Source organism: Euphorbia lathyris, chromosome 7 (genome assembly GCF_963576675.1).
Source record: "Euphorbia lathyris chromosome 7, ddEupLath1.1, whole genome shotgun sequence".
Taxonomy (NCBI): Eukaryota; Viridiplantae; Streptophyta; class Magnoliopsida; order Malpighiales; family Euphorbiaceae; genus Euphorbia; species Euphorbia lathyris.
The window spans coordinates 11,313,104-11,385,192 of NC_088916.1; the positions used below are offsets into that span (position 1 = coordinate 11,313,104).

Sequence of the window (72,089 nt, forward strand, 5' to 3'; positions counted from 1 at the left end):
ACACGATAAACATGAAAAGACGAAAATTGCAAACAAAACACGAAAACGTAAAAAACACAAAAACATGAAAAATATGAAAAATATAAAAAAAACGTGAATAACACGAAAAGCAACAAAATGCGAAAAATAAAAAACGCGAAAAAAAGAAAAAGGGAAAAACCGAAAAACTAAACGTGAAAACACGAAAAAAAATAAAGAAAAATACAATAACGTTAATAACACGAGAAAATGTACAAGTTATAGTAATAGATTTGTGGGTAGTGTTGTATTTTGAATGAAAAATTATATATTTTATTCTATCTTATTCCACCATCCAAATAAAGGAATAGTTATTAACAGGGCCGTCTTAAACTTTTTGGGGCCCCTGTGCTAAATTTTTCTTAAGCCCTTACTAATTAATAGAATTTTGTATTAAGGTTGTAAATTTTGAATGGTTGAATATCTAAATCACATACGCACTCAATGTAATGAAAAAGTGTAAATAAATCTTATTACATTATATTATTATTTTATTATTTTAAGCTAATATCTATATTCGACTAAGCACATCTTTAAATTTTGGACCCTTATAATTTTGAGGTCCCGTGCGTTAGCACTCCTTGCACGCCCACATCTACTCCCCTGGTTATTAATAAGGAATTTCTATTCCATTCTTTTGCTATTCTATTCTATTTCTTTGAAATAACAATTCTATTCCATTTCATTCCATTCCATAAACCAAATGACATTTTACTTTTTGTGTTTTATATTTTATATATATATACAATTGAAAATAAAAAAAACAAAAATCTATATTTAGTGGTTGGAAAATATTTTTCAGTCTAGTAGTCAAACACTGGAAATATTTTATTTTCCTACACAATATTTTCAATACATAAAATTTTCCATAACACAATATTTTCCCCCAAACAAACAGACCCTAATATTAAAGAGGCTACGAAAGGACAATACAAGGTGGAGCCGGTGGCCGGAGGCTCCGGGCCCTTGGCTGGCTCCACCAATGTTGATGATTGAAATTGATACCTGCAAGAATCCTCTGCGGCGAACTGCACATCATGACAACCCAAACTCCGGGCAAATTTGACACTACTTATAGCAATCTCCACCACTTCCTCTTTGTTCATTCTCAACTTATGCTCCATATGAATTTGACTAGTAGCAATAAAAGTACAAATCCTAGGCCTCTTAGCATATTTCACAGCCTCCCAAACAAGTCTTATATCTTCCTCATTACACCTACCTACTCCTCCGATCACCGGAACATATCCATCTTCATCCACACTGTTTCCGACTTCCTTTGCTATGCTTTTCACCGCCTCAAATTCCGCCTTTGAAGCCACCGGAAAACCTGCCTCTATCGTATCCACCTTTAGCTTCGCCAGCTCTCTTGCTATTTCAAGCTTTTGCTTGGAGCTCAGAGCGGCTCCCGGCGACTGCTCTCCATCTCGGAGTGTAGTATCCAAAATACGGAGATAGGATGGATCGGAAATACTGTTAGGTACATACTCCGGCCGCCGTCGCCTGCAAATATCCATATTTTTATTTATATATTTAGATTATAAACAGAGGACCTCTATATCTCTCTCTCTCTATATATAATTGGGGTTTGATGAATTATTAAAATAAGGGTAAGTTCAAATAAAACCCCTGTAGTTTTACTAATTTTCAGATAAAGGACTGTTGTTTATTTTTTGTCAAAACGAGGACTGAAGTTTTCAACTTTAGCAAAATAAAGACTCTTTCGATTGATACTATTAAAATCACCCTTAACAACTTCAAAAATGACATATTTTAAGAACTACTAATATTCTAAGCAACTTTAATTCTTCAACTTTTTTATTTCGAGATTATTTAGATGATGTTTGGTAAAGAGAGAGAAAGTTCCAAAAAAGATGATTTTCTAAAATCGAAAATGTAGTTCCATAGAAAATATGACATTGAACAACTTTAATTCTTGAAAATTTTCATTTTCAGGTCGTTAAGATAGTTTTAATAGCATTATTAAAAGTGCGAAACCTCAGTCCTCGTTTTGACAAAAAGTAAACCACAGTTATTTATCTGAAAATTAGTGAAACCATAAGGGTTTTATTTAAACTTTCCCCTTAAAATAATTACTATTATGTTAACAGAATGCTTTTGCACTTCAATCCGTTTTATACTTGCCAGCTATCCATTGGTTCAACTATCTGGTATACAAAGTTGCGTTCACATGGACCCTAATAACTATGTAAATTTGGTCATTCACCGTTAGATCTAGGCTGATTAAAAGTGATGACAATGGGTACTTGGAACTAACCGGCTCTAATGGGATTATCCGTATTCTGTATATATAAAAGGATATGGACTAAAAAAAATTAGGAAAAATTATACATAAATTCATTTTTTAAAATCTATTTACAACTATGTCAAGTCATAATTTTAGATTATGTCAAACTAGTAAAATCAGTACTTTTAATATATTTTAAGGATTAGAATTTATAAATTAGAAGTTTATAGAATATATTTTCTAGGGTTTATGATTTATGAATTAGAGTCTAAATTTTTTAAATTATGGTGTAAAATCATAATATATAGAGAATAATGACATATTAAAAATTAAGTTTGATAATATTATTTAGTTGTAATTTTGTACTTAATCATGATAATCATATATTTGACCCAAAAAATTACTCTTGATGGGCATGCGATAGGTATGAGAATACTCCAAGGCTACCCAATATCCGGTACCCGCCATATATTTGGTAGGTGTTATCTGTCCCGAATCCTTTGTATAAAAATATATTAATAGTTTTAGATGTAAATCCACAACTCAAATATTAATAGTTTGTAGATGAATTACTTACCGATGGTTTATTAAATTTATATTTTGTTAAATTTATACAAATACAAATATCTTATACTATATAATATAATAATAATAATGAATTAATTTTAATCAGATTTGCTTAATTAATTATGTTCAGAAATTATGAAATTATAGTTTGAAAAACAAAGCAAACAAAGAAGCAGAAGAGAAAGGTAAATGGTTGGTATGATATTATTTATATCTTTACATTATTATTATTATTTTTACTTTATTTTATTTATTTAGGGTCCGGCTATATTATATTGTTGTACGGAAACTCCTGTTTCCATGTCTCTTTCCGAATGGGAAACGTTCTGAAACCCTAAATATTCGAAATATGAAACTGTGAAACTTTCTCTTTGGTTAATAAACTTTATTGATGATAATTCCTATTTTATAATTTCTAATTATTCTCATTCTTTGTCACTGTGGTCATATCTTTGTTATTCACTTTCATTGGAAACTCAATTTTAGGGTTTTTTTTTTTTATGTTCCATGTCCGTCTTCGTTTTCATATTCTTGTCCTTTCAGAAAGAGAAACACCCAAAAACCCTAAATATTGAAAATAAGAAATTGCATATAATCATAATCCAATAACCGAATTAGATTGGACCAAACTGGATTGAAAGAACTGAAGATTTATCATATTAAATTTATCATTTTATACATGAAGTTTTATTTTTCATTTATATAATTTTAAAATTTAATTTAAATAATACCACATATAAAATATCTCTAACGTTTTAGGTCAGGAGCAATTTTATTTCTAACGTCTAAAATGGTGCAATTTTACCCCAACGAAATTTTATCACTAACGTTGATAATTTGGATCAATTTTACCCCTATTATAAAACAAAAATATTTTTGATCCTTATTCTGAACTATTTGCATATCCATTCGTTCTAAAACAAAAGATTTCATGTTTTTTTTATAATTGAATAATAGAATTGGAGATTAATATTTATAAATTCAGTGAATTTTTTGTACAATTTGTGCAAAAGACAGTATATTTATTTATTTTTTCACATCCTGCCATATGTTTGTGATTTGTTACTGATAAAATGACGCACGTGTGAAGTGTAGATGACAAGATTCATGACCGAGAAGACAATTTGATGAATTATTTCTCAAATTGCCCCAATTTATCAACGTTATGGGTAAAATTGCTCATGTCTTCCAACGTTAGGGGTAAAATTGCACCATTATTTTAGATGTTATGGGTAAAATTACTCCTGACCCAAAATGTTATGGGTATTTTTGCACATTAACCCTATTATAAATAACACTCCTTTAATTTTATAATTTAATTTAAATAATACTCAATTTATACACTACAATTAGAAAAAGTTTGGTAAAAATAATACAATTAATTAGTAATAAAGTATATTATATTCTACCAAAAAAAATAAAATAAAGTATATTATATCACAATTAAAATAAAACCAATTTACAGACCTACATAGAAAAGAAAAGAAAACTCTATTATCAATTTTTGCCTGAAATTGATCTTGTCGTTTCTTCCCTACTTCCTTCATCGTTGCTTCTTCTTCTTCTTCTTCTTCCAGCCAGCCACTGCTCTGCTCCTTCCTTCTCCATCACGTCATCTTCTTCCAGCCAGCCACTGCTTTGCTCTTTCCTTCATCGCCGTTTCTTCCTTGCTCCGCTCCTTCCTTCACCGCGTTCTTCTGAGGTGACATAACTTGTAAATTATCTAGGTCATCTTACTCGATCTCTAGCCTTTATTTTCCTAAGGTGATGGAAATTCTTAAGGATAACACTATGTCAAAACAGTAGAAATCATTCTTTGAAATACATGGGGACTCAAATGAGAGAAAAATTTGATAAATATTAGGGCTCTATCGACACAATGAATGTAATATTTTTTTGTAGCAGTGGTTTTAGACCTAACGTATAAGATGAGATATTGGATGGCTAAATACACTGAGTTTTATAGTGAGAATGATGCTAATGAATTGGTGGCACATGTGACAAAAATTATTATTGCATTGTTGGATGAATATAAAGTGGAAAATATAGAAGAAAATGTAAAACTAGCACAATCTTCTAGATTTGATGGAGTGGATGATGAGATTGATGATTTTTTTATATGTTGATAAAGATATATAATGTGTTAGCCGAGAGATATTGGGAAAGATATGTGAATGAGTTACCAGAGAAATATGTTGTTGATTTTGATCTTCTACTATGGTGGAAGGTTAATGCTATAAGGTATCCTACTTTATTCAAAGTTGTAAAAGATGTTTTTGCAATTCATTATTCAACCGTGGCTTCAGAATCTACATTTAGCCCAAGCAATAGAATTTTAGATCAATTTAGGAGTTCTTTAACTTATGCTCCAGCTGTAGTGATGATTTATTGTCAAGATTGGTTGAGAACTTCAACTCAACCTTTCAAGTATGAAGAAGAACTTTAAAATCTCGAAGCTATCGAAGATGGTAATATTTACTTAGAAAATATTCCATATTTGTTATCTTATTTGAATATTTATGAATATGAATTTTTTTTTGTAACATATTAACTAAATGATTGTCATTTGATTTTGTAGAAATTAGTTCAGATCCCGAAGTTGCAACATCTCTTTTATCCATATTTCAATTGGATCATTGAGTACTTTTTAATGTAAAGCAACATTTGGAGGAAGTAATGGTTTTATAACTCAAATTAAGTAATTTTAGATTTTGGTTTTTAGCAATTCGGTTCACCAATTACTTTATTTAGGTTGAATTTAATATTTGGTATTGTAAACACATGTTATTTATTTTGATTAAGAATTCATATATTTATTATCTTGTAAATTTATTTTTGGTAAAAGTATAGGTATTTATTTGACTCGTCAAATAACTGTATTGTATTGGACTGGAACCGAATTCTCGAATCTCTGAATTGACCGGACCAAAATTTTCAATCCAATCCTAGAGATTCATTTTTAGGAATACCTGAATTCAATCCAATCCTAGAGATTCTTGAATACCCAAACTGGACCGAACTGTGCTAGACCCTAATAAACATGTCTATTTTTAATATTTATAAATAAATCTAAATTTTTAATATATACATGTTTTCCCCATGTGACCTTGGCGCAACGGTAAGACGTTGTTGCCGTGTGACCAGAGGTCACGGGTTCGAGTCTTAGGAGCGGCCTCTTGCCAATTAAATTGGCAAGGGAAGGCTTGCCCCCAATACACCCTTGTGGTGGGACCCCTCCCCGGACCCTCGCTCAGCGGGGACGCGTAATGCGACCGGGCCGCCCTTTTTTTTTTTTTTTTTTTTTTTATACATGTTTTCCCCATGTTTTTGTTTCTTTTATTTTTTAAAAATAACTTTTTTATGGCAACTCTTTTATCTCGGTGGAAGAAAGCAAAACAGGGTCCTATAGCTCAACAACAGTTTCCTAATTATCCTAGTGTTTGGCCTCTTTCACCCAAAGGCAATCTAAAGTGCAATATTGATGCCTCTATCCGTACCAATCTTCAGTTAGCAGGTAATGGATATGTTCTTCATGACTCGTCTGAAACCTTTGTTCCAATGAAGAATGGTGTGTTATTCTTGTTGAATATATGATGAGTATACAATTGAATACACGGTGAAGATAGAGGTATAAAATTACTATTTCAACATGTAGGAAAATTAGACAAGTCTAGGCACATCGGAACTATAAAATTTTATCTATTTTATCTATTTCTCTTTCACAAGATCCGTTAATCTTTATTTCATATAAAGAGGGATTAAATAAATGTATCTTGATTGACAAACTATCTACCGTTGGAAACAAAGTGCCCACATGGATATCACGTCAATCACGAACATAAGCAAAAACCAAAACCAAAACCAAAAGTTAGTAATCAACCAAATAGCAATCAAGTATAAATTGCCTCTAACGGTATCCACATGAATTAAGAAACGAATGGAACAAAGGAAATAATTTAGTCCAATGAGATACGAGAGGAAATTTTATTCCTATTATTGTGTTGGCCAAAATATTAAGGCTAATGGGGCTATATTTATAGTGCTCAATTAATTGAATCCTATTTCAATTAGGTTTAGTTAATTAGAATCCTAACCAAAATTTAGATATTCTATTTAGATAATAACTGTATTTATCAAACATTATCTTATATCTAATATAATATATATTTAATAAATACTATCCTAATCCCATTAGAATAATTAATTAGGTTAGGATAATATAGATATATAATCACATTATACTATTTAATCAATATTATCCCTTTAATTGTTTTAACAATAATATAACGTAATTATATTTATCTAAATAAATCAATCAAATAACTCTAATTAATACACTAAGAATTGCGCCCCCTAAGTCTCCCTCTTAAATTACCATTCCGTCCTCCGATCTTAATTCTATGTGTGACCCATTAGGTTCTTACAACAACTAGCCATATATGTATATTTAAATTAATTTAACCAAACTAATTTAATCCTTAAGATATAACGAAATGAGCGCGCAGACTGTTTTATCAGAATTGTCACATTCCCCTAGAGCGATTGTGAGCACGAACTTTTTTCGGCCCTAGTTATGAGTTTACGTTACACTCTAGCTAACAGTTGGTGTAGGTGGACTTCACGCAACACACTGTGCGAGATACGAGCTAAGGACCTGAGCCCCGTTTTCTGATTCATTTTAGTTCGTTTCACTTTATTATAATAAATCTTATTTTGATCTAACTTTTTTGAAATAAAAATACTCGAAGTCCAAATTGATCTTCGATCGAAGATCCTGTTCCTCGGTCGGGGATGAGGTCTTCGATCAAAGATCTTTGACAGTTTCAGGCAGTTTTTGATCAATTTTCTGGCGGTTCTACTGCCTCTCTCCATTACAAGAAAGGCAAAAACTTCCAGGACGAAGGGAGAACAGTTTTTCAACACAAAAGAAACAGCTTTTAGTGAAATTTTGAGAAAAAAGAAGTGAAACTCAAGTGAAAGTGAGTGAAATTGTGAGGGTTTTACACAAATCTTGCCAAAATACACCAGTTTGAGAGGTTCAAACACCCAAATTGTTGTCCTAAAAGTAGACTCTAGCAAGTGCATTAGGCACAAGTAATATCTCAGTAAGTAGAGTATCGTTCTCCTCAGGGATTGATGAATAATTTTAGCAGAAAAACCATATAAAACAAGGCATCCGTAGTAACAATAACTTCTTTCTTTTAGTTGGAAATGATTTTCTATGATTTGATTAGAGTAATCTAGTAGTGACAGATCTTCAAAAGGTTCGTACAGAAAATAATGATTTATCACAATAAAAGGTGGAACAAGCTAAGCCTAGCATGAACATGGGGCTTACAATATAACTTTCGCCTATTTATTCATGAATGTAATATGGTGTGGTTAAGGTCTCTGCTTTAGGTTCACTCAAGTCAACTCTCGTGTGTTCTTGAGATTCTAAGATTTACTACACATTCAAGCTTCCCCAAAAGTGGTTCTTTCTTGCATTAAACACTAAGCAACATTTCATTTTCAGAAAACCCTTGATATAAAACTATTATATCTCTATTTCAAGTTTTACATGTTCAATGATAGATCCGTGAGTATGAAAGCAGTCTCCCATCATTCATAAACACTTAGATAGTAGTTAATGAAACATACATGCAAAGCATCATTATAACACTAGTACAGAAATGCTTACTTGTATCGCACTTTTTCAGGTTGTTGTGTCGCACTTTTATGCGACACAACAGGGGTGCGACACAAGAACTTTGCATCGCTCTTGAGAGCGACACAAGCTACTCATCTGTTGTGTCGCACTTGTCACGCGCGCGATACAATAGAGCGATAACTCTTGTGACGCGCTTCTAAAGTGCGCGACACAGCATATGATAATTCTTGTGACGCGCTCCCAGGGTGTGCGACACAAGCTCCCAGATTAATCTGGTACACTTTGTATCGCTCTTTCCACACGCGCGACGCAAAATATTAATATTTTTTAAAAAAAAATTTACAAAATTTTCCAGCATCTAGCATAAAATTTTATAATCAAAATTTGCTGAATTCTACATGATATTATAGAACATACACATAAAACTACAAGTACCACATAATCAAAACTACTAGATTCTACACTTTGTTTTTTCAAATTTTCCAATTGGGCGGCGGTAGTCATCCCACTCCAGTGCCTTCACAACACCCGGTTTTATACCTTTTGTACGACTTCATGCTCTCTTCCTCTTTTTTGAATTTGTCTCAATAGGTTGTGAGCTCTCCCGCTTAATGATATCATCGTCCTCCATAGTTAATATGTCTGCAATTTTAAAGAAAACAAAATCATTAGATCATATAACCAAATAAAATAAAAAGTTTAATTACAAGAAATAGATTGAAATGATAACAGCAAATACGATACCTAGACCACCAGAAGTCAATGAAAGATAATGTTTAGCTTTTGCAATTGCATCTGCAGGAAACATCAGTCCTACATTAGGATCATCAAGCAGAAATGGAGCTTGGCAGAGAGCAATCACCTACAATTATAGAACATTCCTTAGTTCAAGTGAAATGAAATATACAATAACAAAATACGAAGTGAAGCAAAGAAAGATACGGCCACTATACCTGACGGGGAAAAGTGAGTGGCTTCTGTCCTAGAGCATGAGGATTGCCAACATTTGTAAAGATAATCTATAATCACAGAATGTCAATACGATGAAATTTTTTACTATGAAATAATCAATTTTTTTGAAAGAAGTAAACTTCAAACAATGCATTCTCATGTATTTATGAGGAACCAAATGATATATGAAGTAAAATTATATAGCACTAAAGTGAAATCATAATCTTGGCTAAAAAGAATCATTACCATTTATACGTAATTGTGATTAATTTCCTTAGACTGACTGCTAAACGTTTATCGAGCTACATGTTCGATGTACTGGTGTTGTATTTTAGTAAGAACACCAGCGAAAAGCACAACTATAACACAAAATACTTGATAAGAACTACTTGTATGATCAAATTATATATTTTGCATAATCAAGCCATCAAGTCATTATATGCAAATTGCAAACTATCACTATATGCAAAGTTTTGGCTTAACGAAAAGATGAAAAAGCGTAATAAGCGTGTTAAAGTGTATCATAGTTCAAAAACTTAAGTAAGCTTATGAACAACGGCAGGACCATTTTTAAATAGCTTAAATAAGGTGCAAGACAGAGGCCTAAAAAAGATAGTCATAAAGAAAAGCCAACAAGATCAAATGAATTAGATATACCTTTTTCCCTTCCTTCTGAAGCTCAGAAGCTCGAAGATAGAACTCTCCTCTAACAGCATACTGAACCTTCTTCACATTTTCATTCAACGATTCATAGTCTAATGGTTTAGGATCCATAATGTATAACAGTCCACCTTCTTATTGCCAAAAACAACAAACTCAGTTCCTAGAGCAGAAAGCAGGATTGAAAACAAGCCATTAGGTGAAATACACAAATCAAAACACCACTTTACACCAGCAATCCGACTGAACTGACATGATTAACACAATTATCATTTTCCTTGCATTTATATCATATATAACCTTATGAAACATATAGATAACATAACACCATAACCCGAATTGATACCCCTAATCATCAACAAATGACTTAACCGAGTAAACCACCATACATTAAGAATCCAGAAATCATCTCCCACTAACTCAAAATTGAAATAACGGTAACAACTCAAATATCTAATACTAAAACCACATAGACAATAATCATAAAAAAGAAGAAGCAGAAATAGAGTGAGAAAACGCCAATCTAACACTTCATCATTTCATCATTTCATCAATCAGACAAAAAATGAGAAACGAAATGGGTCAATGATCTCTTCCATTTCAATTAGCCCTTTGTGCATCAAGAAATTAAAAACCCATAATCAGGGACTAATCATATGAAAACCCCAAATCCAATTTTTGAATATGTAAAGATAACCCCTCAGTTGAAGCAACACAAACAGTCCTATAAGCAACCTGACCCAGAGTTCAAGAGAAATCTAGCAAAACCAAACCCAAAATTAGAAAAATCAAGGACATGAAGAAGAAGAAACATGAAAACAAGCTTATTCTCAATTTTCTCCATTTAAACCTTTTGCTAACGTAATCATCATCAAAGTGCAGGAGCCGGTTACTGGCCCTCCTAACTTCATTTTTTATAGGATATACCTTGGCAGGACACATAGAATTTATCTCAGTACCCTTTTGGTGATATCATCACTAGTACAGAAATGCTCACTTGTGTCGCACCTCTTGTGTCGCGCTTAAAGATAAAGCGACACAATAGAGTAACTAGTGTCGCGCGTTCTGTAAACGCGACACAACTAAGTATTTTGTGTCATCACTTGTGTCGTGCTTTAAGAGCGTGCGTCACAAACGTATTACTTCTTGTATCGCTTGTCTTATAGTGTGACACAAGAGCAAACTTGTGACGCTCTTTTATAAAAGCGACACAAAAAGTGTGTTATCTTTGTGACACACTTTTATAAAAGCGACACAAGGAGTGTGTTATCTTTGTGACACGCTTTTATAAATGCGACACAAAGAGTGTGTTATCTGTATAAAATTAATCGTTTGTTTATTGTATTAATAATTCTAAATAGGCATATAGTTCATATTGGCCCCTAAACTATACCTTGAAAATCAATTAACTCCCCAAACTATTAAAATTATCAATCAAGCCCTTAACCTATTTAAAAATCAACAATTGTCACTCTTATCTCATTGTACTAAGAGTTAATAGTAATTAATCACAATTCAACAATTTAACACCTATGTAATATTATAGAGGGTATGAGATATATTCATCTCAAGTCCCAAAAAGGATCCAAGATAAAATAAAATAAAAATTTCACAACACATGCCGATTTTTTATAACTGGGCAAGTTAAGTCGGGGGTCCGATATATTACCGCCTAGGCGGTTCAAGTCAGAGTAAGTCGGGGCAAGTCGGGCTAGGCGGGTAAGTCGGGTTAAACGGGTTAGGCGGCTCAAAAATCAAATGAATAATAAAATTATAAAAAATTTACTATAAAATAATACAAATAAAAATAAATAAGACTAGTTTACAGCAATAGCACTAAATAAAACCAATTTACAGCAACAGCACTAAAAATTAGAAACTAAAAATCCCAATATCCATCTAATCTTCTAAGTGCCCTAATTTTAATTTCACAATCGCAGCCACCATCTGCTTCTTCCTCATCGCTCGCCTCTGCTTCTTCTTCTTAATCGCACTCTGTTCTTCCTTCTTTCTGTGCAAAGGTACCGTATATATGTTCTTCCTTCATAATCGACATGCGCTATGGAACAAAGTCACTTTCAAATTGTCAGAATCAATGGGGAAAACTTTCTCGAAGTATCCGGCGAGGCATTATGGGAAGATGTCTTGAAATGATGCGTTTCACGCTTCAATTTAGCTCCCAGGTCATGGATTGATTATCTCGGTTTAACCGTAGGCGGAACTTTGTCCAACGCCGGCATTAGTGGCCAAGCCTTCCGTTACGGACCGCAATCCTCAAACGTGACGGAGTTGGACGTCGTAACGGGAAGGCGAGATTGTGACATGCTTCGAGACGGAAAATTCTCAACTATATTTCGGTGTCTTAGGCGGTCTCGGCCAGTTTGGAATCATTGCCAGAGCTAGAGCCGAGTTGCAGGCAGCACCAGATAAGGTTGGTTTTTTCATAATTTGTTAATTAATTTTGCAAAATCTGGACACTCTACTTTTTTATTTTATTTTAATAAAGTGTTGATTATTAAAAATGTCTGTGATTAGGTGAGATGGATAAGAATGGTGTATTTAGAATTTGAAGATTTCACCAGGGATGCTGAGTGGTTAGTGAGTAGGGGAAACAGCATGTCGTTTGATTATGTTGAAGGTTTTGTTTTTATCAACAACAATGACCCTATAAATGGATGTCCTTTCGTTTCATTCGACCTGGATGGTGGCTAATTTTATCCTATTTCAGTCCAATAAGAGTCCTAGATGCTGAATGCGCGAGTTACAGACTGCCTTTTTGTTTTTCTTCAAATCTTGTCAAATCGAGCAGATTATACGAATGTTAGGGTGTCAATTCCTTTCTTGCTGATTCCAGCTCAGTGAGTTAATTGGTTTTTGAGGAATTGTTTATATATTTGTGATGAATGCAGAGAAGAAGTGGAGCATTTTCAGAATCTGGCTGAGCTGCAGTCACCAAAGGTTAGCATTTCCAACATCTCCATTTCCATTTCCATTTCCATTGGTTAGCATTTTTCAACTGACAAGTTGAACAGTTTATGGTGATTACTTGTGTAGACTCGAGGGTTTGCCCTTGTAACATTCTTGGATTTGAACCTGGACAAGCTTTTATGGTCCGAAATGTCGCAAAGCTTGTTCCATCATTTGAGGTATGTATTTATCTTGAATTGTATTTTCCTATGCCTATGCCTTATTTTACTTTTTTCCTTTTCACAGAAGGGACCAACAGAAACAAATGTAGCCATTGAGTTTGCTGTAAATACTCTTCAAGTAGGTGTAGGTGTACGTGAGTTTTTTCTTTTATCCGATATATTATATTAAACTGGTGGTTAATGGTTGCAGGTTGAAAATATATTTGTGATTGGCCATAGTAACTGTGCAGGGATTCAAGCTCTTATGAGTATGAAAAACAACTCCTCCAGGTTTAATTCCACTCCACTCCACTTGTTAATCCCAAAAAATATAAAACTTGGACATTTATGTTTCTCTGTGTCGTTGCTTTGTTGAGAAATGGGTTGGTACAACTAAAGTTGCGAGGTTAAGAAGGACAAGTAAGTTAATAGTTCTGCTAATTAATAGTGAAAGTGACAATTAACTCACTAAGCAGATTGCCTTTAGAAGCACTTTTCACATTTCACTATTACATTTGATATATTGAGGTTCCAGTTGTGAACTTTCTTATTATCTTTCTAGAAATTCTTGTTTATTCTTATTTGATTCATAATGTGTGGAGAGATGATCTGTATTCGATTGTGAGCCTCATTTTGTCCCTTACTTCTTGTTCGTCTACTGGTCATGATCATAAAGGTGGGCATTCAATCGATTCCCATGGATCCATCGTAGGTCTTTTGAAGCAGCATTGGAGTGTCCTTCTGGTACAAATGCATTTGGGTACATTGAGGTTTATGACAACAGGTTATTGCTAATCGGTACTAATAGACTGCAGAGTACAGATATAGGTTTTGATTCTTAAGCAAACTTTAGTGCAAACAGTGGTAACTCATTCTTCAATCAAGCTGTACGAGGGACATTATCTCGACCATATTTACAAGCCTTTAAAGAAAATTCATAGCCTTTTAAAGACAACACCATTGAATTCAAAGAAGTATATGAGGTGCAATTTTTAACTGCCAAGAGGTATAAGTTGGTTGTTATTTACAATGTGCAAAATTTACATTACTATTTATTTGCATCCATGAGATGTCATGTAGTTCTAGAGCTCGTTTTTAGTAATTTAAAGGTGTCGATAGCCATCTAGGCTTGCTCTATGTATTCTCAGGTTGCCTTTGTGAAGTTTTCAGATAGATCTTTTATGCCTTGGAGCAATTTCATGATAACCATTTCCTGTTGTGGAAAAAACATAAGAGATTTCAATTCTTGTATTTGATGTCTGAGGTGAGAATTTGCAAAGCTTTCTGGTTTGAATAGATACAAAATATTACAAACAATTGATATGTTTGGGTAAACCATCATTATTCAACTATTAGTTGCTAGGCTTCTCGAATGTGATCAGAGTTTTCTTTATTTATTATGTCAGATCGATGCGATAAATGTTAATTCATGCTTATTTCTCATTGCTCAAGTGCACAATAAATATAAAGTAATTTTATGTATGCAGCAAATAACTGATGGCTCATTGGTTATATAGACATGAAGCAGAATAGATTAGGCCGGAGGAACAATTACGTGAACAACACTATTGAATATTAACCTGAAAGCAATAGAGTGAAAGAATTAGATTTTACTCCTAAACTTAGGCTTCAAACCCCAAGACTCCATAGGTTTCGCATCTTAGAAGAGAATTTTATAACACTTCTTTGCAAGAACTCATTTTATTGACTAAAAACTTAACTATAAACACTACAACCACTGAGATCTAATCATCAGAACCAATCCTGAACCTTAAGACATCAGACTTGCGGAACTCGTTAGTTATGCTATCCTATACTAATGGATATAACATGTCTTTCTAAAATTAGAGACTAGAGAGACTCACCTGATTATTATTCCGGATCATGCAATGCTGAATATTACATAATTTACCTAACGTTAGACTAACAGATGTTGTAGTGTTATACCACACAAGCTCATAGAATTGTGAAAGAATTCTTAATAACTTGAATGTTCTTGTATACATTTTTTTAAGTTTGTTTTTCGTGAGAGATATAAGGGATCCAGAACACCCCTATTCACTAGAACAGCTCAGTGTTCTCTCAGAGGAATCAATCACCGTTGATGACAAGCTCGGTCGTATTCTGTGAGCTGTTCATATGCTTTTGCTCTCATTTGCTCTCTCTTCTTGTTTACAATTGTTTCCAGACCCTGTAGTATGAAAATGAAATTGATCGATCATGAGTTCGATGTTTCAAAATTTAAATGAGAAATTCACGAGTTTGCTTTCTAGGATTACTTTTACTCCAACAATCATACATTGAGGTTTATGGCAACGGTTATTGGCCTTCGCCTTCGAGTAAAACTTCAAGAATGTTTCCCACCCCATTATAAGGTTAGTTTTGTAATACACTCTTCTATCCCCTGCATTTTCATTTGTCTGTGTCTTTTGTTTGCTAATTGACACTCTTTACAATTTTCTCTACTCTTCTTTGTTTTATGTTTAGAAATTGCCTTTCATTTTTGTCATTCGAATTTTTGAAGCATTGTATCTTTTATTGACCTATGTGAAGCTAAAGATAATTTTAGTTTGAATCCTTTATATTGTTGCTAATGACATTGCATCTGCATCTTGAATATCAAGTTCTTCACTACGACATACTTCTGTCATCTTTAATTGATGTAATTAGGACATTTTTCTGTGTTTACCTGCTTGCTTTTATTGCTTTTATCCCATATGTAATGTGAAATTTCAAGTTTCAGGAAAGGCTGCTTATAATGGGTAAGAGATGCAAGAGTGTCGGCGGTAAAGATCGTCAGCATATGTAAGTCAATATGATCTGCATATTGGAGAAATGACCGTAAGATACACTTTAGCTTTCTTTGCTAGATGCCAAGGGGTTGGATGGCGTTATATTTAATTAAGCATCAGTTATTATGTAATAAGAAATGTAAACGTGTGCATAAATTTTAGCAGAATTATGCAGGGGTGGTTGCTTATTCGCCGCTGCTTATTTTGGCTTAAACTCTGTAAGAATTATTCTAATGTATGCCAATGTGAATGGTAATATAAAAAAATTGATCGGATTTCGGGGAAATGTTATTGGGATCATATCTAAAAAAATTGATGCTATTAGAGCTCCCTTCAATCCAAATTTTTTATTTAATATTTACATTTTTATGCTAGATGCTGGAAAATTTTGTAATTTTTTTTTCAAAAAATATGAATATTTTGTGTCGCGCGTGAGGAATGAGCGACACAAAGTGTACCAGATTAATCTGGGAGCTTGTGTCGCGCACCCTTGGAGCGCGTCACAAGAATTATCATATGTTGTGTCGCGCACTTTAGAAGCGCGTCACAAGAGTTATCACTCTATTGTATCGCGCGCATGACAAGTGCGACACAACAGATGAGTAGCTTGTGTCGCTCTCAAGAGCGATGCAAAGTTCTTGTGTCGCACCCCTGTTGTGTCGCACAAAAGTGCGACACAACAACCTGAAAAAGTGCGACACAAGTAAGCATTTCTGTACTAGTGCATAAAACAATGTAGCATATTATACTGGAATCTGCATCCAAATAATCATGACCTCCTTGTAGATAATTTGTCAATCCTAGATAAGTAAAGATGTGCACAACTCGACAACATTAAAAGAATTATATCCTGATCCCATTACAGACGAAGAATTTCCAATTAGAGTTTCGGTAATGAATATGTAAGATGTTGTCCAAGTACATATTTCAGAGAAAGTGAAAAATACGAAACATTCACTGATATTTTACTCAAAAAGTTTTAGGTTTTCCTTATCATTTGATGGAATTTATGTGTCAAGAACAAGATTCTAACATTGCCATCAACACAAATTAAGAAAGCATAGGGACTAAAACGAGCTGGCTAAGCTAGTGGGTGTACGAATTACATGGCCTACATAGAAAGAGATTATAAGAAACCACTTACTCCAGCTTGTATGAAGCTAGATTCATTCCTAAGTCCAATCATTTCAGCAATTTGATGTGCATAATTTTCAACACCATCAAATATGTTGGCTGAACGAAACGAAATCTGCTCTTCATCCAACATCATCATTCTGGAAATCAAAATCAAAGGACAAATTAAAAACCATTTGGGAAAATAAAAGCTCGAGTTATTTGGGGGAGAAAAACTGCTCACCTCTTGGTGAGACTACCAGAAGAAAGTACTTCTTGTGCAGTAATCTTAACATTAGAAACCCAAATAACATCTCTTCCAGTAGGTCACCGGAGAGGAACCCTGTAATTTACAGGTGGAAGTACTAAACAACTTTGCCTTGACCCTTGCCCACAATAACGGTCAATCTCATTACCATCAGATGAACCCAAAGCAAGATTCTCTGAGACATTGAAAAAAGGAACATAATTTTCAGAATCCTGAGAACAGAATTCAACTTCCTTCAACCTTGAAGAACCAAGAGATAACTCCCCAATATCCCATAAGTCTGAAACAAGTTGCTCCTGAAGTCGCCTGTAGTTATGAATAATTTGCACGCTTGATGATGTTGATATTGAGATAGTCCACCAGAATGACCCAGTAAGAGCAAGAACTAATATCACGAATAAGCTAAACTTTAAGATCAATAATGTGATTTTGTGCCTGGTTCTTGGAGTTCCAATGCTGAATGGATCAGATTGAAAACCATTTTCATTACTCCCATATTTAGAAGAATTATTATCAGGGAAAAATATCCTAAAAGGAAACCTTGCGGAGAAAAAACTCTGATCTGAAGAACGTGTCCTATCCAAATCTTCCTTCTCTGTTTTATCTTTCATTTGCGAGTCCCATAGATCAGTTCCGTTCCCTGAGTTCCTCGATGCAGAGGCCTTGCCATTTTTTAACCTGCAACCAGAAAAGAAAGAGCTTGGAAAGTAGAAACAGCAAAACCTATAAATTCTCCCGACTGAAATTAATCAAATCCCAATTCGTAAACTGAGCTGAAAAACATTCAATTTGAGGATCAATTCCCAATTTATGAAGATACATCCAAAACCCAGTAAAAACAGAACACTAAAAGGGGAAAATATTTTCTATGAAGAATGAACTTTTTCTGGGAATTCTGAAGCTAATCCCAGAAAATTGAAAAGGAAATTAAGATTAGAAGAAACCAAAAAACCCAAATTCCTTTGAACTAGTTAATTAGAATCACTTTCAACCAAATTCCTTAACTGTGAAAAAGTGCCAGCGTAAATTCCCCAGTGAAATCCACTTCATTAGAGCACCTCAAACCCCAAAAAATCCAGATCAATCAAGTAGCACTGAGCAAAGATAGGAACAAACCCATTTACAATTTACAATCTAATCCAAATCTAGAAATAAAGATAAAATTAGAAAAAGCAATAAATAACAAACACACTACCTTAATTAATGGGAAGAACAATAGAAAAACTAGAGTAATAGAAGCAATTAGATAGCGAAAGGAAAGGAATCCCCAAAGGATTAGCGAGAATCCAAAATCAGCAGCACTAAACTTTCTCAAAACTTCAAAATCCCAAATTGGCACTCTCTCTCTCTGAGCAAGTCGAGACAAAGAGATTTTGTATGGATCCAATCAGGAACAGAGGCGAGCTCCCTCTCGTGAAAGCTGAAATTTTACCCTTTTTATCTTTACCAGAGGGATTCTCGGAAGGAAGTGAAGATAAGGAGTCCTCAAACCAAGATGGGCAACCGTCACCATTAGCAGAGGGAAGCATAACATCGGTTGAAGGAAAAATTAGGTCTTCACTGGAAAGGGAAAGGAAATAAAGATGGAAGAGAGGTCGGCGGGCCAAAAGAGAGGAGAAAACCGTAGAATGAAGAGAGAGTGTGAAAAGAAAGTATTTGATTTTCATCCTTTTTTTAATTTTTTAGTATTTTAAGAAATATATAAAGAAAAAATAATTATATTCAAATAGTAGTTTATATTAATTGTGTCGCACTTCTAAAAAAGAGCGACGCAAAGATAACAGATTTCTTGTGTCGCTTTTACATAAGTGCGTCACAAAGATAACACACTTTTTGTATCGCTTTGGTAATGGCGCGTCACAAGTTTGCTCATGTGTCGCACTATAAAACAGGCGATACAAGAAGTAACTCATTTATTACGCGCGCTCTCAAAGCATGACACAAGTGATGACACAGACTATTTAGTTGTGTCACGTTTACAGAATACGCGACACTAGTTACTCTGTTGTGTCGCTTTATCTTCAAGCGCGACACAAGAAGTGCGACACAAGTGAGCATTTCTGTACTAGTGTTAAACACCAAAGGTATAAACCGCATTCATTCATAAATAAGCTAAGAAAACTTACAGCTCCAGCCCTTAGCTAGCTTAGCTCATTCAATCAACTACTCACTCATGGTACAGAGTGAACAACCACACGATAAGTAATAACTCTCATCAATGGAGTTAGTTCAAAATATCAGAGAGTTCCCTCTTCAAAGATGAAGCTTGGCTCTCCAAAAATTATCCAAAAAAGGTACCCCCTTCTTCCTCCTACTTGTCCGCTATAAATAGGAGGAAAGGTACTAATATAAATAGATTATTACAAAAATAGATTGTTCAAAAAAAGTGAAATGGTTCTTCATAAAGTGGTGTTGACTTTGGACACTTGAACACTCAAGGTCCGGATATTTTCATCATGTTGCTTGGTCTATCCCTGCTACCGCCTCCCTGTTCTGCCGTCCTTAGCTTTTCTCTCTTTTACCCGCCAGTCCGACGAGTCCCTTTCAGCTTTTCTCCTGCAAAACAGGCTGCATAATAGCTGTTTCGTCTTGTCTCTTAAGATCTGCACCAAAAAGCCTTTTATTCCTTATTTACACGTTTAATCACCCTAATTAGCCCCATTTTAATCACACATGGTATGTTTATTAGGGTTAAGTATGAACCCATCACAAACACAACTTATTTCAAAGATATTAGTCAAAGAAACACATTTCCTATAGCTGTTCTTCACTAATTTGTCAATTCTGAAGTCATTACACTTCTAGAATTGACCTTTTTGGGTCAAATCTACTTCAATTTGGAGGTTTTCAGTCTAAGCAAGTGGGATAGCACATTCTGATCACTGCAATTGCTTGCTGCACGGGTCCGGGTTACTGCTCAAAGTCTCAATCATGCGTTCATCGGCCTATCTTTCACAAATAAACTGGAAAAGCATTTTAGAGGTAACATCTCAAGGGTTTTAAAAGCTCGCTCCCTACTGTTTGCTTCATGCTTATTTAAATTTCGTATTTCTCCCTTTGTTTTATGGTTCTGATACTAAAACAGAGGGTCTCCTAGAAAGGTCTTCCTCGATCGGGGATCCCTATAGTCGATCGAGGATCATCCTAGATCGGTGACAGGGAACGTTTCGGGCAGAAACATATTTTTCTTGTCCGGGTAGTTTAGGTTTCCTGTTTTTTGGTAAATTTAATACATTTCGCCCATATTTGCAAATGAAGATAAAAGCAATCCTATGATAGGGTTATTTTAGACATTTTTTTTAAATCTATCTAGATATCAAAATTAGGCTTTATATTGCATGCTACGTAGGGGTGAGCAGAACTGAACCGAAAACCCATAGGCCGAAAAAACCGAACCAAACCGGATCAAATTATATTTTGGTTTGGTTCGATCCTAATTTTTAAGCTAGTTTGGTTTTCAATTCGGTTCGGTTTGGTCCGGTCCAAAACCGAACAAAACCAAACCGAAATACAATAGGTACTACTCTTAATTTTAAGGTTTTAAATTAATTAACTAATTATATATAGAAAAGAAAAAACAATTAAACATATTTTTTCTCTCTTAACTAATTATATATATACAAAAGAAAAACTAATTATATGATTATTTTCTTTATATAATTGTTTAGTTAATGAAGGTACAAGTAGTTATAGGTCTCTAGTGCTTTGTTTGGTCCAAACATGAACCAAACCAGACCGGACCGAAATAATTTGGTTCGGTTTAGACCAAACCGAATTATAATTTGGTTTGGTTTGGTCCTAAAAAATAAAGATAATTTGGTTCGGTCTAATTCGGTTTGGTTCGGTTTTTGGACCGAACCGGACCATGCTCACCCCTACGTGTTAGATCTTTGGAATAAATGAGTCCTATTTGAATGAGTCCAGCGTCGTAGTAAATCCGAAAACGGGTCCCAAAGTACCCTAGCTAACATTTATTGTCTTGCAGGTTTAATAGATTTAATTCCTAAGGCTAGATTTGATGTATTATGGCTATTTGTGCCATTTGCGAATTGATGTAATAATTTTATATTTCAGTATTTATTTATCGCTTTCGAACGATCAAACGATATATAACTGAATCTGGAATAGAAATATTTGGTATTTTAACAAGAGACAAGTCTATGCGTTTATTAATCAAACTCTTATAACCGTTTAAGTCCTGAACCTAACTCTAAAGAGATCTCATGTTGTGAGCCCATGTGCTATCTAATATTTTAATATGTTTCCGAGCATTAAATCCGGGTGGCGACTTTGATATAAATACGTTAACCTAAAACATGATAAGAGGTTAAGGCATAAAACATAAAAGAATGCATACACTGAAAGGGACACGCTAAGTTTCGTCCTTAAAAACGGTAAGTGACGGTGTTATGTAAAAACGGAATCCCATTTGCCAGAAATCCATCCTCCCTTGCGGGAGTAAAGGGTAATCGGGTTCCGCGGCCGCTCATAGCGATAAGAAGTCAGGTTGATTCTGACGTTTACCTTTTAGTATTAGGTCCAGTATAATTCGATATTTCATCAGCTATATCCTAGACGAATCAATAACTATAAAATATGTCAAGTTACATATAATAAGGCGGCTGTTTCATTATTCAGCTAGAATTAACTATGAATAGATAGGTTAAGTGAAATCTCCATATCTACTTTTAACCCTATCACCTTGCAAGGGTTTCAGTCAATTCTTCCACAAGAGGCCCATGGATATATCTCCTATCTATCAAGAGTGACAGATGCTCAATTTAACATTAACTATCATGCAACTACTTTATGTGATAACCAACTCTGCTCTCACACACCCCAGGGCCCCCTATAGTGGATCATGCTCGCACAGAATCAAAGCATCACACTCCATAATCCAGAATCTCTAATTAATGTTTATTTGAGTCTGAGTATTACTTATACCTACTAATACTATTTGAGATGAAACAGGTGACAATAGATAAATCCATCCATCCTGTTATCTCAAGTCGAGTCCCCAATCCTAATGAACTCTTTTACCGGATCCATGTAATTGTTTAGATATCTCCATATCTAAAGCTTGTGAGATTAGCTCTCTGTTCATAACAGAAAACATTATTACTTGCAAGTCTCAACAACATTATGTTAATCCTTATAAACACATTACTTGACTTGGGATTGTTTTAAGTTTATCAGTTTTATTATAAAGTTCCGTCTCACTTAATGCTTGTATGAACACTTTATGGTTACTTAAATAAACTTCGAGATTTCTTTTATTTCACTTGATTAGTTCTGATAAAAGATAAATGCCTTTATATAGTTAAACGTACTATATCTTATAAAACAAACGATAATGAAAATTCATTTACAACTAGTTTATATCCTACAACAATTGACTATAAGACACTAAATATAATACTAAGTAATGATCGAGCTCCCACTAGTTTACATGTAAAGGCTCACACGAGCTCCCACTAGTTTACATGTATAGACTTACAAAAGCCTCCTCATAAGTCATAGGTTCATCGTCTAACATGGGAACCTCTTCATCCTCTCCCACTAGAAATCCAAATCTTTTTGGGATTTCATCAACTCAACCAGACCTATGAGTTAGTAATGTCACCAATGTCTCATCTTGTGAGATAGATTCGGGTTCCACCATCACTTCCATTGTTTCAACTGATTCCTCTCCTTGAACTTTGTCAAGTTCAATCATGCTTCCTACTTGTGTTTTTAGAATAAACTCTTTCTCTAGAAATACTGCATGGTTGGATACTATTACTTTCTGATCATCTGGATGATAGAAGTAATATCCTACTGTCTCTTTTGGATATCCAATGAAGAAGTATTTATCAGATTTAGGGTCTAACGTATCTGATGATATGTGTTTAACATATGCTGAACACCCCTAAATTCTCATAGAAGATAAACTGGGTTTCTTTCTAATGAACAATTCAAATGGAGTAGAACTGGCGATTTTTGTGGATACTCGGTTCAAGGTAAATAAGGCAATTTCTAAGGCGGACCTCTAGAACATCTTTGGAAGAGAGGTTGTGCTCATCATGGATCGTACCATATCCAATAAAGTACGATTTCTCCTTTGTCTTGGCTGTAGCGTTGCTAATATCAACAAAGCTAAAGGAGAAAGATATTGAAAATTATGTAGCTGAAATGAGCAATGAGAATGTTACATTTTAGTGTATTTTGTACCTTTTTATTCATAGGAGGATAAAGTTGTGCGTGTACACGAGCTGTAGTCCACATGGAATTTGCTTAATGGTGGAAGTCCACTGTCAACCTGAAATGCTTGCACTGGCCATAACTGTGTTCTTTAAATCAAGATGCAAAGTAGCATTGAATGTGCATGACCGTAGTTGGAGTCTTCATTGACTGGTCTGTGGTGGTGATGGTAGTTACTGTTTTGGGAGGAATTATCTTATTGGGTCACGTGTAATACGATAATTGTGTATAATAAATATTAGACCATATAACTTTGTCCACAATCATCATATATATGTCTATAGATTCCTCCATGTCAACTATCACGTAATCAAATTTTGATTATAGTGATCGCAAAATATTTTCGACAATTCTGGACTTTTCAAAATTTCCACCATATTGTCATATTTGATTCACAATTGATTTTACTGGGAATGTGTTATCGGTAATTGTCTCCGTCTCATTCTTCATAGTCTCGGACTCTCATCTCAGCATTTGAGGTTGGACCGTTTTTTTATTTCTCTTCACCTTGAAGAGAAACTCATAGAATTTTTCATGCTTGTTTGGAGTTGGTAGCTTCTACTACCTACTCAAACATTACTTCATCCAATCCTTGATAGATGAGAGTAAACACCCTTTGATTGTTTCTGCAATTTTTTGTAGACTATATTTTTTAGCCGAAAATAACCCTAACTCGTCTGTCAAAACTTGATAGCATTTTTAACTACGTCCAAAACATATAAGGACCAGAGTAAAATACCTTGATTCGTATACAAAAGTTTATATAATTAGTCCTTTTAAGTAAAGGGAAGTAAAATGTGATATTTTAATTGATAACTATTTTTGGTAGAGTATAGCAAACATTCAATTTAAGAATATATATAGTAAACATATATAAATATTTATTTCATAATAATATTACACCTCTCAATAATATAAATACTGCATAAAACTTGTAATATTGTTATATAAAATGGGTTTTGTGCTCGTTTGTTTCCATTTTTCGAAACTGCATTTTGCCTTTTCAATACTAAACAGAAGATATAAAGTGTTTGGTAAAATTTGAAACAACTGCTTTTTGCAGAAAAAAACAACCAATGTATACTACCTATCAGTAACAGCAAACAACTAATAGCAACAGCAAACAGTAAACAATAACAACTGAAACAAACGGGCCGCCTCTTAATCATCAACAACAAGTATAATTTCTACAGAAAAAAAGCATATGTGTGAATTTGATGAATATAGAGAGATTGAAAACATTTTACTAATAGCGAATTGAAAACAATTTACAAAGTTACCTGTAGTAAATCAGAAAAGCTTCTAATTAAACATCTTATTCTGATACCAAAGCTATCAGGTCATCATCAACAATCCTCTGAAATATATTTGAAAATTGAGTGCTTAATCATAAATTTCAACTAACATATATATATATGAAAAAGACGCATCATATTATCCATACGCCAGATCAATAATTTAATGTTATATTGCACTTTAAATCAATAAAAAATTATTTATTAAAATGCAATATACAATTAAAATATTAATCCATCGATGAATGATATGATACGCAGAATGTATACTGTACTTTCTCGTACTTTATTTTTTTCAGCTATTGCCTTGAAACGCCAAAAGATAGTTCCAAGTTGCTCATCATTTAACATGTAGCCAAGCTAAAAGCAATGATGAAATTGCGTGAGATATAATGTAACAATTAATCAAATTTTTATTTTCATAAAAGATGGGTTCGAACCCACAATCTCGTATCTTTGAAAATTAATCAAATTTTTATACATATGTAAATTGATATATATATTTTACCTCATGGAGCCGAACCTTTAGAGCATGACGACCACTTCACCATAAACATCACAAAGTGAATAATTAATAATTAAATCTTTGGATAATTAATATTTAATACAATAATTCTTTACATCTCATATTTCTAAAATTTACTGATTAGGTATATAAAACACATATAACTTATATATTTTAATTTAAATAATTTATAGATAAATAACGTATTTATAAATGTAAATATATTTAAAGATTTCAAATTTATTGTTAAAATTGAATTTGAATTTCAATAGTTATAATTAATATTTATATATCAATTTTAAAACAAATATTCATAAATAAAAAAAATATATTAAAAGATACTATCGGTTACCGAATAACCGTCCAAAATAATAAATTAACCGTTATATGATTAATCGATTCTAGCGGACAATAAATTTATTAACTGACCATGTACCCTAAAATATACTAGCCATAACGATTATGGCAATACTATGATCTCCATATTAATTATCGGAAAAATTGCCCCAAAAAAAAGGTTTGCAAGTATAATAATGTGATATTTTTTTTTTATTGCAAAAGAGGGCAATATACAGACCATGTTAACAATTTTTTTTTTTTTTACTAACATTGTTTGTTAAATCATCAACTTAACACACCATGTTAATAAAAGTCAATAATTCATTATGCCATATTAGCAAAGTCAACAAATCAACACAACATTTCATTGAAGTTAGTGTGTCACATGAGAGCATCTCCGATGAGACGCACTTGAACGGGTGCTTGATGAGAGTGATGGTGTTTGGAAGAGTGCCTTACATTGGAGCAACAGTGATTGCTTAATTTTTCTTTTTGGCAATATTGCCACCCATTTGACACTCTTACTTTTTTTAATATAAAAAATGATTTAGTTGCTTACGTGCAATTTTATGATAATATTTATGATTAAAATAAATTATATATAAAATAATGATTTGTGCGACCATAGTGACAACTTTTGGAGTTGCTTGACATTGGATTGGAGCATATTTTTTTTAAAAAGTTGCCAAAAATAATGATATGGATGAGAGAGAAAATGAAATATTATATTTTTAGATAATATGTTAAGTTTTGACAACCTTTAAAGTTGCTGGCAATGGAGATGTTCTAATTTTGTGCCACCACATCATCAAAATCAATGCATGACATAATCCTAATATTAAGCATAAGAATCAAATAAACTAATAAGACTGGTAATTTCTAAATGCAAAAACTAAGAAAAAAAGCGGCTTAATATATTAAGACTCCCAGAACTTGGCTAAAAAAGTTGATTGGCCTCTTGAGCTTGCAAAATTCTCATTACCCTATTGAACTTTCTTAAACTGACATGATTAACTCTCTAAGTCCACTCGACAGAATAAGATTGGTTTTGAACAAATTGAAAGATATTTCACTTTAAGCAAATTCAAGAGATTGATAGGTCACTTTAAACAAATTAAAATGGCGAATAAGTCATTTTAAACAAGTTTACAATATAATGAGACACTTTATAAATTTAGGGATCAATCGACTTTTTGAATCAAATTTAGCGGACTACTGATGTATTAAGCTACAAGAAAGCATACCTAAGTTTGCCGAGTAGTATCCCACTATCATTGGAGCGCTCTAACCCAATATCTTTCGGAGAGATAATTTGATACGTACCTTTGTGCTTTAGCATTGCATCCTGTGGAGCATAAAAAAAATTAAATTAAGAAGAAAATATATATTTAACTTCATTTTTAGTGTTATTATTTTCATTGATTGAGTCTTTCGCCTTTCAATTGAATATATTAAAACTCTTAATTAATACTGTAATCATATAAATTAGGTCATTGCTTTTCAAATTAATTAATTAGTTGTGAATATATAAATGGCGTAATACATAAATAACCCCTTAAACTTGTTCAAATGTTGCAACTGCACCCCTCAACTTTCAATTATAACAACTTACCTCTTAAACGTGTCCAATTGTAAAGTATAACCCCTCAAACTTGTCCAATTGTAAAACATAACCCCAAATTGGGATTTTTTTTACCCCGTACTTGAAGCAACCGTAAAAACGTTTCCCCGGATTCGTATCACGCCATGAAATCTTCAATAGAGCTATTTCTCCACATAAACACATTTTCACCATCATAATATCCCAAAACTTTGAATCAAGAAATCACTAAAAAAACGAATAGGAATAACAAAAAGAAGAAGAAAAAGTTAAAGAATTGAGGATTTGGTTACTTAAATACTGATTTTTTTTTGGTCCAAAGATCTGATTATCACATTCCACGAGCATTTGCAGCTTTTGTATTTCACGTGTTTCTTCAATTGCAGTCCGTGTCAACAATTTGAGGTTCTGTTTTATAATTGGACAAGTTTGAGGGGTTATGTTTTACAATTGGACAAGTTTAAGGGGTAAGTTGTTACAATTGAAAGTTGGAGGGGGCAGTTGCAAAATTTGGACAAGTTCAGGGGGTTATTTATGTATTAGGCCTATATAAATTTAGTTAAAAGAGCATTTTATTTTTATTGTTTCAAATAAGATTTTTACAGAATCTCTATAACCTCATCAAACAATTTTTATTACACCAATCATCAAGTATGTAGTGAAATGTAAAATGAATTTTGTTCGTTGGGTGTATTACTATCGGAGTATCGTAATTTTTTTTTGTGAAATATGAGAGAAATCAATAAAACCTGATGTATGCCACTTTCATGAGCAAAAGCGTTAGCTCCAACAATAGCCTTATGTGGTTGCACATGCATTCCAGTGTATTCTTCTACCTATAAATTAATTAATAATGAGAAATTTTAGATTTTCTATTATAGACCGGGACCCATATTGGTCATTCCAATCAAATGATACCACATCAATAGTTGAGATAACGTGATATCATCTGAGTGGGGGGGTCACTATTGGTCTTAGTCACAGTGGAATTTTTCATGAATAAGATAAAACATAAATTGAAGAAGACTAATTAAGGTAAAGTTACCATCTTGCTTGTCTTAGTGATATTTGTAGAATTGATGCATGTATAAACACCTTCTAAAACATTGTCCCCTCTGCACTTTAGGGCCATCACAACCTACCATCAAATATATACATTTCCAATTTAAATAAGCAAACAAATAAGTAATAAAGTGTGTTTTTTGGGGTAATTTAAATATACGCCTAGCGTAATGGTAAAATTTTCTTCTCAACGGTTTAAATGTGGAGCAATTTTAAGTTCAAGTAATGGTGGATCAGTTTTTGAATTCTTGGAATGCAAAAAAAATAAACTCAATTCTTATGGCTGAGACTGAAAAAAGATGCACAACCTTCATTTTGACCGACCATAAATGAAGATAGATGAACAAAGACGGAACCACAACTTAATAACCATCCATAAGGGCCAGTCCTAAAGTTATGCAGGATGTGCAACAACATATGATCTCCAAATAGTGGGGCAAAAAAAAAAAATTAAATGAATTAACTTTATTATCTGTTAAATAATGTTTTCTTTAAGATATTGATCATAAGAATACAATTATTGCATTTGCTTCAAAAAAAAAATATGCAAGAAGTGCAATTTTTTACTTGATTTCTGTAATTAAATTAGTAAAGTTGTAATTTTCAGTTTACTAATTGAACACTTTTCTTAAATTTTCTATAGCGCACTCGAAATCTCAGGACTGACCCTGCATATAAGGGTGATTCCTAACATCTAGACACCCCGTGATGCGGAGCATCTTTCCCTAGGATCGAGTCTGAGCAAGGGAAGCCGGAGGAAGAACCAAGTGCGAGCAACAAGCGATTAAAGAGGCCAAAACAATACAACACATCTGCTCAGACACGCCCCGCATGTTCTTGAGAGTGATCCGGAGAAAGTCCAGAAGGTCACTTACGCAGGGCGTGGATGGGGCACGCCCCGCGTGGAAGAAAACACGCCCCGCGTGAAGGAAAGTAATCCCGGAGAAGAGTTCAACAGCCAAAGTACGCCCCGCGTACTTCTGAGTACGCCCCGTGTAAAATAGCTCCTGATCCAGAGAATGGCTCATCAGCCAAAGTACGCCCCGCGTACTTTTGGTTACGCCCCGTGTACTTTTGGATACGCCCCGCGTACTTTAGGATACGCCCCGCGTACTTTCACTTTTCCAGGAACTTGCTCCTTACTCCAGCTTCCTGGTTATTTACACTTTTGGTCCCTCAGCTCCTTTCCCCATCTACAAATCAACCCCCTCCACTTACCTTTACCCTATTTACCCCTTCTCTTATCATTTTAATTAGTTATTTGATTTACCCTTTCATGTAATTTGTTTTAGGGTTTTTGAGATGATATAAATTCATCTCTTTCTCTTGTAATAGGTTAACTTTTTATCAATCAAATTAATATCTTCTTCAAGAAGCTTTTGTTAAGGTTTTCACCTTCAACAATGGGGGATTTTACATCCCTATGGATTTAGTCCATAAATTAGGATCCACTCCTTCTAGTTTAGTTAGATAAGTTGTTAGCCTTTGTGAGTTTACGGTTTAAAACTCTCAGTGGATTCCGCGCTGCATCATTTGGTATCAGAGCCGATCGTTTTCCTTAAACGGAGACTTCTTTCGACAATGATTCAACCGAGTTATTTACAAGCTTTAAAGGAACGTCTTGAAGCCGAGACAATGGAGATGAGGCTCCAATATGCCGAAATGTTGAGAATGACAAGAGAGAACTTGGAGCAAGAAGAGATGGAGAGGCTCCAAAGGGGAACCCGAAATAGCCGGAGACGACAACGTCGAGCCCAACGGAAAAGAGATGGGGAAACCACTATTTCACCTCCTAACGATTCATCCCAAATCTGTCCCATATTGCACAATGAGGAGGTAAATCCAAAGCTTTCAAATCTTGATGTGGAAGTTGTGGGTATGCCTATTATTAGTGATGATTTGGTTGTTTGTGATGTTGAAGTAGATTTAAGTTCTCATTGTGGATTTATTGTTAATGAAATTGTTGATGAGAATTTAAATGTATGTGTGAATGAGGAGGAGTGGGAATTGAGAGGTGGAAGTTTTGAGGAAACCCATGTTGAGAAGGGTACCCCCCCCCCCCCAAGTGTTTGATGAAATGCCCCTTAGGCACAGGCACATATATGTGCTTAGGGACATTGAGGATATTTGTCTTGAAGAGGGGGAGAAGGAGTTTGGGCTTGTTAATCTCTTTGAGGAGCATGGTGAAATTCATTTATGTGTGGAGGTTGATGGCTATGGAGATGGGAGAGATGTTGGTGGTTCTACCATATTGGGTTGTAGCATGTATTTTGAGTCGGACGGCTTAGCACGTGAGTTAGTCGGTTCGAATTGTGAAGAGGAGTGTGAGGAAACGAGAGGTCGTGGGAAAAGGCGGATCATTGATGAAGAGGGAAATGAATTTGAGCATGATCATGAAGAAGTGGAGTTAGTAGAGGAGATTGATGAAGAGGAGAACCAATCCGAGAATGAGCTAGTAAGACATGAGGAGCATGATTATTGTGAAGGCGAATTTGAGGATGAGGTTAAAGAGAGAGGGAGCGCTTCCGAATATGAAACATGCGAGGATGGTGAACTTTGTCATAGTGAATATGAATTTGATTATGATGAAGATGGTAGAGTTTACCATGGGGAAGATGAACGTCGACGCATTGAGTGGAACCAATATGGGGCCGCTTATGAAGAAGACGAAGATGGGGTCTACTATGATGAGAGTGGGCTTCGGTGTGTTGAGTGGGATCGACATGGGGCTCCTTATGAAGATGATGAGTGTAGATCCTATTGTGATGATGAGTTGGAGGATGTTGACCGGGCCTATAACGATGATACTTATAAGCATGATGGAGGAAGAGTCCATTATGACGATGAGTTGGGAAATGTAGAATGGAACCGAATTGAAGAGGCTTATGATGATGAAGAAGATCGGTTCCAAGTTGAGGATGAGTCGGGAAGTGTTGAGTATGAAGACACCTATAAAGTTGATGATGATGGCAATGAGCAAAATGTGTATTTGGTGACTAGAGTGCCAATGCCTAGTGAAGAGGAGCCGAGCCAACGTCATCGATTATTTAGAACTCGATGCTTAGTTCGTGGGAAGAAGTGTGAGATGGTGATCGACGGAGGAAGCCAAGTGAATATCATTAGTCGGCTTGCCATGATAAAGTTTGGGTTGGTTCCCGAGCCACATCCTAGACCTTACCGCCTTGGTTGGGTCAACGAGGTGGAGAAGCTTCAAGTTAGTCATTGGTGTAAGGTTCCTTTCACTATTGGAGCTTATGGGGATGAAGCTATGTGTGATGTTGTAGAGATGGGTGCTTGTGATGTGCTACTTAGTAGGCCATGGCAATTTGATTGTGATGCCTCACATGCGGGAAGAAGCAACACCTACACCATACGCAAAGCCGGAATCCGATATGTCCTTATACCTTTGAAGAGTTCTCCTAGTAAGAAGAGGGAGACCACTTTGGGAGATTGTCCAACTCGGGAGTTGAATGTGAATGGGTGCATTGGTGGAACGGGTGAGACATTGAATCATCTTGACTTGGGTTCCATTGGTGAGTTAACTAGCCTCTCTCCTAATGAAGTCAAATCTAAAAGGGAGCATGAGGTTGAGAAGGAGAAGAGCAAAGTTGGAAGTGAGGAAGTTGAGCCGATGTCCGAGGGTGACAAGCACATGCCTTTCAATGAGCCACTTAGAGGGCTTCTTAAAGGTCTTCCACCTTTGAGGAAGCTACCACAAGACATAGCATGGGATCCGGGAGATAGTGCACCTAGTTCTACATATGGTGAGTTGAGCTCTAGAGATGAGGAGGAAGGTTGCTCTATGAAGCCTATTGATAGCACCGAGATGCCTAGCACATGCCACATGCAAAAGAATCGAGTCACTCATTGGGTAAAATCTAAACATATTCTTTTGTGCTTTGTTGAGATATTTGTGTTGGAATCTTGGATGTGTATGTTGAGGGAGAACCTTCCCGATGATGAGCCTATGGGAGATGATCTTGTTGTGGGAAGTGTGAGCTCTATGTTGAGGGAGAACCTTCCCGATGATGAGCCTATGAGAGGTGATCTTATTGTGAGAAAGATGAGCTTTATGTTGAGGGAGAACCTTCCCTATGATGGAACCATGAAGGGTGATCTTGTTGGGGGCTTTGGTGTTTGTTTGTTGAAGGGGAATGGCTTCCCGTGGCATATAGAAATGATGGAAGGAGATCAAGACTTGGTAAACTCGGAACTCATTATTTTGCGCTTTATTGCTATGTATATGTGGGGGTATATGTGGTGCTTGTTGAAGCGATATTGTGATGACGAGAGTGGGGTTTGTGAAGTCTTTGATGAATGGGGATAGCCGCCCGAGAGATGTTGAGTATGTAGAACAAATTCAAGACTTGGGGATTGATGGCCAAGTTAGTAATGTGGCAAGTCTTGAAGTTCCGGGATTGTTAACCCAAGGTGAGGATGGAGCTAATCTATGTGCTCTTGAGTTCGTTTTGAAGTGGGTTGACAAGTGTCGCCGGGATATCCCGTTTGATGTGGGCCATGGGCAAGGAGAGATTGAGCATGGTAGCCGGGTTAGTGGCATGAATGAGAGCGAAGGTCGGGCCTATTCAAGTCAAAATCGTTTTTGGGTTGTGAAGAGTACTCAAGGGATCGCTCCAATTTGGGTTGATTTATGGCGCCGAGGCATGTCATTTGAGGTTGGCTATGTGCGAGTGGAGATTGATCCTAGCATCCGGGTTGATGGCGTGGGGTATATTGAGATCCGGGCATATTCGACTCAAGACCATGTTGGGGTTTTGAAGAGTGCTTATGTGATTGATCCTAGTGGGGTTGATATGTGTCGTCGGGGCATTCCATTTGACGTAGGCCATGTGCGGAAGAAGATTGAGTTGATTCCTCAAGTTCGTGATGGGGAGATCAAGAGGTTCCAAGGGTGGTATGCTCAACGAAATGAGGGGTGTAGGCAGACCATCCAAGCATTTGTTGGGAAGTGGTTTGACACGCTCCGCCAAGACATACCATTCGATGTTGGTAGAGCGTTCGATATTGGTGGAGATTGGGAGATAAGTGCCATGGAAGATGGATGCCGGGGTGAAGTACTTGAGATATCGGGAAAAGCTCGTGAGGAGAAGGTGAGTCCGACAATATGTGGAGTGGACTCCTTGAATTCATCTCGAACAACACCTTGGTTCGATTTGAGGACTTGGGTTCATTCACAACAAACTCGTCTCTTCAATGCGTGGCAAGCAACTTGGGGTCAAGTTCTTTTTAATTGAGAGTGAATGATGCGGAGCATCTTTCCCTAGGATCGAGTCCGAGTAAGGGAAGCCGGAAGAAGAACCAAGTGCGAGCAACAAGCGATTAAAGAGGCCAAAACAATACAACACATCTGCTCAGACACGCCCCGCGTGTAGATGAACACGCCCCGCGTGTTCTTGACAGTGATCCGGAGAAAGTCCAGAAGGTCACTTACGCAGGGCGTGGATGGGGCACGCCCCGCGTGGAAGAAAACACGCCCTGCGTGAAGGAAAGTAATCCCGGAGAAGAGTTCAACAGCTAAAGTACGCCCCGCGTACTTCTGAGTACGCCCCGTGTAAAATAGCTCCTGATCCAGAGAATGGCTCATCAGCCAAAGTACGCCCCGCGTACTTTTGGTTACGCCCCGTGTACTTTTGGATACGCCCCGCGTACTTTAGGATACGCCCCGCGTACTTTCACTTTTCCAGGAACTTGCTCCTTACTCCAGCTTCCTGGTTATTTACACTTTTGGTCCCTCAGCTCCTTTCCCCATCTACAAATCAACCCCCTCCACTTACCTTTACCCTATTTACCCCTTCTCTTATCATTTTAATTAGTTATTTGATTTACCCTTTCATGTAATTTGTTTTAGGGTTTTTGAGATGATATAAATTCATCTCTTTCTCTTGTAATAGGTTAACTTTTTATCAATCAAATTAATATCTTCTTCAAGAAGCTTTTGTTAAGGTTTTCACCTTCAACAATGGGGGATTTTACATCCCTATGGATTTAGTCCATAAATTAGGATCCACTCCTTCTAGTTTAGTTAGATAAGTTGTTAGCCTTTGTGAGTTTACGGTTTAAAACTCTCAGTGGATTCCGCGCTGCATCACCCCGTGCCCAATGCCATTACCTTTGAAGTCAAGTAAGGACTCTATTTTATAGTTTGTGTTGCTTGGACCTAAAATTAATCCATGTTCTATTATTTGAGACCCTCCAAGCTAAAAATGTTAAGGACAAACATTTTTTTTATATAAAAAGTATATCTACGTTGAACAAAAACGTTAGGGTTAAATTTAGATCTTTATCTCTAAAATAATAAATGTTTGGGTAAATAATTTATTAGTCCCCTAGTTTTTACCTAACACACTGTTTAGTCTTCATATTTTGAAAAACACATTATAAGGTCCCTAACTTTTGCCAATATTAACCCTTTGGTCATTTTGTCTAGTTTTTTTTAGACTTGTAACCATTATATTTTAGCATAAATAGACATATATAAAATAACAGAGTAACATGGTCAACTTATATTGTACTGTGGTTGTCCTAAAAGCTAAGATATGTTCGGTTAAAAATATAAAAAAAATAGATAAAAGGACCACAGGGTTAATATTGGTAAAAGATAGAGACCTTAAAATGTGTTTTTCAAAATAGGAGGACTAAACAGTGTGTTAGGTAAAAACTAGGGGACTAATAAATTATTTACCCTAAATTTTTAGATACTAACATATATTTTATGAAAGTTATATTTTAAAAATAACATTTTCCGTATCCATGTCCGTGTTCATATCTGTGTCCGTTGAACATAACATATTAAGAAAGGAATCTGCAGACCCACCTCCTCAAGTGAAGAATTTCCAGCTCTTTCACCAATTCCATTGATTGTTACCTCTACTTGTCTTGCTCCAGCATATGCACCCTAATCAAAAGATCAAATATAATGTTTAGTAATGTTTCTACGTTTTGTAGAAATAATGATTCTGATAAAGGGCGGCCCGGTGCACTACGCATCCCTGCTGAGCGAGGGTCCGGGGAGAGGTCCCACCACAAGGGTGGACTGGGAGTAAGCCTTCCCCTACCAATTTATTTGGCAAGAGGCCACTCCTAAGACTCGAACCCGTGACCTCTTGGTCACACGACAACAACGTTTACCGTTGCGCCAAGACTCGCCCTCAGAAATAATGATTCCGATATTCGTATTAAATATATACAGCTAAAGCGTTGGCCGTGGCAAGTCCAAGATCATTGTGGCAGTGTAGTGAAAGAACAACATTTTGAATTCCAGGTGTATTAGCCTTTACATCACCAACCAACTTTGCAACTTCATTTGGAAACATTATACCAACTGTATCACATATGGTCACTGTGGTTGCACCCGCCTTTATAACTTCACCAAATATATGATACAAGAAATCTCTCTCAGATCTGCATGTAACAAAATAGATTATCAAATCTCAATTCCATATACGTAAACGCGATTTAAAATCGTGAGGCCAATGGTTCATCTTTGGATCAAAACATATACATTTTCTATATTCTATAAGATCACTTTGTATAACAGTCAGACTCTCTATGCTGATTCCTAGATGAACCAGACAAAAGCCGATGGACCAGTAATGATCCGGTAGTTAGAGTGACACCAAGGTGAAACACTTAAACAAAACGCGGCCTAAAGTATGACACCAGTGGCCGCGAATTCATGATTGGTCTGTTGAGGCCAATTTTACATGTGAGTGCGCTATTTTTTTGTGTGCTTATATATATACATATTATAATCTGAGTGGTCCAGAACCAATTGTTACGTACCACTATAAAACTCCTTACAATTAAGCTAGATTTGGACTACAAAAGTATAACCGTGTGGTTTTGACCAACTTAGTGAAATTTATCACCTATCATATGTTAATATGATAAGAGCCAAATTTACGTTTCAAGCGAAATAGTGCAAATTTAACCCTAACATTTCTAAGAAAGATCAATTTTAGCCCCGTCAAAAATTTGAAAAGCCTGGTCTGAGTATTATTTAACTGTCATATCAGACTTTCAAAGAAAATTTGTCGATTAATTGAAGCAGTTTTGTACATTTTGAGTTGGTTTTGTAACTATATTAATACCATAGTAAATATTTTAGACAGTTTGACAAAAAAACAGTGACTAACTTATATGTAGCAGATTGAATTTTTAGCATTTTAATAGAATTTTTGCAATTTTGCTAGCAATACATTAAATATCTTAGACATAATTGATATTTGGAAGGTCTGAAGTGATAGTTAAATATCAACCAAACCAGTTTTTATAACATATAGCTAAAATTGATCTTGCTTCGAAACGTTAGTGTTGAATTTGCACAATTTCATAGTTTAAGACTAAATCTGTATTTTCCTTATAACATTAGGTTAAATTTGGTCTAGATCGCTATATTAATCAAGTTGGTTTTTATAATTAAATACAAATTTAATGAATTAATTAACCACCTCGAACCTTAATTTTTCGGAAACATGGAAGTCAAAACTATCCATAATAGTAGAGGTAGTAACATTGGGTGGGGGGTTGAGACCATCCATGATATGGGTGGTTCCAACGGTCGGGGCCGCTTAAGCCTCTCCAAGCCCATGTATGCATGAACTGAATCCCATATAGTTGAATGGATTAAACTTTTAAGGCAATTAATTCCTTATTAGACCAACTAACATCCGCGTGGCAGAGGGTGTAACAATCCACGACACTTTAATGGAAACGTAAATGAGGAGCTTAAAAGATGACGATATGGTATGAATAAACTCAATCTGGTATTAGAAATAGACATATTAATAAGGTGCTTTTTCAATATGTAAACACGTTTTAAAATCGTAATACCTGCAAGAATCCTCGGCGCAGAACTGCACATCATGAAAACCCAAACTCCGGGCAAATTTGACACTCTTTATAGCAATCTCGAGCACTTCCTCTTTGCTCATTCTCAACTTATGCTCCATATGAATTTGACTAGTAGCAATAAAAGTACAAATCCTAGGCCTCTTAGCATACTTCACAGCTTCCCAAACAAGTTTTATATCTTCCTCATTACACCTACCTACTCCAGCGATCACCGGAACATATCCGTCTTCATCCACACTGTTTCCGACTTCCATTGCAATGCTTTTCACTGCCTCAAATTCTGCCTTTGAAGCCACCGGAAAACCTGCCTCTATCGTATCCACCTTCAGCTTTGCTAGCTCTCTTGCGATTTCAAGCTTTTCCTTGGAGCTCAGAGCGGCTCCGGGAGACTGCTCTCCATCTCGGAGTGTAGTATCGAAAATACGGAGATAGGATGGATCGGAAATGTGGTTCGGTACATACTCAGGCCGCCGTCGCCTGCAAATATCCATATTTTTGTTTATATATTTAGATTATAAACAGAGGACCTCTCTCTCTCTGTATATATATATAACTGAGGGTTTGATGAATTATTAAAATAATTATTAGGCTTAATGTATATTTTCCCGTCTTAAACTTGGCAAGATTTGTCCACTGACACCTCAATTTTTTAAAAAGGATAAAGTATCAAAATAGACGTAAGGTTTTTGGGTAAGTACTAATTTAGGTTTTACGTTCAAAATAGCACTAATATAGACTTAACGTTTACAATATAACATCAATTTAGGTTTAACGTTTACAACATAGCATCAATTTAGGTATTACTAACAGAATGTGACACGTCATCTGTTAAGTCTGCCAACTCAGCACCACATCACATAAGATACCAAAATATGCCTAAGGTTTGTAGAAAGTATTAATTTAGGTCTCACGTACAAAATATCACTAATATAAGCTTAATGTTTACAAAATAATACGAATTTAAGTTTAACGTTTACAAAATATATCCAATTTAAGTTAAACGTCACAATTAATCATATTATATTCTTTCACGTCACAAAATATAACATCAATTTAGGTTTAACGTTTACAACATAACATCAATTTAAGTATTACTGACAGATGTGACACATCATCCGTTAAGTTTGCCAATTCAGCATCGCATCATATAAGATACCAAAAGAGGCCTAAGGTTTGTAGAAAGTATCAATTTAGGTCTCACGTACAAAATAACACCAATATAAGCTTAATGTTTACAAAATAATACGAATTTAAGTTTAACGTTTACAAAATATATCCAATTTAAGTTGTGTCAAAAAGATAATTTTATTTTTCTAGCATGGTAAAAATTAAGAAATTGATATTAGGTAGTTTGGATATTGTGTGGCTGTATAGTAACATTTTGGATACATTTTGGATGAGTTGTTAGTTGACAATTGATATTTTGTGTGTCAATATGGTCATATATCAATATCATTTGAACTAGTGTTAATTTTGTGGATATTCGAGGAGTCATGAAGTCATTGATGAAAAACAAATAGAAGGTCTTAATGGGAAGAATAATAATTAATTGTATTAATAAATAAGAAAATAGAATTAAATAAAAAAGATAATATATAAAGTTAATCGTGAAAGCATATAATATGATTAATTGTGACGTTTAACTTAAATTTGATATATTTTTGTAAACGTTAAACTTAAATTCATATTATTTTGTAAACGTTAAGCCTATATTGGTGCTATTTTGTACGTGAGACCTAAATTGATACTTTTTACAAACCTTGGGCATATTTTTGTACCTTATGTGACGTGACGCTGAGTTGTCAGACTTAACGGATGACGTGTCACGTTCTGTTAGTAATTCATAAATTGATGCTATGTTGTAAACGTTAAGCCAAAATTGATGTTATGCTGTAAACGTTAAACCTATATCGGTGCTATTTTGAACGTGAAACCTAAATTGCTACTTCTCCAAAAACCTTAGGCCTATTTTAGTACCTTATCTCTTTTTTAAATAAGCTAACACACTAGTTGGTTTTTAAAATCTATCATATACTTATAGTTGGTTCATTTGGACCTTCTGCACACAAAATCATTGACGATATTTTTGACAAATGAGGCGGTATACTCACACGTTTTTTTTTCTCTATAGAAGACATATCACCCCATCCGTTAAAGATGACAGATCAACGATTTTATGTATAGGATCAAGGTCCGAATGAGCTAACTATAGGTGTGTGATAGACTTTTAAAACCAACTATAAATGTATCGTAGATTTTTAAAGCTAATTATAAATGTGTGATAGGTTATTTTAAAAGTTTAATTAATTATTATGTTAGCATAATGCTTTTGCACTTCAATCCGTTTTATACTTGTCACTTATCCATTGGTTGAACTATCTAGTACTAAGATAATTAACGTATGAATGAATATATATTGAGGCGCATTTCCATTTTTAATCGAATTCCAAATGTATTTAGCTTATTTATAATTAGACCTGTCCACGGGTTCGGGTATCCGTCCAGGCCCATGTCCCTTGGGTTGGGCTTGGACAATGCTAATTGATGTTAGGCCCATCCCGGTCCAAGCCTGCTAAAGCCCGCCTATTTTTTGGACGGGCTTGGGATTAATAAAAATAGCACGGGCCGGTCCAGCCCGACCCGCCTATTAATATTAATTAATAAATTTTATATATTTATAGATTTATATATTAAATATTTATTTTTAAGGGTTAAATTTTATAATTAAAAATTTATGTATATATGTTTAGGTCGGTATATATGGGCTGGGTTTGGGGTTTAATTTTTAAGCCCGAGTCCAGCCCGACCCGAGCCCGCCTAAATTACTAGTGGGCTGGACTGGGCTTGGGCTGGGGAATTTTATAGAAAAGCCCGTCTGGCCCGGCCCAGCCCGACCCATGGCCAGGTCTATTTATAATAGGGGATCGGTATCCATAGATTTTTTTTGTTATAAAAGAAAAAGAAATTGTGGTTGACATCGTTAATCATTTTGAATTGATTTTACTAAATTTAGCTGATAAAGAGTTCAAAATAAAAAAATTTAAGAATTTAAAAATAATTAAAATTGTAATTTTGAACTTATTATCGTCTGGATTTGATAAAGTCAACTCAAAATGACTAACGATACCATCCACATGGTTTTTTTTATAACAAAAAAAAACCTATAAATATCAGAGAAATTGAGATATTTCATCTGGTTGATTTTTTACGAAGCAGTGCTGACGAATGTGGTTCGAGTGGCCAGGCACTTGAGTGATGATGTCGCATGTGGGAGGTGTGGTTGCGTTGAGTTTGTTCTGCATATTTTGAGGGATTGCCCCCAAGCTGCTGATGTGTGGTGGATGTTTATTCCTGAGATGGATAGGGAAGTGTTTTTTTGAGATGGAGCTGCGGGATTGGTTGATGATCGGGTTGACTAAGCAGGGGAAATGGCGTAGTGTGGGTTGGACAATTATGTTTGCCACTGTCATCTGGTGGTTGTGGCGCTGGAGGTGCCCGTCTATATTCGAGCCGTCAATGGTGACTTGCATGAACAAAGTTGAGTTCCTATTTGGGAGAGAAAGTGAATTCCATCTTGCTTTCCTCACTGATCAACGAATGGAAGATAGCCCTGTAAGGGAAGTCCTTGTGGGGTGGAAGCCGCCTAATGCAGGATGGATCAAAATCAACAGTGACGGAGCTTCCAAGGGAAATCCTGGTCGTGCGGCGGTAAGTGGTGTTATACGGGATGACAATGGGAATCGGTTAGGAGGTTTTGCAGTGAACCTCGGCATTTGCACTGCAGTTCTGACAGAACTTTGGGGCCTCTATTTTGGTCTTAAGATTGCATGGGATAGACATTATCGTAGAGTTGTGTTTGAGATGGATTCTTTGGTTGTTGGTCGCTTAGTTAAAAATGGCACAGAACACAGACGCAGTTTTTATTGGCTAATTCTGGAGTGTCAAAAGCTTATAAAACAAGATTGGGAGGTTCAACTTGTTCATGTTTTACGCGAAGGGAATCGGGCCGCAGATTGGATGGCAAACTACGCAGGAAGTTTAACTCTGGGTCTTCACGAGTGTGAGGTGCCTCCTGTAGGCATCCGATATTTAATTTATTCCGATTTTTGTGGTACCTGCCTCCCTAAGATGACTCGTATCGGCTAGTTTCTTTTGTTCTGTCGGGGTTCTACCCCTCCATGTTCACAAAAAAAAACGTGAAACTACATTAATTTTATTTGAAATTAACTCTTTAGTGATATTGTTGCTCCTAGTTATTAAATAATCCTCTTTGTATTCAACATGTTTCAATTTCTTAACAATAATCGGTTTTTTCTATATAAAAAAAACTAATTTATATAAATACAGATATATAATATAGGCTTAATGCATATTTACACCCTTAAATTTGACACGTTTTGTCTATTGACACCCTGAACTTTTAAAATAACCTATCACACATTTATAGTTGGTTTTAAAAACATATCACACACCTATAGTTGATTTTAAAAACCTATCACACACTTATAGTTGGTTCATTCGGACTTCCTGCACACAAAATCATTGATTTGTCATCTTCGATAGATGAGCCGACATACAGAACGAACTCACGCGCTTTTCTTTTTTCCTATAGCACTCATACCACCTCAACTGTCAAAGATGACATATCAATGATTTTGTGTGCAGGAGGTCCGAATGAGCCAACTATAGGTGTGTGATAGGTTATTTTAAAAGTTTAGAATGCTAATAGACAAAACGTGCTAATTAAGTTTAAGGGTGTAAGTATATATTAAGCCTTTAATATATAATAATAATGAATTAATATACATTATCTTAATTAATTATGCGGTAAATTACAAAATTAGGCCAAATGGGAGGTCCATTTACATATTTAACCCATTTACTCAACCTACTACATATCTAGACTGTTTTTGTGTCACTTTCTCATAATACCCTCAATATTTACGCCCGGTTGTCTTCCTCCCATCTGACTTCGCAGAGGTTAGTGTTGAAACACCTTTCCACATAATTTTGATTTGACAAAAGTGGTTAAGTATAATATATATATACATATTCTAAACACACTAAGTTTAAATGCTTTGATTTAATTCTACTAATGTGTTTGTTCAATGTTGAGTTAAAATACTATAAGACATAAGAATCGAAAGGCCCAAGCCCAATACGGAAGCCAAGGCCCAAGTCAAACAACTCAGTACACTCGGCCCGCGTATGTCAAGACGTTGCCGTTTTTGAACAAAAACGCAACTCAGCAAACGGAAGGATCTAGAAGACCTTCGGGAACAACTTCACAATGAAGCTGCTGAGTCGTCTCGACAAAGCGTACAAGACAGCAGCTGACAAAGGAAAACTTCCAGACAAAGTGTTTCCTCTTTTGGCAAAGTTCAGACGACACAGTATACTGTCCAGTTGACTTTACCATAAAAGGAGAGACCATCTGCTGAGCTGACCGAGGACAGAAGATACACGATTGTGATTGGCCGATAGCTCTGAGCAAGTCAGGATGACAACGACACATAGCCGTTTCCCTCCAACGGTTATTTCGAAATTCGAAATGACCGACGCCCAGACATCTCTATAAATAGTGCCATCACAAGCTTCACAATACACAGAACTTGATCAAGCCATTACGCTGACCAAATCTCTACAAGTTCTGCAAGCAAGAAGCAAAGCAAAAATTCTTACACTACATTTCTCATATCTGTGTAAAAGTCTAGAGTGATTGTAAATTGTCTAAAGTGTCTTAGCACATCTTTGTATTAGGACAAAACACTTATCATTTCTAGAGATAGAAAGGAGAGGCTGAGTACTCGGTTTTAAGTACTCAGCGGAGAGATTAGGATTGAGTAGAAGTATAGAGGAAGGTACTCTTGTTATACTCAATTGCTGATATTGTAAAAGGTTTGAGGCTCTACCTTTAAAGAGCTCAGTAGAGTATTTGAAATCTCGGAACGTGTTCCGGGGACAGGACGTAGGCTTAGAAGAAGCCGAACCTGGATAAATCTGCTGAGTGAAGTATTTCTTACTTTAACTCCTTATTTATATTGCTTGCTTTAAATAATCAAAACTGACCAAGTAAAGAGGTCAAGTTGAGTTGTGCGCGTTGAACGTCTGAGCTCAGGAATAGACTCTAAGTGCAATCTCCTGACTCAAGCTAAGAAACTGACCTAGTCATGTGTTGACTAAGCCAGTACCTTACTGTTTACTCAGCGCCGCTGTTCAAACCTTTTTTTAGAAAAAAGAAGTCTGCCTAAATTGCAAAAAGTTTAAATAGTTCCTAACCCCACCCCCCCTTGGAACTATACTTGCAACTAAACAAGGGACCAACAAGTGGTATCAGAGCTTAAAAGCTCACTTTAAAAGGTCTAACAACCTTGAGCTGATCCCTACCATGGGCGAAAACAGCACTCGGTTTCTCCCTGGAAACCAAACAACTCAAATACTGCCTGAGGGGTTGTCCATTACTAGGCCTCCCCTATTCTTCGGGTCAAACTATACCTTCTGGAAGAATAGGATGAAGAACTTCATTCAGGCTACAAACATGAGTGACTGGCTATCTATAGTCCAAGGCCCGTTTGTACCTGTCGAGGTTGTGGCTGGCCAAACAGTTATAAAAGCTGAGGCCAAATGGACAGAGGGTGATCTTAAGAAGCTTCAAAAGCATGCTTCGGCTATCAATATGCTTCACTGTGCGCTCGATGCTGCAGAATATAACAAAATCTCAGGTTGCGAGTCGGCACAAGAGATCTGGAAAAAGCTGGAAGTCACCTACGAGGGAACAAATAAAGTGAAAGAATCCAAGGTGAATCAGCAGATGAGACTGTACGAGCTGTTCGAGATGAACAATGATGAGGGCATTTCAGACATGAACGCAAGGTTCACCAACATCATAAATGAGCTCAAGAGACTTGGGAAAATCTTCACTGAGGAAGAACAAGTCAAAAAGATACTCAGGAGTCTTCCGAAGGACTGGCAAGCAAAGAAGATAGCAGTTGAGGAAGCTCAGGATTTAACCACCTACAAATATGACGAACTCATCGGTTCATTGCTGACCCATGAGATATCCATGAAAAACTTTGAGGTGAAGGAAAAATCTGAAGACAAGAAGCAGAAGTCACTTGTCATGAAAGCTGACTCCACTGACGGGAGTTCAACTGATGATGAGGAGATGGCTATGTTCACAAGGAAGATGAAAAGGCTATTCAAGAAGAGTGACAAATACTCTAAAAAGCCTTACAGAAAGTTTGATAAGTATAAGGCTGACTCAAGTGACAGCAAATACAGAAAGGATAGCTCAAAGCCCATTACATGCTTTGAGTGCCATCAAACTGGCCACATTAAGTCAAACTGCCCCACGCTGAGGAAAGACAAGAAAAGTGGGAAGAAAGCAATGGTGGCTACTTGGAGTGACAGCGATGAGTCTTCATCCACAGAAACTGAGGCCACCGAGTCAGCGAAGATATGCTTCATGGCTGACGAACTTGCTGAGCCATGCGTCTCTGAGCATGCTGACCCATCCATCGCATCAGATGATGAGAAACAATCAAATGAGGTAAGCCTGAGATGTGCCGAGAAGTCAAAGATGTGGTATATTGACAGCGCATGCTCAAGGCATATACGGGTGATGAAACTCAGTTTATCATGTTTGAACGTAAACGAGGAGGGAGCGTAAGTTTTGGAGACAACAAGAAGGGTAAGATAGTAGGCTCAGAAACCATCGGAGGTAATCCTACTATTGAATCTGTCTCCCTAATCAGCGGACTCAAATATAACTTACTCAGCGTAGCTTAGCTATGTGACAATAGGAGAAAAGTTATATTTGATGCTACTGGATGTAAAATATACGAGGGTAAAACAAATGAGTTAATTTTAACTGCCCCTCGGATAGATAATGTCTTTATGCTAGACTTAGAGAAAAAGTTTTCAAAAACTGTGTGCTTAGTAACAAAGGAAGAAAATTCCTGGCTATGGCACAGGAGACTTGGTCATGTAAGCATGGACCTCCTGGCCAAACTAGCAAGAAAACAATTGGTTGAGGGACTGCCCGAACTTAAATTTCAAAAAGATCAATTATGCCACGCTTGCCAAGCTGGAAAACAAACCAAACAATCTTTTCACAGTAAAAACATTGTCTCAACTAAACGTCCGTTAGAGTTGCTACACTTGGATCTCTTTGGTCCAGTCCAGCCGCTGAGTCTGGGTGGAAGAAGATGAGGTCATTGTAGATGACTTCTCTCGGTATACGTGGGTCATCTTGCTGACCAGCAAGGATGAGACTTTTGAGACATTTTCAAATTTGGTTAGAAAAATTGAAAATGAAAAAGACCTAAAATTAGCTCATATCCGTAGTGATAACGGTGGAGAGTTCAAAAACCAAAAGTTTGTTGAATTTTGTGAAGCCAGCGGCATTGACCACAATTTTTCTGCTCCTAGAACACCTCAGCAGAATGGGGTTGTGGAAAGGAAGAACAGAACTCTGGTTGAAATAGCCAGGACAATGCTGGATGAGCATAGGCTTCCAAAGTATTTTTGGGGAGAGGCTGTTAACACAACATGCTACATTCTTAATAGGGCTCTAGTTAGACCTATACTCAAGAAAACCCCCTATGAACTTTGGAAAGGACGAAAGCCAAATATTGGATACTTTCGTGCCTTTGGCTGTAGATGTTTTATTTTAAATACCAAAGATAGCTTAGCAAAGTTTGATTCAAAAGCTGATGAGGCTATCTTTTTGGGCTACTCAACAAACAGCAAAGCATACAGAGTTTTTAATAAGCGAACTCAAGTGTTAGAAGAGTCAATACATGTAGAGTTCGACGAAACTGACCCTGCAGGTAGATACCAGCCGCTGACCGAAGATGATCCAAACTCAGTAACCATCGCTGACCCAGAACCAGCTACTGAGTCATTCACGAAAAGGCTGACCAAGAGTAAGAGTGAACCTAAGATTACTTTTACTGACCCATCTACTTCTGCAGAGATTGTTGAAACAGGAACAGCACAAGACATAAATCTACCCAAAGAAATAAGGATTCCAAGAGGGCACTCCGAAAGTGCAATCCTTGATTCTGCTGGGAATACCCTGATGACGAGGAATCAACTCAGGAAGTACCTCAGCAATGTTGCTTTCGTCTCAGTACAAGAACCGAAGAATTTCGCTGAAGCTGAGTACGATGAATTCTGGATGAACGCAATGCAAGAGGAGCTCGATCAATTTCGAAGAAATGATGTATGGGAGTTAGTGCCTCATCCAAATAGTCAAAATACCATCGGAACAAGATGGGTCTTCAGGAACAAGATGGACGAACAAGGAAACGTAGTCAGGAACAAAGCAAGGCTTGTAGCTCAGGGCTACAGTCAGCAAGAAGGTATAGACTACGGTGAGACCTTTGCCCCAGTGGCAAGGCTAGAGGCAGTTAGAATATTATGTGCATATGCATCTTACATGAATTTTAAATTATTCCAAATGGATGTCAAAAGTGCATTTCTTAATGGAGTTATAAACGAGGAGGTTTATGTAAATCAACCTCCAGGTTTTGAGGACCCTAAGTTCCCAAACCATGTTTACAAACTCAAAAAGGCTCTGTACGGCCTCAAGCAAGCACCACGTGCTTGGTATGAGAGGCTGACTAGAAATTACGTCAGGGGTAAAGCTGATACAACCTTATTCATTAAGAAAAAGGGTAAAGATACCCTGCTGGCCCAAATTTATGTTGATGATATAATATTTGGTGCAACTAACGAATCAATGTGCAAGGAGTTTAGCAAACAAATGCAGACTGAATTTGAAATGTCTATGATGGGAGAACTCAACTTCTTCCTTGGTCTTCAAATTAAACAAGGAAAGAATGGCATCTTCATCAGTCAAGCCAAATATGCCAAGGAGATCTTAAAGAAATATGACTTGGAAAATTGCAAGCCAATATCCACTCCTATGGGCATTGACACTGTCCTCTGCGCTGATGACAATGGTAAGTCAGTAGACAACAAGTTATATCGAGGTATGATAGGCTCTCTACTTTACTTAACAGCCAGCAGACCGGACATTCAGTTTTCAGTATGCTACTGTGCTAGATATCAATCTAACCCTAAGGAATCTCATTACATTGCTGTAAAAAGAATCCTTAGATATTTGCAAAGCTCAGTGAACGCAGGTTTGTGGTATCCAAATACTCATGATTTTACACTCATCGGATACACTGATGCTGACTATGGACGAGATAAGCTGGAACGAAAAAGCACCTCTGGAGGATGCCACTTCTTAGGAAGCTATCTTGTATCCTGGTTCAGCAAAAAGCAGGCGTCAGTAGCCTTGTCCACCACTGAAGCTGAGTACATCGCTGCTGGTCATTGTGTTGCTCAAGTCCTATGGATCAAGCAACAACTTGAAGATTATGGTGTTCAAACGAAGACAATTGAAGTCAAATGTGACAACAAAAGTGCAATTGATCTTTCCAAGAACCCAATTCAACACAGCAGAATGAAGCATGTCAGCATCAGACATCACTTCATTAGAGACCATGTACTCAAGGGTGAGATCAAGCTGACCTTTGTCCCAACGGACGAACAGCTTGCGGATATCTTCACGAAGCCACTGGCCCGTGAGCAGTTCAGCATACTGAGAGAAGCAATTGGTATGTTTAATCCTCTTCAGTAAATTCCTGTGCTAAATGAATATGAATGCTGAGTGAATTACATGCTGAATGATTTATTGTTTGCTGAGTAACTCATCGAAACTGACTGAATATACAATACTGAGTAAACTTGCACGCTGAGAAACGTAGTTTAGAACTTGAACTTAAAATCATCCTTAAATACTGCACTGACCACTCAGAATATCAAACGCTTGACATTCTAAATACTGAGTGATTAATCCGTTAGCATAAATGCAAAGCACGCGTATAGCCTAGGATGACGTATTCGCCGTAATGTGTCATAAATGCCAGGATCGTTGTCGGTACATGATCCCAAGGCAAAACTGACACATGGATTCGATTAAGATCCACACCGTTCATTTCGTCTATAAATTATGGGTATTTCCCCATCTTTTACTCTTTACGCTTAATCAATTCTTAAGGCAAAGAAATCACTTAGAACTTCTTTTCTCTCAAATTCCTCTAATTCCTCCATCTTTGAAGAATGACTAAGTTATCTTTCAACGTCTCCGGTGCCGGCCACCAAAAGTCCAGCTCCGATGAACCTTCACAAAACCCCTCTACACCGAGCAAGGGTAAAACTGGCCAAACTTCTGGAAAAGGGAAAGCTGTTAAGATCAGGACCTACTCCAAGGTCTTCGAAAATGTCCGAGAATGGAAGGTTGAGCCCTCCAGATGGGTCTCTGAGCATTTCGTACAACATGAACAACCATTTTCCGAATGGATCTCCAAGAACGAATGGACTGGGCTGTTCTCGGTCAGAGATGAGACATATCCTGACCTGGTAAGGGAGTTTTACCACAACCTCACGGTTGCCAGTGACTCCACCGAGTACCTAAGCACTGAAGTAAGAGGAAAAACCATCTTCATCAACCCTCTGTACATAGGAAATCTCCTCCAGCTCAAAACTGAGGGAGTAAGGCTGAGGAAGTCAGGAGATCAGGACAAAACCAACTACGTCCATACCTTCTGCAAACCTGAGGGTCACTCAGGAGAGATCTCAGCATCTTCAATGGGACAGCACCAGAAGATGGCTCACTACCTGCTGAGCTATTTTATTTACCCAAAGATCAACTGCACTACATCAGTAACAAACTTTGAACAGTGCTTCATATGGCACATGCTGACGTACACCCCCATCAACATGTCGGTCTTCTTAGTTGCTGGGTTCCTACGCAGCACGGGTACGCTGAGGCTTGGGTCACTCATAACTCGAATTCTTCTTGACCACAAGATTGATCTCGAAGGCAAAGAATCCTTCAAAGGAACTGAGATCACAGCTGCCTCGCTGAGGGCACTAAAATTTGGACAACCCTTGAAGAAAGGAAAAGCTGCTGCTACTGGCCAAGCTGGCCAAACTGAGGAAACTGTTGCTGAGCCTAAGAAAGGGAGAAGAACTAAGGCTCCAGCTTCTCGCAAGAGAAAATCTACTGAGTCACCAAATGTTGAGTCTCCTGCAAAGAGGCAGAGGTCAGTTGGAAAGTCAGCTGAAAAGAGAACCAGGCAAGATGAGCCTGGAACTGAGGAAGCTGCTGAACTACCTCAGAAGAAGCAAAAGACTTCAACACTGGCACCTCTGGACGTTATACCGACCGACTTCATTATACCGGATGATTCTCATTTCACTCAATGCCAAGGTACTGATGCTACGGAAACTGAGGTCCAGTTAGATGACCACTTCATCTCCCAAGTTGAGGAAGAACTTGACGGAGATAGTTCTGAGGAGGAAGAGGAAGAAGAAGAAACCAGCGGTCAGGATGACGCTGAGGATTCAGAAGAAACTGCCAGCGAAATTGAAGCTGAGGATGCTAACACTGGGTTAGCTGGTGGAAATGTGCAAACTGACACTGAGTTAGTTGCTGGAGTTGAGCAAGTTGAGCAAGTTGATCAAGCTGACCAGACCCATACTGAGGAAAAGGAACCTACTCCTACTCACTCAGAAGAACCTGCTCATCATACCACTCCACCACGTAGAAGGCGAAAGCTGGTTAAGGCCAGTGAAGTGATGGTCAGTGAACTTCCTGTGCAATCACCATCTATTCCTGAACTTGTCCTCTCTAAGACAACAAAGGACCCTTCTACTGTTCAACTAAAGTTTTTCAAACGGCCATCAACTTCCTCTACTACAACGCCGTTGGAAAAACAAGCCTCTGTTTCTTCTCAACAGGAACATGCCGACCATACCACTTCAACCACTTCAACAAGTCACGTTGAACTAACCACTGTCCATGCTGTCTCCTCAAGCATGGTGCTGACTCCCCATCTTTCTGCTGTCAGCACAGACAGTGTTCGGGTTATGTCTTCCATCAACAACCTCTCTGCTGATCAATCAACAATTCCTTCAACTCAAGTGCAGATTGAGCCAACTCATCCAGTCACTGACCAGGGTACTCCTTTCACTCCACTTTCTTCTGGTCATACTGATGTACATCGGGATGCCACTGAGTCTGGTAAAAAGCTCATTGACTCAGTGCAAGCACTCATCCACGATCTTCAACATTCCGCTTCGCCTGCTGCTGGATCTTCAATTCCTGAGACAACTCAGCTCTCCCAGGTCACTCTACTTCTCAACGAAGTCAAAGGACTCAAGGATCTGCTGAATGTCGTCTTGTCATTCCAAGCCCAGCAAGCTAAGCAGGATTCACTTGCCAAGTTGGCAGAGATACAGCTGTCAACAATTCAACATCTGAACTCTCTCCATCAGCAAGTTCAGAAGTTGTCTGCTGTGAACACTGACTACACCACTTCCTCAGAACTCAAGATGCTTTTTGCTCAGCTTCATACTGAGCAACTTAAGACAAATGAGCAAATGGTGTCCTATAGTCAGTGCTCAGTCGAGCAAATCGGTGAGGCCATCAGGCTACTTAACCTCAACAAGCAAGAGATGGATACTGAAGCTTTGAAGTAGAATGAGTTGCTGTCTCTCGCATAGCAATCCTTCAATCACATCCGTCATAATAATATCCAGCGTCATCATTATGACTCAGCTCTCTTGAAAACTTTCCACCAAGTCTTTGCTGGCCTCTCTGAAGCTCTCATCTGGCAAGCAAAAGCTCAAGCTTTCAGTGTAAATATGCTCAGTGCTACTGATCTTCACGTACCAGTCAAAGTATCCGCTGATGGAGTTGCCATCTTTGATGGCGTAAATGAAAGTGCTGACAAACTAAAAGAGCTTTCACAAGAACTTTCTCGTGCTGTCTTAACCGATGCGTTCAAGCTCCCTGAAGTTGACAAAACGGGGGAGAAAGCACAAGCTGCCAGAGCTCAGTATGAGCGACGTCAGTACGAGCGAAATCAGTCACAGGGCAAGAAGAAGAAATAGATAGGCTAGTATAACTTAGGCCATATCAGTGTAATCTATTTGTCTAGTTTATTTCTTTTACTATGTACTTGTTGACTTCTTTCAATATATATCATACTTATTTTTCTTATTCCAATACTGAGTTATGATATATGCTATTAAGTACTGAGTTATTATGTATCTTCATTTATATAATATTTATTGACTAAATGATATGCTGATAACATGTTTGACATTAACCTATGTACTTATGAAACATTCTGATAAGAACTCATTGAACAACAAATTACTCAGCGCGCTCTATATGTCTAAAACTTCCGCTTAAACACTGAGTAAATAGAATATGTGATATAACTGACCTATACCTAAAAACTGACCTTAGACTTACTCATTTAAATCCTTAAATGTTTTAAGTAAAACTAAGTCAGTAGCTCAACCCTTACGGGGGAGTTTGCTAAAGTATATTAGGTCAACTATCATGGGGGAGCTCATACTGAGTTCCTTGCTGAATAGTTTTGCCAACATCAAAATGGGGGAGTTTGTTGAAACACCTTTCCACATAATTTTGATTTGACAAAAAAGTGGTTAAGTATAATATATATATACATATTCTAAACACACTAAGTTTAAATGCTTTGATTTAATTCTACTAATGTGTTTGTTCAATGTTGAGTTAAAATACTATAAGACATAAGAATCGAAAGGCCCAAGCCCAATACGAAAGACAAGGCCCAAGTCAAACAACTCAGTACACTCGGCCCGCGTATGTCAAGACGTTGCCGTTTTTGAACAAAAACGCAACTCAGCAAACGGAAGGATCTAGAAGACCTTCGGGAACAACTTCACAATGAAGCTGCTGAGTCGTCTCGACAAAGCGTACAAGACAGCAGCTGGCAAAGGAAAACTTCCAGACAAAGTGTTTCCTCTTTTGGCAAAGTTGAGACGACACAATATACTGTCCAGTTGACTTTACCATAAAAGGAGAGACCATCTGCTGAGCTGACCGAGGACAGAAGATACACGATTGTGATTGGCCGATAGCTCTGAGCAAGTCAGGATGACAACGACACATAGCCGTTTCCCTCCAACGGTTATTTCGAAATTCGAAATGACCGACGCCCAGACATCTCTATAAATAGTGCCATCACAAGCTTCACAATACACAGAACTTGATTAAGCCATTACGCTGACCAAATCTCTACAAGTTCTGCAAGCAAGAAGCAAAGCAAAAATTCTTACACTACATTTCTCATATCTGTGTAAAAGTCTAGAGTGATTGTAAATCGTCTAAAGTGTCTTAGCACATCTTTGTATTAGGACAAAACACTTATCATTTCTAGAGATAGAAAGGAGAGGCTGAGTACTCGGTTTTAAGTACTCAGCGGAGAGATTAGGATTGAGTAGAAGTATAGAGGAAGGTACTCTTGTCATACTCAATTGCTGATATTGTAAAAGGTTTGAGGCTCTACCTTTAAAGAGCTCAGTAGAGTATTTGAAATCTCGGAACGTGTTCCAGGGACAGGACGTAGGCTTAGAAGAAGCCGAACCTGGATAAATCTGCTGAGTGAAGTATTTCTTACCTTAACTCCTTATTTATATTGCTTGCTTTAAATAATCAAAACTGACCAAGTAAAGAGGTCAAGTTGAGTTGTGCGCGTTGAATGTCTGAGCTCAGGAATAGACTCTAAGTGCTATCTCCTGACTCAAGCTAAGAAACTGACCTAGTCACGTGTTGACTAAGCCAGTACCTTACTGTTTACTCAGCACCGCTGTTCAAACCTTTTTTTAGAAAAAAGAAGTCTGCCTAAATTGCAAAAAGTTTAAATAGTTCCTAAAACCCCCCCTTTGGAACTATACTTGCAACTAAACAAGGGACCAACAGTTAGCATATATGCGAAGCCTGCGAAGCTAATATGCAAAGTTTGCGAAGCTAATATGCGAAGCGAATTTTTGGTTTAGTTGATGATTTTAGTTAGCATATGCGAAGTCTGCGAAGCTAATGTTTGGTTTAGTTGATGATTTTAATTAGCATATCCGAAGCCTGCGAAGCGAATGTTTGGTTTAGTTGATGATTTTAGCATATGCGAAGCCTGCAAAGCGAATGTTTGGTTTAGTTGAACAAAAAATGGCAAACAACAACAGATTCTAACATTAAAATCATAACATTATCAAAATTTACAACAAGATTGTGGAGAATATCGGAGATGAAAGCCAAAGAAAATGAAGAATATCGATCGTCGAACGGAGAAACTGAGAAAACTGATGGGAGATGAAAAACCGAGAACCAATAGAAACAGAAAATTGAGAGAACAACCACAACTTGAAGAGGAAGACCGAAAAACCAGAAGTAAATCGCAATAGTAGAAAGAGAGTCGTAATACCAGAAAAAATTCAAGAACAGTCGAACCAGGAACCATTGAAGCAGATGAAGAATATATGGCAGTGATATAAAGGAAACGATCGTTGTCTTAGTCGAGAATGGAGAGAGAGGTGAGAAAAACGTGTTCAAGATCTTGCAGGTTAGATCCCTGTGGAAGGAGGAGGAGGAGCCATTTTGGGTGAAGCCACAAAAATCGTGCATTTGGAAGAGAAAGGCGAAGGAGAAGATGAAAGATTGGGGTATTACGGGAAAGTCACATAAAATAGTCCAGATATCTAGTAGGTTGAGTAAATGAGTTAAATATGTAAATGAGTCTCCCATTTGACCTGATTTTGTAATTTTTCCTTAATTATGTGATCTACTTTGAGAAATTATGAAATTATAGTTCAAGAGTCCAAATCTTCTTTGAAAGTAAAGAAAAAAGAAAGAAAGAAAGAAGAAAAGATAAATGGTTGGTGCTGTTGTACTTGTCTTGCCTTTTGATATTTCCCAAGTCTGCTGGTATGATATTATTTATATCTTTTACATTATTTTTTTAGGGTGTTACACGGAAACTCCTGTTCTCATGTCTCTTTCCAAATGGGAAATAATGCTCCCATATGATGGGAGCTAATTCAAACTTTCTTTTCTTTTGATTAAACTTAATAGATGATAATTCCTACTATTTTATAATTTCTAATTATTCTCATTCTTTATCACTATGGTCATATTTTTATTGTTCACTTTCATATGTTGCACGTAAACTCTTGTTATCAGAGAGTTCTTATATTAAACATTCAGTCTTCCATATGATTCGCAGAACCTCCAATTCACATTTGATCATGTGTATTGTGACCCTACGTGATAATTAAAATAGTGGAATCTCTTATAATATGTGTGAATCCATATTACACGTGTCAAAATATATATAGGAGGTCCTTCATTTGATATATAGAACCGGATGCTTCTAATAATTTGCGGTTCTCAGATCTCTTTCCAAATGGGAAATAATGCTCCCATATGACGGGAGCTAATTGAAACTTTCTTTTCATTAAACTTAATCGATGATAATTCCTAGTATTTTATAATTTCTAATTATTCTCATTCTTTATCACTATGGTCATATCTTTATTGTTCACTTTCATGTGTTGCACGTAAACTCTTGTTATCAGAGAGTTCTTATATTAAACATTCAGTCTTCCATATGACTCGCAGAACCTCCAATTCACATTTGATCATGTGTATTGTGATCCCACGTGATAATTAAAATAGTGAGATCTCTTATAATATGTGTGGATCCATGTTACACGTGTCAAAATATATATAAGAGGTCCTTCATTTGATATATAGAACCGGATGCTTCTAATAATTTGCGGTTCTCAGATCTCTTTCCAAATGGGAAATAATGCTCCCATATGATGGGAGCTAATTGAAACTTTCTTTTCATTAAACTTAATCGATGATAATTCCTAGTATTTTATAATTTCTAATTATTCTCATTCTTTATCACTATGGTCATATCTTTGGGTAAACCGAAGTTCAATTCTTAACAATATGGTTACTGAACTTTACACTTTTTAACATCGGTAGCCGCTCAACGTCTCAAAACGACCGTTGACGGTCTGAAAAAAAATCAAAGAGTTAATGATATTCTAAGAAATTTTAATTTTTTGAAATTTTTTGTTTTGAGGTCATTTATGTGTTGTTTTGCTAGGAGAGAGAGTGAATTTTTTAGAGAGAGAAAACTCCAAAAAAAAGTGATTTTGGAAAATAAAAAATGCGGGTTTATGGTAAATGTCGTTCTGAACAACTTTAATTCTTGAATATTTTCATTGGAAACTTCATTTTAGGGTGTTTTTGTGTTTTGTTTCCGTATCCTTTCAAAAAGAGAAATGCCCACAAATCCTAAGGACTCGTTTGGTTCATGGAATAAGGAGAGAATAGAATAGTTATTCCTAAGGAATTTCTATTCCAACATTTGGTTCAACTTTTTTTTTGCGTGGAATAGTTATTCCATGGAATGTGTATTCCGAATATGGATTCCTTGATTCAACCTAGGAAGCTATTCCTAACTAATATTATCATTCATTTCCAAAATTACCCTCTAGACAATTTCTCAAATATTATAAATTTTGATAAATCTATAATTTATATCCTATAAAATGTGATAAATGAAAAAAACTGGGAAAACGTTAAAGAATGAAAAAAATTTGAAAAATTTGAAACCACATAAAATATGAATAATAATGTGAAAATGTTACAAAACAAGAAAAAAAAGTGAAAACACAAAAACAAAAAAACACAAAAGCATGAATAACACGACATGAAAAATAAAAAACGTGAAATAAAAAAAAATGTGACAAAACACGATAAACGTGAAAATGAGAAAAACGCAAAACAACACAAAAACGTGAGAAAAAACATGAAAAAACGTGAACCAAAATAGAAAAAATTTTGTGTTTTAAAAGTTTTTCATGTTTTTGTGTTTTTTTCCCGTTTTCATATTTTCCATAATTTTTCAGGTTTTTGTGTTTTTTTATATTTTCGTATTTTCCACATTATTTCACGCGTTTTGTATTTTTTGTGTGTGTATTTTGTGTTTTTCGCATTTCCGTATTTTCATGAGTTTTTTCTATTTTTGTGTTTTATAGTTTTTATCAAGTTTTTACTATTTTAAAATAACTAAGAAATTGAACTTGAGGATAAAGATATCTTTTGACTTGTAAAACTAGTTATTCCAATATATTTTATTCTTTTAACCAAATATAAAGGAATAGATATTCTATTCCTAACGAATAACTATCTATTTCATTATGTGAACCAAACGGTACCTAAATATTGAAAATAAGAAACAGTAAACATAATCCAATTCTAATTCAAACTTCCTCCTTATAAGCTATAACTACTTAATTGATGATAATTTTTATTCCCCAATTTCTAATCATTGTTAGGGATATAATGTTTATATACATGAACAATTTTATTCTTAACATCTAAAATTATGTAATTGTACCATTAATGTTGGCAGCCAAAAGCAATTTTATCCATAATATTGGTAAGTTGGGTCAATTTTAGATATTATCATTAAAACACATACTTTGTTCCTTATTCTGCACCAATTGCATGTGCGTTAATTCTAAAAAAAATATTTCATATTTTTTTATTTAATAATAGAATTGAAGATTAATATTTTTAAATTCACTGAAATATTTGAATTTTTTTTATCCAACTCGAATAAAATACAATATTTTTTTAATTTTCTTTTTAAAAAAAATTCACGTTTAATCATATGTTTATTATCTGTTACTAATGAGTGACACACATGTGAATTGTAGATGACGAGATTCATGATCGAGAAGACAATTTGATAAATAATTTCTTCAATTGACCCAACTTATCAATGTTAGGAGTAAAATTGCACCATATTAAATGTTCGAGGTAAAAAAAATTATAATTATAAACCCTAGATGTATTTTTATATTTTATCTCTTTTTGTTAATCTTTGATCACTGTTGTAATTAATTTTTTTTACTATCCCTTTCATTCTTTTAATAATAATTATATTATGTATTTTTATTATAGTTGTGTTTATGAATGGTGAAAACAAATAAAATAATACTTACTTTTATAAAACACAAAGTAAGTATAGGCTCTACCTTATGATAAGTACTCTTATATATGTTTATAATAGGTTTAATACATTATTTACTTGTCAAAAAGTTTGATTGGCCTCCTGAACTTTCAAAGTGTCCCGATAACTCCATCAACTTGCATAAAATGTTCAGTTAGCCCCCTGAACTTGCGCAAAATGTAATCAATTGATCACTTGGTTACAAAAAAATAGGCCTAAACTATACGCAACCCCCTGAACTTGTCACTTTTAGTCATTTTGCCTCCTGAATTTACGGGACGACCTATTTGCCCCCTTAACTATTTAAAAATGGTATTAGTAACCCCCTATTTTCGTTATAACGGAAATAAAATGAAATTCCAACATTAGTACAATTGTTCATGGAAGTATTAGAACTAGCCTGCATATATGTACTCTCATTTGCATCTTGTTTTAGTAGTGCACAACCCTTTTTATTATGACATTGGTCTTTGCAATGAGATATGTCGTAATTGTTTCCGTTATAATGAAAACAGGGGGTTGCTAATACCACTTTTAAATAGTTGAAGGGGTAAATGGGTCGTCCCGTAAGTTCAGGGGGCAAAATGACTAAAAGTCACAAGTTCAGGGGGCTACGTATGGTTTAGGCCAAAAAAAATAAGTTAAATGCGAAAAATGTATTGCACGAGTCTTAAAAAAGTAAACAACCAAAATCGGGGTATGGAGGTTTAATATTAGAGAAGACAAGTTTTATAGTTGAGCAAGTAACGACTTCATTTTTAATCTATTTTTTAATTATGTAATAATATTTTAAGATGTGTGGAATACATCTTCCGCATTTAACTTAGTTTTTTGCGACTGAGTGATCAATTGATTACATTTTATGCAAGTTTAGGGGGCAAAGTTGATATTTTATGTTAGTTGAGGGGACTATCGGGACACTTTGAAAATTTAGGGGACCAATCAAACTTTTTGGGCAAATTCAAAACGCAAATGATATATTAAACCTTTATAATAATTGGAGATAATATTAAACATTACATAAACATGTCTATTTTTAATATTTATAAATAAGTTTATATTTTTAATATTTGTCTCACGTTTTTCTTCCTTTATTTTTAAAAAATAACTTTTTCATGGCAAATCTTTTATGTCAGTGGAGGAAAGCAAAAAAGGGTCTTATAGCTCAACAACAACCTCCTAATTATGCTAGTGTTTGGCCTCTTCCACCCGAAGGCAACCTAAAGTGCAATATTGATGCCCCTCTCCTTATCAATCTTTAGTTAGAAGGTTATGGATGTGTTGTTCGCGACTCGTATGGTACCTTCGTTCTAGCGAAGAATGGTACGTTATTCTTCCATCTTGATCCATTACTTGCTGAAGGCTTGAGCACGTGAGAAACCCTGAGCTGGTTAAAGGACATGGGTAAGCAAAATGTTGTCATGGAGTCCGACTCTCAATTACTAGTTACGACACTTCACTTTTGTCATGAATCAAGTAGCTCATAGCTTTCCTATTCTGTCAGGTTTGCTTTAAGATCAATGAATCAAGTAGCTCATAGCTTTGCTAAGATAGTTGTTTATGTGCCTCGCAGAGGGTTCTGCACTATGAAGCACCGACACGGGTGCGGATGCAGGTATGGGTGAGGCAAACAACATTTTTTAAAATTATAAGACACATGTGCGGTGGGACACAAAATATATAATTAATTATAAACATATTTATGTGAAATGACGCGGGACATTACCCTATAACCTATGAAGCACCGACTCTTCTGGGGGGTCGGAGTGGAGGTGTTAGACATGCCGTGCCTAGTTTTTTAAAAAAGAAAAAAACCAAGAGGTTATCCCTCTCAAGTAAAGAGCCAACCAGAAATTATCTTCCTCTACTACCAGTTACAAAACCAAAGCAGATAGGATAAGAGATGCTATGGTTAAAGCTTATTCTAGCATAACAACTGATTGTATTCCCTCGGATAGGATAAGACATGTTTTTATATATATTTATATATGTAATTGATAATTGTGCAAAATCTTTCTTGATCGTAATCATTTCCCTGTGAGGTTCCGTTGGGTTCGACTGAGGACACTCCGATGCTAAAGTCAGTATAAGGTTTCATAAGAAAAAGGGTAATGATAAGAGTTTTATGGAAGTTAGCCAACATACCTGAAATACACATGAGCTAGGGTATTTATACCTACTTTTGTAACATTTTAGCATTAATGATATCTATTTGAATAGTCACATTATGACTCCTCGTAATGGCTATTAATTTCCATTTAAGCACATTCTTTCCCATTTAAGGGAGTTTTATAAAGATACCCTTTGATCTCCTCTGAAACTGTCAAGATGAGATTCGATGGCGCATGCACATTGAGATACGATGTGATGGAAGATACTTCTCATTCAACTCCTTTTGTCGTATCTCACTTGTATATCGTATCCCGTTATGATCCACGTGGTATAACATAGTGTTGGGGGCTCCTTCTCTTTAATAGGGATAAAAATACAGATGTTATCAAAAACCATTCATGAGTTGGACCAACAAATCCAGGTTTACTGGACTTTTACACCAAGTTTTGTTTATTAGACTTATTACACCTACAACCCACTTACATCTAACTCCAACAACCAGGAAATTATTTGTTTTTTATACCTAAAATGTTAGAGAAAAAAGACATAAAATAATAAATGCATAATTTCTTGAAGCTAAATGATAAAAAAAACTTTAAATGGGTAAACGGGGATACCCGCGGGGTCGAGGATTCCCCGCGGGGCAGGGACGGGGATGAATTTCGTCCCCATTTATTTCACGGGGCGGTTATGGGGATTCCCCGTTTAGTCGGGGAACGGGGATGGGAACTCGAATCCCCGCTCCGCCCCCGCCCGCCCCGTTTACATCCCTAGCTACAAGCCTAGCCTTGTTTCTGATGACATTACCTACCTCATCCAGTTTGTTTCTAAACACCCATCTACTACCCATAGTCTTTTTTCCTTTGTGCTTGGGTTCTAGATCACATACATCATTCCTTCTGAATTGATCGAGTTCTTCCTACATTATCCAGTATTCATCGTTCTCAGCTTATGAAAAGTTATTGGGTTCCAGTACTAAAATGAAGGCAACACTTCCAAGAAGTCTTCTAAGTTGATCTTTTGTCATAACTTGGTTCTAGGCAGTATCAATAATGTTCCCCTGAAAGTGTCCTCTAGGAACTCTCACATCTCTTGGAAGATATGTGCTTTTTACTGATTGGGTTTCAACAATTGGATTTACTGCAAATACATTACTGTTAGAAAAAATGATATCATATTCGACTTTACCTTCAGTAGCTCTGACTAAACTTGGTTCAGTAGCCTGATTGCCTTCAGTAGGTAGTGAGGTTTTCTCTTCTTCTTCAGAATCTTTGCTGACTTTTGTTTGCAAGGCTAGTCTCATCGAATTCCATATGAACAAATTCTTCTAAAGTAGATGTTCTTTTATTGAAAACTCTACAGGCTTTGATGTGTGTTGAATAGCCAAGAAAAATAGCTTCATCAACTTTTGAATCAAATTTGGCAGTACTTTTTGCATTTAAGATAAAACATTTCCAACCAAAAGCTTTGAAATAACCAATTTTAGGCTTATGCCATTGCTAGAGGTCATAAGGAGTCTTTTTTCAGAATGGGTCTGATAAGAGCCCTATTCAATACATATCATATTCTATTGGCAGCTTCTCCCCAGAAGTACTTTGGTAAGTTATTTTCATTCAGCATATTGTTCTATCCATTTCAAATAAGGTTATGGTCTTCCTCTCAACTACCTCATTTTGTTGAGGTGTCCAAGGAGCATAAAAGTTATGTTCAATGTCTCTAGTTTCATAAAATTCTTCAAAAGGTTGATTTCTAAATTCTCCACCATTTTCGCTTCTGATATGAGTGATTTTTAGGTGCTTTTCATTCTCAATTCTCTTATAGAGTGCTGAGAAATTCTCAACTAATTCATCTTTGCTACTGAGCAGGATGATCCATGTGAAACGAGAACAATCATCTACTACAACTAGAGATTATCTATTTCCACCCATGCTCAGAGGCTGAACATGGCCAAAGAGATCCAAATGTAATAGTTCTAAAAGACGTTTTGTTAAAATAACATTTTTTCTTTTGAAAGATTTTCTAGTTTGTTTTCCAAATTGACAGGCTTTGCACAAATGATCTTTTTTCAAACTTGAGTGTTGGCAATCCTTCAACAAGTTGATTTTTAGCTAGTTTGGCCAGAAGATCCATGCTTACATGATCAAGCCTTTTGTGCCATAGCCAAGAATTTTCTTCATTTAAGACTAAGCAAATATCCTTTGAAAATTTATCCTCTAGATTCAGCATGAAAACATTTTCTACCCTAAGAGCAGTAAGATTAGTTTGATTTGTCTTACTGTCGGTAATTGTGCAACTAGAAGATTTGAATATCACTTTCCTACCTTTGCCACGGAGCTGAGCTAAACTCAGAAGGTTATCTTTCCCTTTTGGTTATCTCTAAAACTTATATTTCCACCTCATTTATGCTCAAGTGTGATGAACTCACCATTCACATACCTCGAGCATGTGATATTAATATACCATAATTTTTTTTATTATTGTGCGCAACTCAGGCCAACCTGCAAACCATTTAAGTTTCTTTAGGTACCCAAATCGTTTTGGGTCCTTTGAGGTTTGTTTTGTCATGTCTCTGATCATAATGATCATAATAGCCATTTTTGTGCCAAAACATGTTAGTAGTGTGGCCTATCTTTCTGCAGAAGTTGCAAGCAACTTCCGACTTTGGTTTCTATCCTTTCCTATTAGAAGTTTTCCTTCCATAGTATTGGTGATGACTATTTTGCTTCTGAATCACTCTGTGATTCTAAAGTGATGTGATGTCCTTTCTGAGGGATTTATTTTCCTCAATAAGTTTGTTGACTTGCTTCATAAGAACACTAACGTTCTCATCTAGACGAGAAGAGTCTTCCAGAAGATATCCTATGTCACAAAGCTTGTCATTCTCAATCTCATCACATGTTCTTCTCAACACTTTGATCTTTTTACTATATTTTATAATTAAAGAATGTAAAAGAGTTGTCATCATTTCTTATTTATTGATTGAAAAGAGACTCACCTCAACATTCTGACCGAACTTTTTGTCTTCAGAGGTATTGGATGGCTCAGCATTCTTAGAGGCTCCGAGCTCATCAGTCTCTATGGACATTAAGTAGATGTTTGCAATGTCAGAAGCTTCATCATTAGAGGAGGGGGATTCTTCACTATATCACTCTAAGTGGCCATCATGGCTTTCTTGTCATGCTTCTTCTCTTTCTTTAGATTGGGGTAGTTTAACTTGATGTGCCCTGGTGGATGACATTCAAAGCAAGTGATATTTTTGCTGGGTTCCTTCCTGTATTTATCACTATATTCCTTCCTTGGTTTTTTTTATGATTTTTTAATGTCTTCTTGTTGTATCTATCACTTTTCTTGAACATTCTCTTCATTTTTTAGTGAACATTGCGATCTGTTCATCGTCCGTTGAGTCCTCCTTTACCATGATGGACTTTTCCTTCTTATTCCCTGACTTTTGTTTAACTTCAAAGTTCTTCATAAAGATCTCATGAGTAAGAAGAGATCCTACGAGTTCACCATACTTGTATGTTGTCAGATCTTATGCTTATTCAATACCTGTCTTTTTTGCTTGCAAGCTTTTGGGAAGGCTTCTGAGAATTTTCTTAACTTGCTCCTCTTCTGAGAATATTTTCCCAGATGTTGACCTTATTATGATGTTGGTGAACCTGGCATTCATGTTAGAGATGCCTTCACTTTCTTTCATTCCGGAGAGCTCATACAACCTCATATTCTAATTGATTTTTTATTCCTTCACTTTGCTGGTTCCTTCATATGTGACTTTAAGTTTATCCCGAATTTCATGAGCTGACTCAGAACCTGAAATCTTATTGTATTCTACAGCATCAAGAGCATAATGAAGCATATTGATCATTAGTCTAAAGTTTCTTTGAATCATCATCACATGAATTTGTAGGCCTTTTACTATTATCATTCAAACATTCATGTTTTGTGCTTGAATAAAATTTTTCATTCCGTTTCTCCAAAAAGTATAGTTCGATTAAACAAGTATGGAATTTTGTTGTGTTCTGTAATTGCTCTGTTTATCTCGTATATGTCTCTTTTTGCTTTTCTTACGCTAATTTACTCTAGTTGAATTTGAGCTGGAGCTTGCATTTATAAGCAATTCTTCAAACTAGCCATTTGACTTCATAAGATATCCATTGAGAAGTTTTGTCCTTAAACCTTCTCTTGGATTCTGATCTGACTGGTGAATTGCTATTTCTAGAAACTAGTTGTTTGAATCAGAAGACCATTGAGAAGTTTTGTCCTTAATTATTCTCATGGATTCTAGTCTGGATGGAGAGTTTTCATATTCCTATATAGAGAGAGATGGGTTGTTGTAGAGATGTATGTTTCTACGCAGGAACCAGAAACGATAAGTTTGGGGAAGACAACATTGTTGTCTCTTCCAGTTCTGGACTTGTGCTTCTGGTTCTGGGCTTGGGCCCTGCTTCTGTCTATGGCTTTATTTGGTGAAGGCCTTTTTCTTCTAATTTGTTTATGGGATAGAGGAAGCCTAATTGCCTTAAGCAATATTTCACACTTATAAAAATTGTTAGCTCATAAGGCATAATTTAATTCTGAACTTTTAATCTAATTTTGGATCTTATTGTTGAAACACATTTCCATAATGATTTTGATTTGATAAAATTATTTAAATTAGATTTAAATCTCTATGATAATATTTCCCAACACATTAAATTTAAATATTTTGATTTATTTACTACCAATGTGTTTGTTCAATGTTGAGTGTTTAATTAATAAGAATTAAAAGACATTAAAGACCAAGGCCCAAAAGCCCACAAGAGAAGGTCAAAGCCCAAGTCAACAGATCCAAGCCTCTTGAAGTATACGGTCCAGTAGGAAGAAGGATCCAGAAGGTATTCCTAACAACTTCATGCCGAAGCTGCTGAGTCGAACGGATAAAAGACAGGTCAGCAGTTGACCTGAATAACTTCGAGACAAAGCCATTCCACTTTGGGAAAGATTCAGACATCAGAGAAAGCTGTCTAGAAGACTTTACCATAAGTAGAGAGACAATCTGACGCTTACCGACCAGACGTACCTGATACCTGAATCATACAGAAAAGGCAACGTTCTCATTAGCCGAAGACACTGAGTACTGACGAGTGAAAGCGACAACAAGCCGTTTCCCTCCAACAATTATTTTGAAATTCGAAATAACCAGTGCCTCAGATCTCACTATAAATAGGCCTCTCATCTTCATTCGATGCAGATTTTCACCAAGTCAAAACGCTGAGCAAATTGTTACTTGAAGTTCTGTGCCAAAGCAAAGCAAAGAAATCTTACACTCACTCTTATTCTGTGTAAAAGTCTAGGTTGTAAAACCATGTAAAGTGTTCTTTGTATTTAGAACAAATCTTTATCATTTCTAGAGATTAGAAGGAGATACTGAGTTGCTCGGTTATAACACTTACTGGTAGAAATAGTATTGGGCATAGGATATAGAGGAAGGTACTATGTATACTCACTAACTATTGTAAGAGGTTTGTGCTCTACCTGAAAGAGCTTAGTAGTGGATTAAATCTCGGAAGGAGTCCGGGGACTAGATGAAGGTAGGAGGCCGAACCAGCATAAATCTATTGAGTAACATTTTCTAACTCTTACTCCTTATCTGCTTGCTTTGAACTGTGCTTAGTAAAACGTTAAAATATACATATACTGAGTTGTGTGACTTGAGTACTGAGTTCAGAAATAGACTTCAGTGTTATCTCCTGACTCAATGTTAGAAGCAACCTTAGTTACCAATCAACTAAAGCTGCCTCTGATCTTACTCAGCACCACTGTGCTAAGGCGATTAAGTGAAAAAAACCTTAGACTGAAAAAGAAAGTCAGCCTTTAAAGAGAATTTTTTTAAAATAGTTCCTAACCCCCCCCCCCTCTTGGGACTAATTCTCATGTTACACAGGACCAACAAGTGGTATCAGAGCTAGTAGCTCAACATGAAGGAAAATAAGGCTAAGGTATAGCAGCGGAAATATAAATTTTTTAGCCTACTTCCTTTTAACCATAGGATCCGTTAATCGTTATTTCATATAAAGAGGGATAAGAAGAAATACCTTTTGAAGAACAATCTACCGTTGTTAAAGAAGCGCCCACAACTCTTCTCCGAGTTCCCAAGCACAAAGTATAACACGGTGAGGTTAAGTTAGAATCAACCGTATGAGATGCAACCAAAATAGATTGCCTCTAATTAACCAACACAAGATCAAAGAAAAAGGAGATAGATGAAATTAATCGATCGATGGAAGCCGTATGAATTCTTGTCCACGAACTATGGGAGTTGAATTCTCTTTCTCTCTCTTACTTGCAATTTCGAAAATCACAAAGGGGGGTAGTGTATGGCTTAGTCGAAATTCATGTATAGAGGGGGTATATATAATCACTTGTATCTAAACCCTAGTTAGATAGGAATAGGTTACTTAATAGGAATTCAATTCGGAATAGGATTCCCAATTATTATCTCATTATATATCTCATATATCTAGGATAATAATAAATAACCTAATTGGATAATAATAGGAGTATATATTAATCTAATTAAAACTCCTAACTTAATTATCTCTTAATTAATTTAATTCATATTCCTAATCAAATTAGGATTAATGGAATTAAAATAAATCCTTATTATTACATATAAATTTCGGCCCCCTCTAATTAAATGGGCCTTACTGGGCTCAATTGGGCTTCCATCTATTAATGACATCCATCTCTCTTTTGGTTTCTAGTCTTATGTGTGATCCATTAGGTTCTTACTACTTCTGGCCGTATGCAACTATTAAATTAATTTCTTCAAGAATTATATTTAATCTTTGCATAACGGAATGATGTACTGAGTATGTTATTGGCAAGTCTGTAATCATTCCCCCAGAGTCCGTTAAGAAGACAGGTTGATTCTGTCGTTAACCTTTCCGTATTAGTTACAGTATAATTCGATCCTTTATCAACTACATCCTTGAACTGAATCTTATGACTATGGGTGATGTCAAGTCACATATATCGAGACGTTCGTTTTACTTGTATAGGCCGAGTCAACTCAAATAGATAGGTTAAGTGAAATCTGTATTTCTTACTCTTAAGCTATCACCTTGCAAGGATTTAGAGTCGAGTCTTCCACAAGCGATCCTTGGATGTATCTCCCATTAATCGGGAGTGATAAATGCTCAATCCAATGTATAACTACCCTGATATTACCTCCTGTGACACCCAACCTTTGCCGTTCACACCCCAGAGTCATCTCTGTTAAGGATCGTGGGACAGCAGGATCAAAGTCTCACATTCAGTAATTCAGGATGACCAATTAACATTCCTTTGAGTCTGAGGATTAGTTATACCTATTAATACCAATGAGATGAACAGGTGACAAGGATGAATCTACCCATCCTGTTATCTCAAATCGGATCCCTAATCCTAATGAACGACGTTTCATCGGATCTATGTTACTGTCCAGATATCTATATATATGAAGCTTGTGAGATCAGCTTTTTGTCGGACAGAAGACATTGTTACATACAAGTCTCAACAGTGATATATCAATCCTAAACATATCACTTGACTTGGGGTGGTTTTAAGTTTATTAGTTTATTATAAAGTTTTGTCTCACTTCATGCTTGTATGAACACTTTATAATCACTTTAAACAAACTTACAGATTTCCTTTTATTAGACTTTATTTAGTGCTTAAAAGGGATTGCCTTTATATAGTTATAAAACATATATCTCATTAAAACAAATGATATAAAGAACAATTCATTTACATTAAGTTTGTATCCTAGAACAATTGTCTATAGGACACTAAACCCCAACATACTCCCACTTGGACTAAAGCCAATTGTTTCTAAAACTGATCCCAGTAGAAATTAAATGACGATCATGTACTTTCTGGGTTAAAGGCTTTGTCAACGGATCTGCAACGTTGTCCTCTGTAGGTACTCTTTCTATTCTCACATCTCCTCTAGCCACAATCTCTCTTATGATGTGGTATCGCTTTAGGTAGTGCTTGGATGCATTATGAGACCGTGGTTCCTTTGCTTGCGCAATGGCTCCATTGTTATCACAGTACAGAGTAATGGGATTGACAATGTCAGGCACCACACCTAGTTCTGTAATGAACTTTCTAATCCAAACTGCTTCCTTTGATGCTTCCGCAGCAGCGATGTACTCTGACTCGGTCGTAGAGAAAGCTACGCTTCCCTGCTTGGAACTCTTCCAACTGACCGCGCCCCCATTCAAGATAAACAGGTATCCTGATTGGGATTTAAAATCATTCTCATCTGTGAGATGACTAGCGTCTGAAAATCCTTCAATTTTCAGATCTCCTTCTCCATACACTAGGAACATATCTTTAGTCCTTCTCAAGTACTTAAGAATGTTCTTGACGGCAATCCAATGCTCGTCTCCCGGATTCCCTTGGTAACGACTCGTTACAGATAACGCGAACGCTACGTCAGGTCTAGTGCATAGCATAGCATACATAATCGAACCGATCGCGCTGGCGTACGGGACTACAGCCATGCATCGTTTGTCATTATCAGTTTTAGGACATTGATGATTGTTTAACTTTACTCCATGTAGCATGGGTAAGTTACCTCGTTTCGATTCAAGCATGCTAAACCGATTTAACACCTTTTCAATGTATGTAGCCTGTGAAAGACCAAGCAGTCTTCTCGATCTATCTTTATAGATCTTTATAGCAAGTATATAAGCTGCTTCACCAAGGTCTTTCATTGAGAAGTTACCGGATAACCATACTTTTACCGACTGTAATAGAGCAATGTCATTTCCCATTAACAGTATATCGTCCACATATAGTATGAGAAATGATATAGAGCTCCCACTTGCTTTCTTGTAAATGCAAGCTTCTTCGCAATTTTGTTCGAAACCAAATTGTTTTATGGTTTCGTCAAAACGCTTATTCCAGCTTCTAGATGCTTGCTTGAGTCCATAAATGGATCTCTGAAGTTTGCAAACTTTATTTGCATCCTTTGATATGAAACCTTCAGGCTGCATCATATATACATCCTCAAGCAAGTTTCCATTTAGGAAAGCTGTTTTCACATCCATTTGCCAAATCTCATAATCGTAGTGAGCGGCAATAGCAAGCATGATTCTGATTGATTTGGACATAGCAACAGGAGAGAAGGTTTCGTCATAATCAACACCTTGTTTCTGACGATATCCTTTCGCTACCAGCCTAGCCTTGTAGGTGCTAACCTTTCCATCCATGTCAGTCTTCTTTTTGAAGATCCACCTGCACCCAATGGGAATTATCCCTTCGGGTGGATCAACCAAAGTCCACACTTGGTTAGTATACATGGAATCCATTTCAGAATCCATGGCCTCAAGCCATGCTTTAGAATCTTGACTAGTAAGAGCCTCTTCGTAGTTTTCGGGTTCGTCGTCTAACACGGGAACCTCATTATCATCTCCCACTAGAAAACCATATCTAACTGGGAGTTCACGAACTCTTCGTGATCTACGAATAGGTGCCACTAGAGTCTCATCTAATGGGACTACTTCGGGTACCTCAACCGCTTCTGTTGTTTCAGTCGGTGTTTCTTCTTCTTGAACTTCGTCGAGTTCAATCACGCTTCCCTTTTGTGTTTCTTCGAGAAACTCTTTCTCTAAGAAGGTTGCGTGTTTGGATACTATTACTTTCTGATCATCTGGATGATAGAAGTAATACCCTACGGTTTCCCTGGGATATCCAATGAAGAAACATTTATCAGATTTAGAATCTAATTTGTCGAACGCAATGCGTTTGACATACGCTGAACAACCCCATACTCTCATAAACGAGAACACGGGTTTCCTACCAACGAACAATTCATATGGTGTGGAACTAGCGGATTTAGTTGGTACTCGGTTCAGGGTGAAGAGGGCAGTTTCTAAGGCATAGTCCCAGAACGTCTTTGGAAGTAAGGCCATGCTCATCATGGATCGTACCATATCTAATAGGGTACGGTTCCTCCTCTCGGATACACCATTGTGTTGTGGTGTATAGGGAGGTGTCCATTGTGAGCATATCCCACATTCAGTTAGATAATTCAGAAAATCATCCGAAAGATATTCGCCACCTCGATCGGATCGAAGCGTCTTTATTTTCTTTCCTAATTGATTTTCTACTTCATTCTTGAAGCATTTGAACTTGTCAAAAGCTTCTGATTTGTGCCACATCAAGTAGATGTAACCATATCGGGTATGGTCATCTATGAAGCTTATGAAGAATCTGAATTCTCCTCTTGCTTGGACTGATATAGGACCGCATACATCTGAATGAATAAGTCCTAGAGTGTCTGATACACGCTCACCTTTATTGCTAAAGGGTGTCTTTGTCACTTTACCTTTTAAACATGATTCGCATGTTTCCAATGATTCGGAATCGATTGGATCTATAAGCCCATCTAAATGTAGCTTTAGCATGCGTCTCTTGTTTATATGGCCTAAACGACAATGCCACAACTAAGTTGAATTATCTAGCTTATGTCTTTTGGTATCAATTGCAAAAGCAGGAATTTTGTTATCTAACACATAAATCCCATTTTGTGAAATTCCTGAAAAATAAAAGATCGAATCTTTATAAAAATTGCAACTCTTGTCTTTTATTGAAATATGAAAACCTTCGTCAATAAGACGGCTAATAGAAATAATGTTACGAGACATCTCAGGAACGTATAAACAATTCCTTAATTCTATTACAAGCCCAGAGGGCAAAGGTAAAACATAATCTCCAATTGCGAGGGCGGCAACTCTTGCTCCATTTTCAACTCGCAAGTTTATGCTTCCTTTCTTTAGTTCCTTAGTCTGATTTAGCTCCTGCATATTTGTACAAATATGAGATCCACATCCGGTATCAAGTACCCAAGATTCAGACAGTGAAACTGTATTTATTTCAATATAAAACATACCAGATGCTGAAGCACCGTTATTTTCCTTCTCGTGGAAGGTTAGGTACTCCATGCAGTTCCTCTTCCAATGCCCCAAGTCACCACAATAGTGGCACTTTCCTTTGGGCTTCTTTGATTCCTTTCCCTTTGTTTCGGTGAGCACAGCCCCCTTGCTTTTATCAAGATGGTTTGGATTGGGAGAGACCCCTTTCCTTTTTCTCGATCCTTCAATAGCAAGGGCCAGTATCTCCTCGTTTTCTTTTATAATGGGCTCGACTGACTCGAGCATATGTGCAAGCTCTACAAGAGAGGTTTGCAAGCCACTCATTTGGTAGTTCATTATGAACTGTGAGTAACTCTCGGGGAGGGACTGAAGAAGTAAGTTTTCACTTAGTTCATGGTCCATCGCATCTCCAATACTAGAAAACTTGGTGATAAGGCTGATCATCTTTGCACAATGTGCCATTACAGATGTGCCCACCTGCATCTTGCTTTTATATAACTCCTTGGTTATTTCGAAGCGTTCGCACCGAGTTTCATTCACAAATAACTCTTTGAGGTGCTTGACCATGGAATAGGCATCCATATCTGAATGTAGTTGCCTTTTAACTTTCGGTGTCAGAGATGCAAGTATGATGTCCCCCGTTTGATCATCATCAGATTTATGCTTCAAGTAAGCATAAAATTCTTGGTAGGGAGCATCATCAGTTGGGTAAGGGGGTATCGGTGTATCAAATACATACCCTATTTTATCGAACTTCAAAACAATTTTGAGGTTGCGATACCAGTCGGTGAAGTTTGAACTATTCAACTTGTTATCGGTAAATGTATTTTGCAGATTGGTGTTAGTCATGATTTTAAGAGTGTTTAATTAAACTGAGAGTGAGAAAGAGTAAACGTATGTTATTCATTTGCTTTAAAGTATATCAATCTAAAATTATAGGCCTTTTAGTTTATTTTAGATTGCTCCCACTATTTTGCCAAATTAATAACCCTCCATATTAATTCGAAGAATTTCACAAATCCTTTAGTGAGCTAGGATCCTAACTCCTGAGATTTCGCCTTGAGTTTGCTCAACAAGCTAGTCTCATTTGTTAGGTAGATTCATGTAATCAATCACATCTTGAATGTGACTCCTAGGTTATTGGGTTACTAACCACATTAGTAACTAATATGCTATTCACATTAATCCCAACCATATTGCCCATTAGTTTATGACAACATGAGTTTGCTCATCCAATTATCATAATCTAATTTAAGTATTACCCCATATTCATGAAAGAACGATTTTCGATAATTCAGGTGTTACCATAAGACCCCGAGCTTGAGTTTGCTCAACAACCCAAAAGCCCCAGTACTGCCGGCTGAATTATAATATTAGGGAGGGGCAACCGATTTTAATAACTTGCTTATTTACTTAACTTTTTAACGAGGGATTTTATTTAAGTCTCATAATCTAACTTAGTCTTGATTTGCTTTAGCATACATCAGACACATACATTCACATACATTGGCGTTATGGACATATCATCTAAATTATTCCGTCGAGCCAGAGACGGAATAAAAGGGGAAACCTAAGGAAATACTAACTATTACATATTTCTCTTTAAGTCCTCCGTCTTCTCCATGGCGCCTTGAAATTACATATTAATTTCTATACTACTATAAGAAAACTTCAATTGTATTGAAGGGAATCAGATGAGAGGAGAAATTACAATAGATAGTAGAAAGGCAGGACGCGCAGGCCCTATTTCAAAAATACCAAAAGACTAAAAGAGGGTCCAAATATGTCCATAACTCCAAACATGCATAGACTCAATTAAA

The 72,089-nt window shown here is 36.3% G+C and overlaps 4 protein-coding genes across 19 annotated transcripts in view; 1 reads left to right on the forward strand and 3 right to left on the reverse strand.

Moving 5' to 3' along the window:
• LOC136201438 (2-isopropylmalate synthase 2, chloroplastic-like) overlaps positions 1-1,549 on the reverse strand; it is a 12,305-nt gene extending 10,756 nt beyond the window's left edge. Inside the window, exon 1 of the mRNA XM_065992098.1 lies at positions 1,024-1,549. Within this exon, the coding sequence (XP_065848170.1) occupies positions 1,024-1,535 (512 nt within the window). The 5' untranslated portion in view covers positions 1,536-1,549. The remainder of the gene's footprint in view (positions 1-1,023) is intronic.
• A 7,433-nt stretch (positions 1,550-8,982) lies between these two features.
• Positions 8,983-10,208, reverse strand: LOC136235994 (glutamate--glyoxylate aminotransferase 1-like). The gene is made up of 4 exons (XM_066026123.1): positions 10,092-10,208; positions 9,437-9,502; positions 9,228-9,345; positions 8,983-9,125 (listed from the first exon to the last, which is right to left on the reverse strand). The coding sequence occupies exons 1-4, from the start codon at positions 10,206-10,208 to the stop codon at positions 9,037-9,039; spliced, it is 390 nt and encodes a 129-aa protein (XP_065882195.1). The 3' UTR covers positions 8,983-9,036.
• A 1,746-nt stretch (positions 10,209-11,954) lies between these two features.
• On the forward strand, positions 11,955-16,347 carry LOC136235837 (beta carbonic anhydrase 5, chloroplastic-like). 11 transcript variants are annotated; one of them, XM_066025890.1, is made up of 8 exons: positions 11,955-12,525; positions 12,630-13,052; positions 13,127-13,240; positions 13,308-13,361; positions 13,434-13,513; positions 13,899-14,228; positions 15,496-15,597; positions 15,966-16,347. In XM_066025890.1, exons 3-6 carry the CDS (start codon positions 13,130-13,132, stop codon positions 14,062-14,064), a joined length of 411 nt encoding a protein of 136 aa, XP_065881962.1. In that variant the 5' UTR covers positions 11,955-12,525; positions 12,630-13,052; positions 13,127-13,129; the 3' UTR covers positions 14,065-14,228; positions 15,496-15,597; positions 15,966-16,347. The 11 variants fall into 11 exon arrangements, 9 of the variants coding, with proteins under 9 accessions (XP_065881962.1, XP_065881959.1, XP_065881968.1 ...); XM_066025887.1 differs by having other exon boundaries at positions 13,899-15,597; XM_066025896.1 differs by lacking the exon at positions 13,899-14,228.
• Positions 16,348-16,958: 611 nt separating this feature from the next.
• LOC136201455 (2-isopropylmalate synthase 2, chloroplastic-like) lies at positions 16,959-37,822 on the reverse strand. Of its 6 annotated transcripts, none has more exons than XM_065992116.1 (14): positions 37,290-37,822; positions 35,645-35,858; positions 35,272-35,352; positions 28,420-28,512; positions 28,124-28,210; positions 27,019-27,119; positions 25,439-25,472; positions 25,216-25,290; positions 24,916-24,992; positions 23,606-24,822; positions 18,591-19,998; positions 17,936-18,073; positions 17,372-17,851; positions 16,959-17,288 (listed from the first exon to the last, which is right to left on the reverse strand). In XM_065992116.1, the coding sequence occupies exons 1-9, from the start codon at positions 37,799-37,801 to the stop codon at positions 24,951-24,953; spliced, it is 1,239 nt and encodes a 412-aa protein (XP_065848188.1). In that variant the 5' UTR covers positions 37,802-37,822; the 3' UTR covers positions 16,959-17,288; positions 17,372-17,851; positions 17,936-18,073; positions 18,591-19,998; positions 23,606-24,822; positions 24,916-24,950. The 6 variants fall into 6 exon arrangements, with proteins under 6 accessions (XP_065848188.1, XP_065848186.1, XP_065848185.1 ...); XM_065992114.1 differs by adding an exon at positions 18,401-18,489 and having other exon boundaries at positions 17,372-18,073; XM_065992113.1 differs by having other exon boundaries at positions 17,372-18,073.
• Between the last annotated feature and the right edge of the window lie 34,267 nt (positions 37,823-72,089).

Excerpts from the sequence above, each read along its gene's own strand:
- LOC136201455 (XM_065992118.1), bottom strand. The coding sequence starts at position 37,801 with ATGGATATTTGCAGGCGACGGCGGCCTGAGTATGTACCGAACCACATT. Across the intron at positions 28,513-35,271 it reads GAAATTCTTCACTTGAGGAG|GTTGTGATGGCCCTAAAGTG; the intron begins GTGGGTCTGCAG and ends ATTTGATGGTAG. Across the intron at positions 28,211-28,419 it reads TCACTAAGACAAGCAAGATG|GTAGAAGAATACACTGGAAT; the intron begins GTAACTTTACCT and ends ATTAATTTATAG.
- LOC136235994 (XM_066026123.1), bottom strand. The coding sequence starts at position 10,208 with ATGGATCCTAAACCATTAGACTATGAATCGTTGAATGAAAATGTGAAG. Across the intron at positions 9,503-10,091 it reads TTCAGAAGGAAGGGAAAAAG|ATTATCTTTACAAATGTTGG; the intron begins GTATATCTAATT and ends CTGTGATTATAG. Across the intron at positions 9,346-9,436 it reads CACTCACTTTTCCCCGTCAG|GTGATTGCTCTCTGCCAAGC; the intron begins GTATAGTGGCCG and ends CTATAATTGTAG.
- LOC136235837 (XM_066025887.1), top strand. The coding sequence starts at position 13,130 with ATGGTGATTACTTGTGTAGACTCGAGGGTTTGCCCTTGTAACATTCTT. Across the intron at positions 13,362-13,433 it reads TTGCTGTAAATACTCTTCAA|GTTGAAAATATATTTGTGAT; the intron begins GTAGGTGTAGGT and ends TAATGGTTGCAG. Across the intron at positions 13,514-13,898 it reads ATGAAAAACAACTCCTCCAG|GTGGGCATTCAATCGATTCC; the intron begins GTTTAATTCCAC and ends ATGATCATAAAG.